The sequence below is a fragment of the Rissa tridactyla genome, chromosome 2, assembly GCF_028500815.1.
Source record: "Rissa tridactyla isolate bRisTri1 chromosome 2, bRisTri1.patW.cur.20221130, whole genome shotgun sequence".
In the NCBI taxonomy this organism is placed as follows: domain Eukaryota; kingdom Metazoa; phylum Chordata; class Aves; order Charadriiformes; family Laridae; genus Rissa; species Rissa tridactyla.
Window position 1 is genome coordinate 44,158,306 of NC_071467.1, and position 72,089 is coordinate 44,230,394.

At 40.1% G+C, this 72,089-nt stretch overlaps 1 protein-coding gene across 1 annotated transcript; it reads left to right on the forward strand.

Annotated features, from left to right (window-relative positions):
• The first annotated feature begins 18,187 nt into the window (after nt 1-18,187).
• On the forward strand, nt 18,188-51,824 carry ALKAL1 (ALK and LTK ligand 1). The gene is made up of 4 exons (XM_054189565.1): nt 18,188-18,533; nt 45,454-45,507; nt 49,383-49,463; nt 51,760-51,824. The coding sequence occupies exons 1-4, from the start codon at nt 18,188-18,190 to the stop codon at nt 51,822-51,824; spliced, it is 546 nt and encodes a 181-aa protein (XP_054045540.1).
• The last annotated feature ends 20,265 nt before the right edge of the window (nt 51,825-72,089 follow it).

Below are 72,089 nucleotides of genomic sequence, written 5' to 3' on the forward strand. Positions count from 1 at the left end.
AACTGTGGCTTTGTACTGTTTGTCCTCTGGTCAGGCACCTGGGCCTTCAAGACACCTGTGTGTCTCTGCCTCAGTCTTCCCTCTCTTCCCTACTCTGTACATTGGCCAGACAAAACTGAGAAGGTTGGTCCAGCCAGCCAGGACTGCATCCCTCAAAACACTATCTGAACTTTTGACCAGCTGAAAGCAAAATCCTCAGCAGATTCACTTGGCTCCGTTGGCCAACTCCTTCAGCAGCTGCCAAGACAGACAGCTTTCTCCTCGCTCTGAAGTGGTGATGCCCATACTAGAGACAGACCACAGTGTTTCTTGCCTTTGCTGTTCTTTTATTTAATCTTTCCCTTAATTTGCCCTTTGGTTTAAAGAGCCAGGATCAGAAAGTCCTCAGAAAGAGCTCGAGATCCTCTCAGCTCATGTTTTATCTTTTTTCTGAAAACTGCCAAACTGAGGATTTCTTTCTTACAAAGAATTTTTTTTGTTACGAAGAATAAAGGCAGGAGAAATGTAAGAACAAATATTGCTGACACAGAAGCCCTACTTCACATACACATATATTTGTAAATGTAAATGTATTACTTATTTATTTCCTCTTGCCTTCCTATTTTCCTCATATTAACAAAGCTTTAAAAAGCATTTCGTGATGATTGCTTAATGCAGGACTAAAAAAGCTACACTCTCTCAGTTTAACCCCATGCCCTGGATCATATTTAATTGCAATAATGTGCAGTGACAATCTCATGACATTTCCTTTAATCAGCTGGGCTCCCTGGAATTAGATCCCCTAATTTTTGGCCTCTAGTTGCCTACTTAGAAACTTCATGGCAGAGGACAGCAACAATTCATTATGGCCAGCTGGAATAAGGATTTTGTTTCTCACAAGAAATAGCATTTTAAAATAGGTGTATGCATACATAGTCATACATACATATTACCTTTTTTTACATATATATAGACATACATATATACATACACATATGTATATATTTCCTGCTGGATCAAGATGAAAAGTCAGAAACTTGACAATTTTCATGGGAATGAGATCCCTCTAATGTTTCTCTTGATCTGCCAGCTGCCAAACTCCTTTGCTTCCCACCCCTCTGATTGCCTTCCTGGATGCTCAGCTGCCCAGCTGCCACACTGGCTTGTTGGCTGCCCGAGGAGCCAGCTGCTCCGACAGGGAAGTGGAGGGTCCCAGGGAGCCGGCAACTTGCCCACCCCGCTGCCAGCCAACTGGCTAGTGCCTTGTCAAGGCAGGTTGCCCAGAAACCTGTATTATTCCTGTTAAATTTTTTGATGGACTCCTGCAGGATCCATATGTCTGGTTTAATCAGTACTCTCTGATGGAGCAGTATTCCTTCAGGGACAAAAACTAATGAGCTTCAGTGTTTCTGTGGTATGTAGAAGTGTTCTTCTCAAGTGTGTCCTTTAGCTACGACTGCAGTAATGCTTGCTCCACACACTTACAAGTTGTGCCGATGTATCAGAACAGTTTTCCATTAGGGCTCAGGAAAAATGAAAACAGAACCATGGAAGTACTGGAAGCTAATGACCGTGAAAGGCACTCAGGTATTACAAAAAAGGAGCAAGCAGGGAATTTCAGAAGGGTAGGAATGATCTAAGAGAATGGTGGGAATTTTTTGGCAATTCCTGACGAGCCAACGTCTTCAGCTTTTAGACATTAGAAAGCTGTGCCTACGTCATGCTTCAGAAATGCTCAGAGTCAATGTATAAAAGCTCAGGATTCTTGCATGAGTAGATAATAGCTAAAGAACATCATTTGTGGTTATGCAACAGCAAAGCCAAATTCATCATCTTTCACTTACCTCAGTAGCAGGTCAAATGCCAATATAATGCCCTACGCCAGAAAAAATATTTTGCTTTGGGATTCTTTCAGCTAGTAAATAGCATAAAATCCAATTAACATACCAAACAAAATCTATTTAAGACAATTCGTATTTGAGAAGAGTGTATGAAATGTATCAGACTTATTGTATGTACTGCAGGTATGTATTTGGTGACATTTTGATGATGGTCTTTCTCCACAAATTATTATATTTAAAGCAGTAGTTCTCTTGTAAATGCACTTCCCCCAGTTTATACAAGTTCGGGATTTTTTTTTTAATTTCCATTTTCTTTTGTTCAACTCCAACTTCACTCTTCCTGTGGAAGGCCTCTTTATTTTCCAAGAAAACAAGGTGAGTATTATATTTAGACCAATACCTACATCCCTCATCTTTTTCCCCTCCATATCAAACACACATTCTTTACTTTTCCTAATTTACTCTCCTACCCCAGCTCACTATCCTTTTCTTCTTCTCTGCCTAGTCTATTCCAATTCCTTCATTTCTTCTTCATTTGCTTCAGTTTCTTCACATTATAGAAGAGGTGGAGAACAACTTCCTTCCTTCAGCCTTTTCAGGATTTTCTCTGTCTTTCCATTTCTTTCTCCTTGCTCTTCTGATTTCACTGTAATAAAATTATTCCTTCCTTTTAACATTCAACTTCTTGATTTCTTCTTAATCACCTCCTCCTACTCTGCATTGACTCAGACTTTTTTTCCTCCTCTCTTAACCCTTCTGTGCCTTGTATCTTTCCTCCTCCCTGCATCACTACTTCTGCACTCACTCAACAGTCCTTTCAACAATTTTTCTACCTCCTCCACTCAGCTTGTTATCTTTCCTACTTAAATTTTCTCCTTGACTCATTTAGTGTTATTATTGTTAATAATAATAGTAGAAAAGAAGCTCTCCACAGAGAGCAAAAGAGAAGGTCTCTGCCAATGAACTCAACAATATAAAAAGAGATTATAGAGAGAAAGGTGAGGGGAATAGGACTGAAAAAGGCAATGGCACCTAATAGGACAATGAAGTCCTTGTTGTTTAGTTCTCCATCATTTTATTGTTTAAGTAATCTTCTACTAGAGGAAAATTGAGCTAGGGATTAAAGTACCTGCAAAGCTCATTTTAGATAGGTAGCTGCTTTGGATAACTGAGTGGGAGTGCTTCAGCTGTGTCACTGAAGCCGTTTGTCAGAGACATCTATATTATTCTTTCTTTTCCAGCATTGTCTGCAGTATTTATTCTTCTGTCCTACAGAGCTGCCACTGTGTCATACAGAAGAAAAAAGGGGGGGGTGGTCTTTTTTCTTTTTCAGTCTGAATTACTCTCCAAATATTTAGTAGGGCTTACATCCAAACAAGTTAAATCTGCTCAAATCAGATTTAGTAAAGGTCCATATGTTGCAGGCAGGCAGCACGAGAGGCTATCCCTACTCTTAGTCTTCCTCCTCAAACAGCTAAGGGTCTTTGTCTGGCACAAGAAGATCTGCTTATCTTAGATCCACTAGCTTTAGCAACACATTTTTTCACAGTGTTTTATAAACTCTCTGAAGCATCACGTCTGGTGGCTGAAATCTATTTTATGTTTTTTTTATTTAGAGGGGGAGGCAAGAAAGGGCTTGGGACATAGAGCCTCTGCCCAGCCTTCAGTTGGGTTTTGCATGTCTGCCTAAGAGGTGAGTGCTAGCACAGCTGCTGCAGGAGCCTTCTGCAGTTTGCTCAGCAACATATTCAAATTCTTGTGATGATAATGAAATGAGAATTGTGGAGGAGGGAAAACTGGAGATGAGACAGGAGATGGAGCAGTAGTGAATGCAGTACTGGGCCCACCTCCTGCTGAGTCAATTCTCTGTTGACCTCCTGGGAAGGAGGGCAGAAGAGCAGGGCATCCCTCATAAAGATTTTTAGTTCCTTTCGCTCTCCATGCACTAATTAATTGCTCCCTTTGGCTTTTATATTTAGAGAAATATGGGGATATCTTTATCTGTTATTACTCATCTGTCAACATGGCTGAAATGGCCAGTGCAGTCAAATGCTGTTCGGATGGGCAGAGGGCATCATAGTCTCGTCTGCAGCCACATGTTTGTGGACACTGTATGTCAGCATTGCTTGTGAAAGATGCAGTCCTGCCTCTCCCTTCCTACCAGCTCTTCACTGACATCTCCGTGGTATCTGCTTCTTCATATCTGCAAGAGGAGTTGTGAGACATACAGCGGGCTGCATGGCGAAACTAGCTATGAGGAACTAATTTCAGCTTGAATCAGTATCTCGACCCAGTTCAGCAAGCAACCACCTGAACTCCTGTGCCAGCCTAACAGAGGTGGCAGCTCAAGAGCAGAGATTTGGTGGCCAGAGGCACGCAGTGTATGGCATTGATCTTTTTGGCAGCCAATCCAAATTACACTGGTTTAAATTGTGCATGAAGCTACAGACAAATAATGTAATTGGATGAGAATTCACTGCCTTAGGAAAATAAGCCAACCGAAGAAAGATTTTAACAAGGTATAATAAATGTTCATGTTACTTTCCAGTTATGACGAGTGGCGTAGTGTTGAGAGGCAAAACTGAGCAGTGGGGAAATCACTGGAGGTGGACTTTGTATGCTGTCCTAGGTCAAGAACATAACTGACATCACCATTCTGGTAAAAAAGCATCTCCAAATAAGCATTTATCATCCAAAAAGCAGTCACCAACCAAAACCAATAAATACGCTTGCCCAGCGCCTTGAGATGTTCCCCTAGACAGGGCAAGCCTCCCTTATCTCTGCGCCTTTGATTCATCATCTGGGAATCAGATGCCCTGGCCGCTTGCCAGCACCTGCATCTCGCTGTCTGTCACAGCAGGGTCAGCAGCTTCCCCGAGTCTGGGAAGGGGCTGTAGGCACCGTGACAGTCAATGCTGCTTCCAAGCAGCTGAGCGAGCATCTTGAGCACTGCCTTAACGATCTGTAATCCAGCATCATGGTGTGCCTTGTAGTAATCCTGTCAGTTATTAGGAAGGGTTGATGCATCTTTGTTTTCTCTCTTTTTTTTTTTTTTTCTGCTCCATTTGGTCATTTCTACGCCAGCAGAGTTTCCTTTTAGTTACAGGATCCCCATTTTTAACAGAGAAATGACACTGATGCAAAGTGGGTTACCCGAATTGAGGAGCCTCTTTAGTGGTGGACAGAAAAGGATCCAGTGGAAGCTATTAGACAGGCACAGCTTAGCTCCCACAGGGTCACACTGTAAGGATTTGTGGCAAAAGATGCAATAATTCAGAACAAGGAATGTACAACCTCAGCACAACTTCCAGCTTTAATATTGGTTTCAAATAAACTGAAAATAATCTCCAACAACAATACAGCATCTCATTAGCACAGCTTGATTCTCTCAGTCAATCTTTATTCCCTTAAAAATGTCCAAGTCGGTTTGAATAAAGAACACAGAAAAAATGAAAAACACCACCAATAACAATAAAAAACTCATCATTATTAAAATTGAAACACAAAAACAATACACAAAGTGTTACTTACCTTTTTTATTAAATTGTCATAGTTCAGGTACTAAGAAACAAAAGTTTCTCAGAAATTTTGTGTGTTTAGTTTGTTTTTTTCTTCTTTTCCTTGGTACCAAAGCTTGTTACCTTGGTATACAGCTTTCTGTTTGTTAAAAACACAAGGGATGTGTAAAAAACTGCATAAGTGAACATGTTTGATACTTCAGCTGTAGTGTCATGTGTCATTTTAAATGGGCCTGTTGTGATAGGACAAGGGATAACGGTTTTAAGCTAATAGAGGGTAAATTTAGACTAGATATAAGGAAGAACGGGTTGCCCAGAGAGATGGCAGATGCCGCATCCATGGAAACATTTAAAGTCAGGTTGGACGGGGCTCTGAGCCACCTGATCTAGTCGAAGATGTCTCTGCTTATTGCAGGGTGGTTGGACTAGATGACCTTTAAAGGTCCTTTCCAACACAAACCATTCTATGATTCTATGATTCTGTGAACAGCACCGGGGATGGATGGCTGAACAGAGGAAGGCAGAATCAACCAATGTGCACCAAGTAGAAACTGAGGCCGTTGAAGGAGTAGGTAAGGTAAATATTTCAGATGTAGAATTACCATGACAGAAAGGGAATAAGAAAAAAAGATGAAAAAGAGACACATTTGAAAACACTTTGGAAGACCTAGTTGTTGGTGTTTTTTTGGTATCACTTTGGACCTGGGTTCTGCAATGATACAGTCTTGCCATACAGGAGAAGAGAAAGCAAACCAAAATGCTTGTTCTTTTCAAACTTATCAGAAAAAACACGTTTACGTAATGTGTAATTAATTAGTGCCACTCATGATCATCAAAAGCTTCAGTTGCAACCAAAGATATGGCAAGGTCTTTAAAAGGATATCAAACCCAATGTTAACAAATTAAACATATTATTTCTTTTGTTTACAAGACCTAAAGTCATTGATATAATTTGTTATAACGTGATTTTCTCTGTCATTGGCTATAGACTTCTACAAATTCACTTTTATTGAAGGATGGACATCTTAAAAATAGATGAAATCTGCTATACGGCCCTCAGATTATTACCCTCTTTTGATCTTACAGGCAGACAGTGAGGAGCTGGAGAGTAGAAGTCTGAGGGCAATGAAGAAAGATTTCAGGGCCTTGGGACATCTTGTCGAGGGTTCGGGAGCACAAATCGTGTTCTCCTCTGCCCTTCCAGTTTTGGGGACTGGCGAATGGGTAAACAAGAAAATCAGACAGATCAACACCTGGCTCCAAAACTGGTGCTACGAGCAGGGCTTTTGGTTCTGTGATCACAGTTTGATCTGCAGGACACCGGGCCTGCTTGCTAAGAATGGGAAAACCCTATCCCAAAAGGGGAAAAGGGTACTAGGCCAAGAGTTAGCAAGGCTCACGGACAGGGCTTTAAACTAGAAAGGAAGGGGGAAGGGGATAAAACCAGGCCCACTAGTAATGAGCCCAGGGATAAAGGGCCAAGGATGGGGGTGAAATCGGTAGCCCAGCTCAAGTGCGTCTACACGAATGCACGTAGCATGGGCAACAAACGGGATGAGCTGGAAGCCATTGTGCAGCAGGACAGCTATGATGTAGTCGCCATCATGGAAACGTGGTGGGATGACTGTCATGACTGGAATGCTGCGATGCATGGCTATAAGCTCTTCAGAAGGGATAGGCAAGGAAGGAGGAGCGGGGGTGCGGCTCTGTACATTAGGGAATGTTTTGATTGTATAGAGCTAGATTCCAGTGATGATAAAGAAATCGAGTGTTTATGGGTAAGGTTGAAGGGGAAGGGAAATAAGGGAGATGTTGTGCTGGGAGTATGCTATAGACTACCCGACCAGGATGAGGACACAGATGAAGTGTTCTATAAGCGGCTGGCTTAAGTCTCGCAATCGCCAGCCCTTGTTCTGATTGGGGACTTCAACCTGCCGGGTATCTGCTGGAAATACAACACAGCAGAGAGCAGGCAGGCTAGGAGGTTCCTCGAGTGCATGGAAGATAACTTCCCGACACAACTGGTAGATGAGCCTACCAGGGGGAGGGCCTTGCTAGACCTACTGTTCACAAAGAGAGAAGGACTAGTGGGAGATGTGGTGGTCGGAGGTCGTCTTGGGTTTAGTGATCATGAAATGGTCAAGTTTTCAATTCGTAGCGATGTAAGGAAGGGGGGTAGCAAAACCTCCACCTTGGACTTCCAGAGGGCGGACTTTGGCTTGTTCAGGACACTGGTTGAGAGAGTCCCTTGGGAGATAGTCCTGAAGGGCAAAGGGGTCCAGGAAGGCTGGACGCTCTTCAAGAAGGAAATCTTAAACGCCCAGGAGCAGGCTGTCCCCAAGTGTCGCAAGTCTAAAGGGCGGGGAAAATGGCCAGTCTGGATGAGTAAGGAACTTCTGATGGGACTTAGGAATAAAAGGAGGGTTTACCACCTTTGGAAGAAGGGACAGACAACTCAGGAGGAGTACAGAGATCTTGTTAGGTCATTCAGAGAGAAAATTAGGAAGGCAAAAGCCCAGATGGGCTTGGTCACTAACATTAAGGACGACAAAAAAAGTTTTTATAAATACATCAACAAAAAGAAAGCCAGAGAAAATCTCCATTCCTTACTGGATGCAGGGGGGAAAACTGCAACCAAGGACGAGGAGAAGGCCGAGATACTTAATGCCTTCTTTGCCTCCGTCTTCAATAGTCAGACCAGCTGTCCCCAGGGTGCTCAGCCTCTTAAGCTGGAAGATAAAGATGGAGAGCAGAACAACCCACCCATAATCCAGGAGGAAGTAGTCAATGATCTGCTTCTGCACCTAGACGCACATGGGACTATGAGACCGGATGGGACATAGTCTATGTCCCATAGTCTATGTCCCATAGACTTTGTGTCTATGGGACCGGATGGGATTCACCCAAAAGTACTCAGGGAGCTGGTGGGAGAGCTCACCAAGACTCTCTCCATCATTTATCAACAATCTTGGTCAACAGTGCAGGTGCCAGATGACTGAAGGGTGGCTAATGTGACGCCCATCCACAAGAAGGGTTGGAAGGAGGATCCGGGGAACTACAGGCCTGTCAGCCTGACGTCGATACCAGGAAATATCATGGAGAGGATCATCTTGAGTGAGCTCTCACAGCTAGTGCAGGGCAGCCAAGGGATCAGGGCCAGCCAGCATGGGTTTAGGAAAGGGAGGTCCTGCTTAACCAACCTGATCTCTTTCTATGACCATGTTACCCACCTTCTGGATGTGGGGAAGGCTGTGGACGTTGTCTATCTGGACTTTGGTAAGGCCTTTGACACCATCCCCCACTGCATTCTCCTGGAGAAGCTGGCGAATCATGGCATAGACAAGTGTACTCTTCGCTGGGTTAAAAACTGGCTGGATGGCCGTGCCCACAGAGTTGTGATTAATGGGGTGAAATCCTCTTGGCGGCCGGTCATGAGTGGTGTCCCTCAGGGCTCAGTTTTGGGGACAGTTTTGTTTAATATCTTTACCAATGATCTGGATGAGGGGATTGAGTGCACCCTCAGTAAGTTTGCAGACGACACCAAATTAGGTGGGAGTGTTGATCTGCTTGAGGGTAGGAAGGCTCTACAGAGGGACCTGAACAGGCTGGATCGATGGGCCAAGGCCAACAGTATGAGGTTTAATAAGGCCAAGTGCCGGGTCCTGCATTTTGGTCACAACAACCCCAAGCAACACTACAGGCTTGGGGCAGAGTGGCTGGAAAGCTGCCCAGCAGAAAAGGACCTGGGGGTGCTGGTGGACGGCCAGCTTAACATGAGCCAGCAGTGTGCCCAGGTGGCCAAGAAGGCCAACAGCATTCTGGCTTGTATCAGGATTAGCGTGGCCAGCAGGAGCAGGGAAGTCATCGTGCCTCTGTACTCGGCACTGGTGAGGCCTCACCTCGAGTACTGTGTTCAGTTCTGGGCCCCTCTGTATAAGGGGGACATTGAGGTGCTGGAGCGTGTCCAGAGGAGAGCTACCAGGCTGGTGAGGGGTCTGGAGACCAGGTCATATGAGGAGAGGCTGAGGGAGCTGGGCATGTTTAGCTTGGAGAAGAGGAGGCTGAGGGGAGACCTCATTGTCCTCTACAACTACCTGAAAGGAGGTCGTAGAGAGGTGGGTGTTGGCCTCTTCTCCCAGGTGAATAATGACAGGAGCAGAGGAAATGGTCTGAAGTTGCGGCAGGGGAGGTTTAGATTAGATATTAGGAAGAATTACTTTACTGAAAGAGTGGTCAGGCACTGGAACAGCCTGCCCAGGGAGGTGGTTGAGTCACCATCCCTAGAGGTATTCAAGTAACGTCTAGATGTGGCACTTCAGGGCATGCTCTAGTGGCAGAGATTGTAGGTTGGTTGGTTGTGGTGTGGGGTTTTTTTGGTTTTTTTTTTTTTTGGTGTGTGTGTAGTTGGACTCAGTGATCTCAAAGGTCCTTTCCAACCATGAAGATTCTATGATCCTATGATTCTATCTATTTTTGAGAACTAATAAGAAAGCTGGGGGGGAAGATAAAGCTATTGATCCCACTGCCTTTATTAATAGAACCGTGCTGCACCTAGAGGTAGGGTATTAAAAATAACCAGCAGCTGTATCCAAATGAATTTGGAAGTTATAGGACTGTTGCTCACCTATCCAATTTCCATTGCTTTAATCCCACGTTTTTACTAGCCACCTGATGAAAGTAGGGACCATTCCTTAGGCATCCCTTTGATGCCCCATTTGCTTCAGAAGGGAGAGAGGAGGGAAGGACTGGTATTTTTCCCTTCCTTTGAGTCACTGGAGACTTTCACAGCTGGAGACAGTATGTCAAAAAGATCCATTAGTAATTCATTAAATTCTCAGCTGCTTGGCCAGTGTATCATAATCACAGGCTCAGATATAAATCAGTCACCAGGGCTGGAGTCGTCATTAAATTTTTCCTCTAGGTCAGGTAGGCAGAAGCATTCTGACATTCATATCAAGGGGACGACCTGCTTCCTTGGGTCAGTTTATTTAAAAAATTCCCTGCTCCTGCAAGGCCTTAAGGCTTTGGCATTGTTCTTGATTTTTTCCCTTATGTTCCTTCAGACAATATAGATTTGTCTTTTGGCCTTTTACAGGCATTTTATATTTGGTCTAGACTATTTAAAAATATTGTGTCATCCGAAGTCTGCAAGGGCATGTGGAGTGCATGTTTTATACTATGTTTGAAGTAGGTCTCCATTGCACTTTTACTGGCAATTTCAATTTTATAGACTGAATGACCATGATGGTCTTTTCCATATTCGTGTTTCTAAATTAAAGAGTTCCCCAACACCAAATTTCTGTTTTCTGAGTAGATATTTTTAGCCTGAGCTCAAGGTTCCCTCTGATAAGCTGGAGTCTTTTGCTTAACATATTTTTTCCAAACTTAAAAGCATTTCCTTATTTGTCTCCAGTTTTCATTATTCTTCCTGAAGTGTGAATTGGTGATTCAAGCACAAGATTTGAGCAGCAGTTTCATCAGTGAGAAATAGTATTAGTTGAGATTTTTCTTTCTGGACATCAACAGCATTGCTTTGGCCAATTATGACTTTTTTTTCAGAGCTCAGAGCAACTGTTTTTCAGGTAGGAATCCACCCTCAGATAGCTTCACTCTCTGCATCCTGACTGATTGTGCCCTCTTTATCCCAGCACCCATACTGGCCTGCAACACAGACCAGTTTTCTTTATCACTTGCCAGTGTAAAAATCTACTCCTGCTGAAAATCCCTTCCCAAGTCAACTACATGAGGTTACCCCACTAACATTTTTATTATGAAGCTTCTCAGTGAACTAGTTGTTAATCCACTGGATTCAGCCCATGTCAGCTTTCAAAGTTCTTGACTAAGCTGTCATGTGGCGCTAAGTCAAATGCTTCTTAGAAACCTCTTGCATTGACACCATCAGTGTGCAGCAGGTCTGGAAACCTTGCCAGCCTACTGAGAAATCAGAGATCACCCACAAGACACCACTGTGGAAACCTACCTTTGATGTAATACATCATCAGAAAACGCCTTTGTCGTAGGGAATGACATCGAATGCCTGAATTTCTGCTCTGGAGGTGGCATGAACCTGAGCTGGCTGAGTTTCTCATTTGGGGTGGTCCCTATAGTTCAGCTTCTCTAAAGCTTTTCAAGCCCCCTCTTTCATCACTGCCAGAACATTTCCACCAAAATTTTCTTTCTTTTAAAGATGATTACTTCAGCAGAGGGGGTCAGTGACCTCTAGACTCAAGCTGTTCTGATGCAGCGCACTTCCAGTGAACTCTCCATCTGCGGTGAAGGCTGCCATTGAACCTTTCCCTCCAAAAATCACTAGGTTCAGGTTCCCATGATTCAACGTTCTCATTGTGAGAGGAAATTAAACACTTTTTCTGAATCAGAGACTTCAGAACTTGAATGTAGGGTCTTCTGCTTGATATTGCCCTCGCTGCCAAGCCCTGAAAATGCCACTCAGTTTTTGATTTTGTTGAAAGGAAATGGATCTGTCTGTTTAGATGATGGTCCTCATGCTGGCCAGATAGAGCTCTTCAAGAAACCCATGTCACATGCACAGATATTCTGGTCACCAGTTAGCTTTTTGATGGTGTCAGTAAGTTCCTGTCTGCTGTCACAAAGAGCGCATGGTGAAGATGTCTTCTGTGTCAGGCAAGAGATTTATTTTTGATCCACTTCATCTGTATATGAATTCTTTTAACAGCTATAATAACAGGTGTAATAATCTGTCATTACCTTAGAAACAGGACTTTGTCTTCTGTGGTACATCCGACACAGCTGAGAATCCAGGTTTGTGTTCAAAAGAGAAAGACTCAAATCAGTGGGACTTTTTGGTACCTATTTTTGATTTGACAATGGGGTAAGATAAGAGCAGGTACCTGCTGCAGCACCCTTGGTGGGGGGTGTCTGCTACTTCCTTCTTAAATGTAATTCTGGTCAAAAATCAGAAGCTGACAATAAATCAAGCAACTATTGGAGATCTTCTAAGATAAACCATCAGTCTTCAGGGTCATGGTAACACAAATAATTGCTTTCAAATGATCCATGTCACAACGTTTGTGAAGGACTGCAAGCAGTTCAAAAGGATCCTTTTTGAGGTTATTGCTTGGCCCTCAAGACCTGTTCTCAGTACACCACTCCTGGGCCCTGCAAAATCCATCAGGGTTTTAAAATCTTTCCATTTTTCTTCTTCAGAAATTTTGCAGAAGGTCTTGTCCAGGGAACAATTTAAAAGGCAAGCAATGTTCTTTTCTTGCTATTAAGTTCTGAATATCAACTAGCCTAAGAGAGAAACTATTTGGATTAAATTCTTGTGAAATAACATCTATAGACCCAGACTCTACTTTTGGAATGGGTACTTTCTCCCATATGCCTCCTTCAGCCGAATAGTCCCAGCTGCAGTCAGATGGTGCAGGAACAAAACCTGCACTACTGAAACTGTTTCAGGGAAAATAAAGGGAAGAGGGAGGACTTATTTCACATTTCTACCAGACTTTCCTCCTCCGGACTTTCTCCCCTATCCCCTCTTTCCTTCCTGCTGAACAACCTGTAGGTTAGTTTTTGGGTTTTTGCTTGAAACATCTCGATCAGAAGCTGTTTCATGTCTCCAGCTGAGCCTTCCAGAGCACAGGGGAGCCAAAGGTCCTCCAAAAATGACTCCTTATGTCTTAATTGCAGGTGTAAAATGCCCCTCAAACCCAAATGGTGGTGACTTCAGGGTAGAAATACTGGATAAAGCCAGTAAAGATCATTATAGCACTGTAGTAAAAAATATTTAGATATGTTTGTAATAATAAAACTAATATGCTGTTTTTAATTGGAAAGACAATGATCTTTATTTCATGGAATAAACATTAGAAGCTGCTACCTAAAATTCAGTTAGGAACATCCCGCAATTCTCTGCTGTGTTATTTCTACCACAAAAAATGCTGAAAAATAGCCTCAAGTTACGAGATGAACTAAGTTTTTAACTGTGAGATATATATATGGCACAGTGATTCTCACATCTCTTTTGGTAATACTATTTTACTTCTTTAACTGTATAGCCTTCCACGGTCATTAGCATGTTTATACCTTAAAAGCTGCTTGCAAAAAAATCTGTAGATTTATAGAAATAAAGGATTGCAAAAGATATTAAAGAGATCATCCGATCAAGTCCTCTGCACTGAGGCAGGATGCAGTATATTTATATCAGCCTCAACAGGCGTAAATATATATGGCTGTTTAAAAATTCTGATTTTAAGGAAATGGTGTGATCTGAAACCCAGCTGGAATCCTCTGTTACTTATCAGAAATTACAGCAGCCATCTATAAATTACTGCCTTGGCTAATACATTCATATTTTTGAGGTCATTTTTCACTTCCTCACCTCTTCTTTAGTAACAATGCTGCATTAAATCCCAGCTCAACAAAGTCAACAGGAAAATTCCCATGGACTTCAATAGAACCAGGTTTTCTCTCTGATTTTCCTCTTGATTTAGCTGAGTGGCCACAGAAATCTTTGGCTGACAGATTTATTTAGAAACAGTGAGACACCTAAATTTTAAATCTTTGCTTTAGCCTGTCTTTTATTTGAGGGTGTGCTTTGGGAATACATTTAGATAATTTTTATATTTCAGTGTAAATCCCCAGGTAAAATGTCACTACTAAACCAACATTCACCAATTGTTCTTTTATCGGATTTGGCCTGAAGTATTGAGCTTGACGGGAAAAATTAAAAATTAAGTTTCTTACTGAGCCCTGATGACATAGGTACAGTTGGCTCTGCCTTGGGCAATGGAAACCACTAGATCATCTCTCCAAGTCCCTGTCAGCTCTATGATACTTTGATTTAACTAGTTTGCTTTTAACTTCAATCAGACATAGACTTGTGGCTAAAACAGATCAAAAAATAAAAAGAACATGCCACAGGAAACAAATGTGATGTACTTGTTTAAATCCATTGTCTACAAGAAGCAAATAACCACACTTATTTAGGCTCACTATGAACAAGTTTTCAGTTCCTAAATAAGATACTGAGTGCAGTCTTAAGATGCTCTCTTTGATGTAAATCTCACGCTGAGGTTCTTTCTCCATATAATGATGAGGAGGCACATTAGAGCTACTAACAAAGGGCCCGTGTAACTGTGACCCGAGAATGTGTTTTCAACCTGCCAGAATTGCCTGGGATTAGTAAAGCAGCCATCTTCCTCTGGTTGCACTCTGGTTGTCGTTCTTTCAAGTGCTCTTTGAAGAATTCAAATATCAAAACAATTTAAAAAGAGACAAGGCTTTGCACAATAATAGAAAACAAATCTTTTTGTTTTGTTTTGTTTTTAAATAAGTCTTTAAGGTTCTTGGGCACAGAAAGAATCTGAAAAAGCTACTTAAAACTTGTGATTTAGATGTGCTGTGGCTCTAATTGATTCTTTTCATTTTAAGGCTTGCTTCAACCCCCACCGCAGTGAATGGGAACCATTGCAGTAACTTCAGGGCTTGATAGATCTGCCTCTCAAGCTGCTCTGCAGGGACACCCACTGTCTTGTTTCTTTGACTTCTTGTTTATTCTTTTGAAAATACACAAAGGATAACATTAAAAAAAAAAAAGAAAAAAACCCAAAAAGTCCTGGTAACAAATGAAGCAAGCAACCTGTCAGTTTGGTTTAATTTAAAACAGTAATTTAAAAACAGTTTATTGCCCTGTGGATGGGTATAATGTCAATCCAAGGAAAGATTTTCCAAAGGAGGGAAACAAGTGACAGCAGAGGTAAAGGAGAAGGGAAAAACTGGGTGTCTCATAATGGTAAAGGGCCTCGTTGGGTTCCGATACAAAGCTTTAAAACCCTAAATCCTCAACATTAATTTAAAGAACAAAATTTAGCGGCCTTAGTATTTGTAACACTAACAATTTGTCTTAGAAACCTGCTCAATGTGGGTGACATATTTGATAATCTTGGCTCAAGGAGTCACAACTTTCCCAAACTAGCCACTCCAGGATGTTGTCCACCAAGACTGCACAGTCAGCTTCAGCAGTTTGCAGACCTCTCAGATCTTTTATGGGCATGTCGGGGAGAGAAGAGGGGCTATTTACTTGCTTTTCGCAATGTTGCTTTTAATTCTTATGAGGATTCTGCTATCTGCCTCAAACAGACACCCAATAAAGAGTTTGGTTTCTATATGAGCAGAAAAATTATTCTGTCTTAAGAGTGCCACATAGATTTCTTTCCTGTGTGACCTGCTCCCAGGGCTAGAAGTAGATGTAAACCTAGTCCATGACTAGTTATGAAGGTGGGCAGAGGAGCTCGTGTCAAGGTAATACTTTGTTCATTTCTAGAGGAGAATTCAGTCCCACTCTGCAGTGGCAATATGTGTCTCTGAGGACAAAATAAAAGCAAACAAACAAAAAGCAAATGGAGAGAAGCTTTAGGATTTGTTTTGGACCTGGTAAGTTAATAAGCTGCTTTATTTCTCAACTTATCACTGCTCTCCCTTTCCCTCTTTACTCAATTTAGCTGTCAGCCTGACCAAAGAAAACTCCTTATATGCCCCCAATAAAGAAGTAAAAGCAGGAAACCATGAAGTGAGAAAGAGATTGACTTGACACTTCCCTTCTGTTACCTTGGGAATCCACAGGTCAGACCGCTTTATCTAGTGCAGTACACTTACCTCTAAAAAAAAAATAACTGTGTGATAAAACCCTTTGTAACCCTTCATTAGTTAAATTTGGTTTGATCCCTGATGTCTGTGGGCTCACCTCCCCAAAGGTGAGTGAGGATGTCACAAGAGTAGGAGGATGTGGAGAAAAAGCTGGCTTCCCATCACCAGCGATGACACGGCCCCTGTGAGATACAGCCCTGAGCGTGCTCTGCCTGAGATGACCAGAGAAGGACATGAATGACAGAGTTTTGGGAAAAAGACAGAGTTTGTGGAGAAAAGTCATGTGTCAGACAGATGCAGAATAGTTTAAAACTCTTTAAAATCTAAATTCCCCATTTTCACATATTAGAGGGTATCTCAAATCCTTTTTATTTTTCTCCCACTCTTACTAAGTAAATGTCTCAGTGGTACCTTCTGACAAAGAGTTATACTTGCAAATTCTGTCATAATGTGCACTATTCTCTGGTATAAATTTAAAATTTTGTATTGCTTTTCAATCTCCACCCAGACCACCTGTATGCACTGCTCTCTGAAAGTCGAGAACTCATTCACTAATTATTTGCTTACATATTTATGGCTCTAGGAGGCAAGTTTTTAAACCTGTGGCATTAAAGCTTTCATTAGGTCAACATCTTTTTTTTTTTTGCTAGCTTTTCATTAAGTCTCATTGTCAAAAATTAAAAAATCTGTTTTGGAGAAACAAACTTTTACAAGGTCCCTAGACTGGGAATTTACCGGCCAAAGACAGTCTATCGCTTTCTTTGCCACCAAACCAGAATAAAATTTATACACACTTCAGACTTTGCTCACAGCTTCTTTGTTCAGTAAGAAAAGGGGAAAAAATAGTTCTCTTGCTGTATTCCCAAGGGAATCCCGCTAAGTTAAAGCACATTTTAATCTCTTGAGCCGGCAGCTTTATTAGTAAGCGTTCCTCAACCTTCAGGGAAATCTAATTTCACAAATAGATCAGAGCCACTTCAAACGCAGCTTTCAGTTGCCATCCACCGGGGGACAAACGGGGAGGAGGAAGTTTGTCAGAAAAGACCTTCTTTGAGCCCAAGAGTGATTACCAGAGGTGTCTCCATCGACTGCCACCCACCTAAAGTCGATAGTACTCAAATGAGTACGCCGGTGCGGACTATATAAGAGAAGCGCATGGCCCTGGAGGGCGCATCCCCCCTCTCCGGGCGCAGCACCGACCGCCCCGCTCCGCGTCCGGCGGAGCCTCCGCGGGGACACGGGCTCTCCGGCGACGGCAGAGGACGGCTCTCCCCAGCCCGCACGCACTCAGCGACACTTGTCTCCGCTTGAAGGTAAGCAGCTCCGGGGTCGGGGGGGAGGGGGTGGGGGGGCTTTAGCCTGGAGCGAAGGGGCGTCGCTGTCGCTGCAGCGAAGCCCGCGTCGTGCCCCGATTACTCGCCGGGTTTGCTCTGCGCCCCGGCGGCGGCGGAGGGAAGGGAGAGCCCGGAGCCGTCGGGGAGAGCCGGCTCCCTTGCGGCTCCCATTAACTCTTTCGCCCGAGTAGGATTTTGCAAGGGAGGCCAAGTATAAAACCGTTTGTAAATAACAGAATTTGCCTCCCTCCCGCTTAATCCTAACCGTTGGCTATAATTAGAATCGCTTACTTAGGGGGCATTAAGCACTGCTCTCGAAGCCTCAGCCCCTTGTAATTGTTTTTCCCCTTTACTCCCTTATTTGCAGCAGTTCCCGCTGTAACTCATCCTTAACTGAACTCCGGCCAGTTGCCCGCCCGTACCCTCTGTCCCCGAAAACCTCCGTGGCTACTGCCCGGGCGGGCGGGCCGGCCCGGGGGGGAGCTCCCGACGGAGGCAGGAGGCAACGGCAGGCGCGGGAACGCCGGGGGCACAGGGAGCCCAGCAAATCCCCCGCAAAGCCTTGGACCGCAAATATGCGCGGCGGGGTTAATACCCTTCCCCTAATCCGTGGTCTATAAATGCGACCTCCGGGGAGCCGGGCGAGCGCGGCGGGGCTGCTCGGGGGTCGTCGGGGAGGCGCGGCGGGGACAGCCGGTGGCGGCCCGTCGGGTCTTCCGCCTCGCCTCCGCCGCCGCTCCGCGGGGCTGCGCCCAGGCCGGGGGGTGCGCACCGCCTCCGCGCCCGCGGGAGTGCCCCCCGGGCGCGGCATGGGGGGCGGGCGGGCGGGCTGCGGGCCGGTCCCGGCGCTGACCGCCTTCGCTCTCTGCCTCCTCCCAGCGCCGCAGAGATGCGAGGGGCGAAGAAACGCCAGGCGCTGCCCGCCATCGTGCTCCTGCTGCTGGCCTCGGCCCCGCCGCCGCCGGGCGCCGAGGGAGGGGACGTGCCCGCCGCCGGCGCCGAGGGGGGGGCACTCCTCGACCTCCTCCTCCAAGCCCTGGGCGACGGCGGCCGCCCGCTGCCGCCCCGCCCGCCGCGGCGGGACCGGGTGATCTCCCGGCGGTACAGCAGTGGCGGCGGCGCTCCGCCGCCCGACCCCCGAGCCATCGCCACCGCCGCCGCCGCCCCGCGGACCCCCACGGCCGTCGCCGCCGCCCCGCCGCCCCCACGGCTCTTCGCCGCTGCCCGCCACGGAGGTAAGAGCCACCGCGGTGCCCCGGGGATGCAGCCCCCGCCGGGTCCCGTCCCTGCCGCCTCCTCCAGCGGCCGAGTCCGACGGCGCCGCCGCCGGGGCAGCCCGCCGGAACGGGATGAGCGGAGCGGGGGGTGCCCTCTCCGTCCCTGAGGCGGCAGCCCCCGGGGGTGGTTTCCCCTTTTGCTGGGGTCAAGCCCCGCTGAGGGCAGCGCAGCCCAGCCCCGCTCCCCCGCGGGACCCGGCGTGGCAGGGGACGTGGAGGGGGAGCAGCGCGGTGCCCCGGCTCGGCTCCCCGGCAGGAGTTCAGCCGTGGGGGGGGGGGGTATCCGGGACACAAAGCAGGAGAGGGTCACTCGGGCTTCAGCATCTTTTGCTGGCAGGTCAGTTGTGGCTACAGTTGATCTACAGCCCCTCCGAGCAAGCCTCACGACTTCCCTGCGTTACAGCGCAGCCAGCTCTAAGGAAGCCTGGTTTCTCCCCAAACTTAGGACCGCTCCTCTGATTTGCACAAAGAGGAGAAATGACCGATCTGAGAGACAGATGTCAGAACTTACTCCTTTAAACTTCCTCTTCAACTTGACTGGTTCCCATGTGATGCATTTTTTTAGGTTTGCTGGGGCAGGTGCGGGAGACCCAGGCTGTGCTGGTCATGGGGGCTTGTTTCACCTTCCGGAGGATGCTCAGCCTGGGGCAGGGAGCCGTCTCTCCAGCGTTGGCACGGGTCAGGCCGGGCCATGACAACCAGGAGCAGTTCAGGGCCAAGCACAGCTGCCTGGTGATGTTCACGGGCTGTGCTTAACTAGGAGACCGGGCAGCAGGTCACCTCTGCTGCCAGCTAGTTATGATGCAGAGCCACGCAAAACATTTCCTACTGGAGTGGAGCTGGCTGAGAGGTTTGTGTGAGTTAGTTAGGATAATGCAGTTCAGCAAGAAGGAGATTATAGTGATTGTCCCACTAACTAAGTGGCTTTAGCCCACTAATATTTTTCTCTTGTTGCTTGCCAGAGACCCTGCTGGAGAGAAACAAGATAAGGGGAACTAGGGAAGTTTGGTTTCTTAGGGATTTGTGTCCCTGGAGGGCACCCTTGTGGCTGATGGCTGGTAATAGGTGAAGTTGAGATGCAGCCCTCCCCAAGTCACACTGGTAGAGTTGCTTGTCTCTGTCCAGTGGTCTATTTTAAAGGAAACGAAACCTCATTTCAGAAAAACCTGAAGTTAGGTGACAAGTTCAGAAGTTAGTAGGTGAGTAACTGATTGGTAGGGCACTGCACAGTCTGAGGAAACTGGGTTGAAAAAAAGACAAATCAAGCAAAAAGTAATTAACGTTCTGGCCTTGGAAGCTTCTGCTGAGTGTAATCTGCCCCAGGTACCGAGCAGCCCATCAGTAAGGGGTTGTAGTGTCTCACTGAACTTCCAGATATTCTTGTGTTTTCAGAGCATGAAGTCTCTAGTAGTTAAGGGAAAGCCAGCCCAAACCAAATTGCCACAGATTTGTTTGCTGACAGGAAAAGATGCTGCTGGTTATCAACTGGACTGGTGATGAGTGTTACGTACTGTGTCTTGAATTCTTTATGTCCTGTGAGCAAACCCTCAGTGTACATTTTTCTAGGAAAAAATGTAAAAGGGTCTTTTTAAGCTTTACATATGTCTTCTTTTCAGGAGAATGAAGAGAAGTATAAACTTGAGAGTAGCAGTTACTGGTATCAGGTGGCTTGAGGAAAAAGTCTATTGTGGACAACAGTATCTCCCATTTGAGATGTTTACTCCTAACTAAATAATCGTATTGAGCTATAAAATATAAAGCATAAATATTTCATAATATTTATATAACATTGAAGGGGAATTTTCGTTAATTCATCAGTATTAAACATAGTAAAGCTTGTTTTCTATTCATTGTTAGTTTTAGTAACTGTATTGTATACAGAAAGGTCTAAGGATGCTGAACATCCTTACAGAAGTTCTCCAGTTGTCCCTGGTGTAGGTGCAGTGTCCTGGGGGCAGCCACAGAGGCAGCTTTCTCTCCAGCCTAGAAAGGGCATATCTCCAGTTTAAATAATAGTCAAGTTTTCATATTCACTCAATTTTCTAAGAACAAACAGCAAGAATAGAAATTAGTACCCGTTGTGATGGCGTGTGTTTGTTTTTTGGGATAGTGAACTGTGACAAAGCTTTTCTTACAAGTCATCAACCCTTTTCTTTTAACTCCTGTCACCAACACATTAACAGCAGCTTTTTGCTCCGGCTGGTAGTACCTGAGTGTCAGCTGAAGAGAATGGCTCATCTTCCCATCAGTCAGGAAAGGCGTTGCATTCAGCTCAAGCATTTAAAATGAGTTATATATTTGGATTATCTGTTATTGCTGAAAATCAAAGTCAAGTGTCTGATTTAAGAGAATATTGAGCAGCTCAATTGCTTCTTTTGTTTGAAACAAAATGCATCCAGAGCAGTGCCGAATCCAGAACAGAGCACGCAAGAAGCATCACTTCTGTGTGTTTTCTCTTTTTCTGAGGATGCTGCTTTGTATTATCAACCAGCTGAATAGCAGGAGGGCTGAAATGTGCTTCCCCTCCTGTTCTTCTCTCTTGCCCTCACTGTCGGAACTGGTTCCATCTTTAGTCTAAGCACATGATGAGCTAATTCAACACACCGAGCAGCACCTCCACACAGACCTTTATGTTATTTTATATCATCTGGGGGCTTGGTTAGCTGTTTGCGTAGTGAGGAGAGCTGGCATGGAGTGCCACCGGCTGAATTTTAGGAGCAGCACAAGGCAGGTGGCTGGAGCACATGACCAGGGGTGAGTTTTGAGAGGAGATGAGACCTCCTCCTCACTGCAGTGGGGACCTGCTCATTTATCTCAGGCCATAACGAAAAGGCACAGCATCATAGCGTGTCTTCAGTGAGGCTGGAAAAAGAAAGGTGAGACACTAACTGTCAGATACCCTACATGTACCGCTCGGTATGAGCACGTAGATAAGATGTAAAAGCAAGAGCAGTTGGTCTGTGGTGCTCCATCTGAATGTGGCTTCCAGGCGATTCAAGGGCATGTCCTGGGCTAGAGCTGTGTGATGGGAATAGCAGCTGTGCTCTACTTCAGGTGGGTTCATTGCGGGGGCAAAGGGGCACGGCAGCACTGAAACAGTATGGACACTCAAACCTGCCCTGCCGTGTTGGGGCAGTGAACTGCCATGACCATGCCATAAATTACTCTTTACGTCTTTTTTTCCCCCTTAATAATCAGGGATATATTCCATGTCGTGTGCTTCTCGACCATATGAGGATTGGTATCATGTATTGTGTAGGACCCAGAAGGACACCCACATATGCAATAAAGATACCAGTTTCACCATCACTTTAGCTGTCTTAACTTCTTATCTCTTTTATCCCTACATGTTCAAAAGTCTTACCTCACACTGATCTGTCCCTGTTTTTCTTGGTGACCTGATTAATGAGAGTGAGCATTTACTCTGAAGAGTGTATTCAGAAGACATAATGTATTCCAACTAACCAAAAAGCAATCTTCATCTTTTGCTGGGATTTCTGGTAGGATGTCACTAAAAATACAAGTTGTTGCTTTGAATTATGGTATCTAGTGGGATTAAATTTTCTGTCACAACATCCTTTACTTGCCTGATTTCCTTGAAGTTTCTATGTTTGAATGTGGGGGTTTTTTGCACGAAGAAGTGTCTCATAAATTTTTTAAGCTTAGTTGTGAAAGCTCCTCAATGGGCAGTCTTTTTCATAACTATCCCCTGTTTCTGATGTGTAACTGTGGTCAGGTGTTTTTTTTTAGTAAGAACCCAGATACGTGTTTTCACAAAGAGAGGATTCAGCATCAGGTTATTTTTGAATGTCACGTTGGGGGAACTAGAATAGTTCATTATTCTTTTCAGATTTTCTTTGTTACCTTTATCCAAACACTTTCCGCTGAACCAAAATAGCTTCCATGTAATTAGATTAAAAGAATTCTTGAGAAATAAAAAAGTCTGCATTAACTGTTCTTTCCTTACATATTTCCCATGATAGTGGAGAAATAAGCTATCTAAACTTACCAGGGGTAGGGGGCTGAAATTTGTCTTTGTGCTGGGAGACCAGCAAGGCATTTTAAAACATTTTGATTAGTTATTTTTCGAGCATGAAGGAATGAAGATAAATATTGCTCTCAATTTGGCAGTATGTTCAAATTAGCCTCCTGAGCATATCTACTTCAGATTTAGAATAACATATCAGATGAGAGAATTTGGCCCTCAAACTATTTAAACTTTGAGGTTAAACCTGAGAGTTCAGTTTTATGCCAAAATTTCTTATACGTGAGCAGAAGAAAACTGTAAGTTGTCCCAAGACATGGTGCTAATTTAACCATTGTTCATAATGAGCTAGATTTGAAAGATAAGTTTGAGGTTTATTTTAGTTTATGGTTGAATAAAAAACTTGTAACCTTTTGTAAGGCATAAGAAAAGTTTTGTTCTTTTTACTTGCTTAAAAAATATCCTGTAAGTGCAGTGATAGCTACAGCTGCAAGTCCCTAATTCTGCAAGACGCGCTGTGCCTAATACTAAACTACTGCAGTGAATGTAATTACAGATCTGGAGTGAAAAAAGACCATTGAAGAATGTAAACCTTGCATCTAGGAAATTAAAATGTATGGTACGGCATAACACAGAGTTCTTTGTGTTATGTACTACTTATTACATAAGTAGTACTTACGTTTTGTCCAATTATTATTCCTATTAATAAAATATTATTATTATTTTTTTAAAATATATTGTGTTAATAGGAATTGCCGGGCATTCGGGAGGCTTAAAAGAAGATGAAAGTTAATAAAAATGACATTCTCCAAAATCACATGTTTACCAAAACAGACCAGTACAGACATTACCTCAGAAACTGAAATGGATTTAAAAGAAGAGTAACCGCTACATTAAAAAATCAAATTAAATTTTGTTGGCTAATAGTAATTATTCCTGATTCCACATCTGAAGTTTTTAATAAATCATTTTTACAGTGGAGTTGGTGGATAGGCTTTTCTGGAACCGAACCAGGCAAATATATTCTGCTTTCAGATGTTTAATATCATCCTTATTCCAAATGGTTAAGGGACTTAGTTTTCTTTATTTTTATTGAGATGGACATGATAGGCAAATAAATTATAACACTGCATATTCAAGACCTAGTAGTCAAAAGAAAGTATTTTCTCATAAATTAACACATTAATGAATCATTAGGTATTATTCCTCTTGGCAAACTTCTATACGGCAGTCTCCATGGAAGGGTGCCACTATCTTGGGTACTGGAAGCAGTATAGATGCCACAGGGCAACGTGCTGCCCAGGCCAATGGTTTCTGAGCCAAGATCAGAGGGGCTGCAAGGATGTCACCACACCATGATGCAGAAATGTGAACAGTCCCGGTGTGTTCAGTGGAAATAACCATTGTCTCTGTGCATACCAAGATTGTCTGTCAATTCTACCCCAAAAATACAAGTAGGCAGGACAGATTTTTTGTTACATAGTGTTTTATTTGGGTGAGGAGAAAGAATTACTTTTCATTAAATATATTGATAACATTTTGATCTCAAAGCCATCCTCAAATTTTCCTTGATAAATTCTCCTAAACGAGTTGATACTGGCCACTTTTTAATGACCCATTACTTACTCTTTCCTGTAATAAATATATAGTTCCACACACCAATAGGTTTAATGCTGACAAGTGCATATTTGTAACTGTATTTGTATTCGCAAGCATTTTGTTTTTTCCACCATTTTTGCTATTTTTAATGAGATGAGCCTTGACTTTACTGCCTTTCATTCAGGTCGGCTGTTATTTATCACCAGCATTTCCTTCCGCAAAGTGTTACCTTTGTACTAGCTCCCCAAACTGTAAGATGTCCGTGTTCTCAGTGTCTCTAGTTTGCATGCTGACTTTCTTATTTTCTAATTTAACTAAGTCCCAAATGCTGCAGAAAGTCTGTATTCCTTCAGCCTTCAATTCTGCGCAAGTGCTTGGATCTATCGTTGTGTCCCGCTCCTTCGTGGTTACGATGCCTTTAGGACCCGCAACCCTGCTGATAAGTTTCTTTCCTTGACTGCTTGGGTTTTTAGGTGTATTGTGCAATATGCCTTGTAAAAGCAGTATCGTGTGTTTGGCAAACATCAATTCCAGGCAGTAGAGCTAGGCCACTGAACAGAAGACATCTGAAATCTAGAGTATGCCAGAAATCTTCTGTGCAGCGGAGAATGTCAAGTCCGTGAACCAGCCATGACAGCTGATGAGTGAGCGAGCAAAGACAAAACACAGTTGTTACGCGTATGGAGGTTTAAAATACAATGAAGTCCATCAGAGTAGTCCTTCAAATGAAATGATGACACTGGCTCTCCAAGGGGCTCTGCTCTTACTTCATTAATCACAAACTGAGGGTGCTCGATACCTTACAGAATCGACCTGACGTTGCGCACTGTCAGGGCACATGAAGGGAGGGACCTTGTGGAACTGCAGCGCGCTGGGCAGCGAGCGTTTCAGGTAGCATATCTGCCAGGAGCAAGATACGATGTCAGCGTATGGAAAAGCTTTTTTTTATTGAGCTATTGCGTATAAAAAGCCAGCGACTTCTTCTTTATTCAATGTGGGGAGATCGTCTGGTTTTTCTTTTAGTTCTATTTCATATTTTGAAAAAAATGCATTTAGCGTGACAGAAGACACAATTACTCACGTACACTCCTAGCCCCAGAAAAGTGAATGTCAAAATTTTCACTGAATTATGCCGGAATTGGGTTGGGCCTGCAGTACACCAAGACTCCTCCAATATGAAGGGAAGCGAATAACAAGTAAAACAGAAATGTCACTTCAAAGTAGATCCAAGTGCATTACTGTAGCCCAGGAACTATAGCACACATTTCCAATTAGTCTGGCTCGGCCCTGAGCCTGTGAGCAAACTGAAGTGTCGGTGTATTTTTTTCTTTACTGTAGACATGAAGATTGGATTTTCAATCAAGAAAGAATTGTAGGTCTCTGTGTTTCACTGGTTTGTTATTATTTCAGGTGTTAATCGGTTACGGAAAGCCTACAAGAAGTGGGGGAACAGTAGCACGTCGGCGTAAGGCTTTGCAATATGTTTATTGTTTGGTAGGTAGGCTTTAGCCTTGAAAACACACTGCTTCATGTCTGGACATTATTTTGATTTTTAAATATGTACGTATCCAGGGAGAAAGATTTAAAAAGATGAGAAGTGTAACTATACATACATACATATGTATATAGGCACGCAGACTCATATTTTAATTAATGGGTTTTGAGGACAATTTGAAGGAGAATGATGCAATGTTTTGGACCTACACGTGATTTGAAAGTCACAAAGTTGGCTTCTAAATGTAGACTGTATTTTCCGAAGTGCTTAAAACAGTGTAAAAATCAGCACATAGTAGTAGCCGCTGTGCAAAGCTGTAAGGAAAACCTCAAAATCAATGAGGGACCCAAGGAAGATGCACCATCTGGGAAAATAGCCATTGGAAGGCTGCAGAGAGAGGGGGAGGCTGGTTCCATGTCCAAAATATATGTAGTGCCACTGTCCGCTTTGGGATTGTTTTATTCTTCAAGATGACCTCTCCAAGTGACCTGAAAGTAATTTGTAGGAAGGGGAAAATATCCCCCTTATTAACACTTACCTGTTTTCTAGAAACTAAAATTTTCAGTGGTGTTTATCTAGTACTTTTCAGGAAAGTAAAAAAAATAAATTACTAAAGGTGAGCAAATCCCATGTTAGTATTTTGTAAGGCTTGTTTTAAAACATACCAAATAAGTGCACTTTAATAGCCATAGTAAATATCTACTTTTTCAGGAAAAGCATATCAAAATACATTTGATAATTTGTTGCTTAAATTTGGTTTTGATGATGAGGGAGAGTATTAAAACAGACTGTCGGAAAATAATGTAACGATTTGTGAATGTGTGCACACATGAGCAGTGTTACACAGAGTGAGACAGATTTTTTTTTAGTTGGAAAAAAATGTGTTTTCTGGGACTTTTTGTTTGTTTGTTTTACACTTAAGCGATTGCACGTACTCTCTGCCCAGGACACCACAACCAAAACTTAACTCTGGTGAAGAAAATACGTCAAAATGAAACTTGCAAAATGACCAGAAATCAGGAGGTGGCAAGCATTTTGCTAGAAAAAGTGCAGCTGATCTCTTGCGTTAGCCTCAGATGATGGCTTGGCTTTTCTATTCGATTTAAGGATGACTGCATCATTTTGTCACTTGTGAATTAGAGGTTACGACTTAGTGGAAGTCCTACAGGCTATTCATTTGTGGTTTGGGCATTTTTAATGTCGGTCAATTGGAAAACAGTTGCTCCAGTGAGATAATTGATTGAATATTGATTACACACTGAGGGTGCAACTCTTCATCTCGAGGGTATAAACAAGATTTAACACATGAAGGATCCAATTATTTGATTGGTTAGTGGCCATTTTTATATTCTTCTATGTTTTATTATGTCTGCTGGGCAAAAAATCATTGATGTGCAATGGTCTACTGATTTTACTAAAACGGTGCATAAAAATGTGTTTGTTTAATACAGGCTTTAACACCAGTGGAAAATACTGCTTGGAGTTACTTTTTAATCCTAATGTTTTGTTTTTAAAAACACAATTACAATGGTTATGTAATCAAACCAAAACCATTTATGGTAGAGGCACAACTTTGTATACTAAGAATATTTAAACTTTTTTTTGAAGGTTTTTTTTTTAAGTCTATTAGGTCTTTCTTTGTCAATTCAATTACATTGGTTAGATTGCATTTTCGTACATGTTCTCTTACTACGTGATTTGAAATCTGTGTCTTTGGCTTGAAGAAAAACATTTAAAGTTGCATCATAAAAGCAACTATGGTCATGCTCCTTGCAGATTTTGGACAACTTCAGGAGTAACATGCCACAAATCTAATTAAGGCTTTGCTACCTAAATGGTGTTTTCCTTTTCACTTGAGCAGGTGAAAAGTAAAAGGTGAAAAGCAAAATAAAACTCTACTGGAAAAGAGTCAGACACCTTTTTTTTCCTTAATCCTTACTGTTTACGATATCAAGATGTATGTGATGTATTTCAGTAGAAGGAACCTTTGAAATGAAATGTTAGGAAATGCATTATCCTTAGCATATGTGGCAGTACTGGGTGTATGCACTAAATTAGTAAAACCCTTAAATCCCATTGGAGTAGACTAGCTGAGGAGATAGCTGTTATGTTATTACTGTAATCATGATAGAGTAATTACTTCTTCCTTGTCTGTTAATGGCATAACATGCCTAACACGTGAGAGACTTCTATTTTGTACCTGAAATTTTAATTTAGGAAATTTAGGAAAAATATTTTCAGGACTCATCTTTTACACAGTGGGCGAAGACTTACAGCCAAAATATACCAATATGAGGATTTCTTGTGGTCTCCAGAGAAATCTTCTGGGTCAGAAGACACCTAGAGCAGGCTAATCGCTTCCATTTTATGCTGTGAACCTAATGTTTGAATGGACCTGTTGGTCAGTAATAATTTAGCAAGATAACCCATACAATTTGTGCTTCCCATTATTATACGATCAAATCCCAAGTTTGCATGTAAAGTTAATATACACAGACTTCCCCCCTTCATTCAGTAACAAGCCACTTTTCCAGATGCCAGGCAATTATCAGACTTTCAGAAAAGGGTTTACTACAAAATGAATCATTTGTGTGGATAAGACCTGCACAGGTACAGCAAATTTAACACCCAGCTGTACTGCTCACGAACACAGTAACTCTACATCACCTGCGTGATGGAGTCACTCCACGTGTATATGTGTGATACAGCTGCATGGGACTATAGGGCGCCCCTTATCTAAGCTGCCCAGGCTTTCAAAATCCTTGAAACAGAGCCAAGCTGCACATTTATACTGAAGTCCGCTGACCCAGAACTGAGCAGCACCTCCAGAAAACACTTAATTCTCCTTCTTTACTTTTGTCTGGGATAGCTGTTCCTTTCCTGTCAGAGTAAGGAGTGAAACAAGGAGTAAATCTGGAGATTAAATAATACTAATGAGATAGGTGTTATCTCAGAATAGATAGAAAAACTCTTGAATATCTTGGGTAACAGTTCCTTTTCTCTGCAGTTACACTTCCATCAGAGTAACAGAATATTGTAACAGTGAAATCAGTATTAAAAACCAGAGAAACATTAAACTTGTTCAGTCCCAGGATCTGGAAAGTGTTTTCTGTTTTTTAAGGCCATCGCTTTCTGCTCAGCACGTTTTGTCCCTCTGAAATGTATGGTTTGCATGCATTTTACACCTGCTTATGATCCTCAAAGATAAGACCTCTGATATCAGTAAGTCTAAACAGCTCACTACGTTTGATGCATTTATATGTACCACTCAAATAAAATATTTTTATCCCAGGTATCGTTTAGAAGATATCTCCTTATGTAGCTGTGATAAGGTAAAATGACCTTAGCCTGAGTATAAACATGGTATATGTTCACTGGGAACACCTTTAATATAGCAGTTTAAAATAAAGTACTTAAAAGGGAGAAACCGTGGATTACTAATGTATTATGATAGGTCTGAATCTGTTCTAATTCAGAAAGAAATAGAAACATTTCTAAAATAAGCACAGGAAATGTAAAGTACAGTTAAACATTACCATTTGCACAGCAATCAACCTGGACCCTATTCATATTTCAAAAAGATCAGGGTCTAATTAAGCTCTGGCAAACTCAATTCTGTTTCCTTTCACTCCGACAGAGTTTGCCTGTTTGTCAGTGCAGAGTTTGGCTTGTATGCAGTTAAGCACATGTCATCAGCTTTCATTCAGATGATTCACTAGTTCATATATTGCTTTTGATGTATTGCAGCTGTTCTTGTGTTTAATTTATGCAAATATTCTAGAACCTACATTTATTAGCAGCCGTGATAGCTAAAACAGAATACTTGCATAGAGTGCTGCAGAATTGCAAGACGTGAATTTCCTCTTCGTATTTATCAATGTGTAGTCTTTTTATCTCATTCTAAGAGTGGTTCTGCCTTCAGTCAAGAGCTCTCCAATAACTTTCCAGGCATAATTTGGGGTCTCTGGATTCAGCTGAAATATGTGTCTCGATAGTTTAGTGATTTCAAATAGCTGATAGAAGAATGAATGGAAATTTTTATCTGTTACAGAAAAAAAAAAAGGAATAGGAAAAGACAGCTTCACTAAATTAATGCATAGTTTGACCAGTCTTACCTATATGTCTCAATATTTTCAGTGCATTATCCTTTCATAGTTTAATGAACAATTAGTATAGTAATACATCTTTGCTCTTGGAAAGAGTGAAGTACATATTCACAGCATAGTATTCAAAATAGCAAAGGTTTCATAATGACATACATTTGAATTGCTTGAGGGATATCCTTACCTGCTTGTTAGAATCTCTTTGAAAAAAAAGGGAGCCCTTTTGCATAAACTCATACATCAGATCTGTAATTGTTTTCATATTTTTACTTCTACTTTTCAAAACAGATAACGTGTTTCGGTGTTTTCCACCGAAAGACAGAGGAGAAAAGAAGGAAAAGGGCACTTTTCAGTTATGCACACAGGGCTTATCTGTATGTGTATGGTGCTGTTCAAGAGGCTTGCAATGCAAAGTACAGTTGCTAAATTCTTTATAACATTTATTTTTCAAATGTAAAAATTGTCAGAATATGTTAATCTGCATGTATATCCATTCCAGTTCTGTTTTCTAGAGTGATCACTAATAGTAATAGCAGAAAAGTAATTATGTACACTACGTTTGGCTTATTTCTTGATCCCACAGCATTTTCTGGTGGAAACAGGGATTTACAGAGAGGAATATAAAAAAAATCCATGCTTCTTAATGTTCTTTTGCCAAACAAATGTAAAGGTCTCCACAGGCAAGGATTAGCTAATACAAATATGCTTTCTGAGCAGCTATTGAAGAATTACTAATAAACATCATTATAGCTGAGTTCAAGATATTCAACCTTGTAAATGTATCCTGTTATAATTTCATTATGGTTGGCTGAAGCCCTAGGAGAAGCCAACGTTTCAACCTCTTTGTTCAAGTCTTAATGAATTATTGGAAAGTGGCTGATTAGAAAGCATTGAATCAGAAGGGGCTGATGCATTTTGAATGTTACTGTCTTTGATGTTGTTTACCTCCCAAGCTGACTCATTTCCTTGGCCAGAAATCTTGGTACACGAAGCTGTGAGCCTACTTTGCTGGGCCATTGTATCCCAGTGCATGTCTGGAAGTCAAATGTGGTAGGTAGCTGCTCAGTGAACGTTGTAAGCGTTCATTGAAGGTCACACCTTTGAATGGGTTTCTGCCCAGAAATGGGGCACAACTGTATTGTAGCTAAAGGGGATACAATGAAAAAAGCGGGACACCCAAGGAGAAGTTTAGTTTCTCCTTAGACTTTACACGCTTTCCATATTTACTCCCCTGCTTTTTTTCTGTTTGGTGGATCTGCTTGCTTCCTGCTTCCAGTTGCTTCTGGACTCAAGGCCTCTTCAGCGGTCCAAGGCAGAGTCTACACTGTAATGTGAATATATCTGTTTGTGACGCTCAGGCCACTGCACGCTGCTGGGTAGGAGCTTGGGCCTACACTATGTATCAGCATACACTTGAGCTTTCTCTTCCAGAGAGCTCCAGATTTCGGCTAATGAAACGCGCACAGGCATAAGGGATTAGGATGCAAGTGCATTTTCTCTTGAGGCTGGAGTCAGATCCTTGGCTAATTCCTTGACAATGTAAACATATTCAAGGAGGTGGATGAAGTTTGAGTAATTGGTGCTCTCTTCACAGTGGCTTAGCGTTGTGCCACTGCTTCCCACAGCGTATTTATGAGGCAGTCCCTCTGTGAGGATTCACATTTCCCAGCAGATCAGTTCCACAATGGAACATTGCCTAAAGTAAACTCAAATAAGAGCAGCGATAAACTGCATCCTGATTTTTTCATCTCCATTAAACTAATCTCATTTATAGATCTTTTCATTGGGTACATCACCTAAAATAGTGTAAAAGGAGCAGCCGTTAACCACAAGGTTCCCCACTCAGGCAACCGTCGACAAACACTCTGATCAAACTGTGTGTTTTCTTCAGCTGAAGCTGTCTTCGGGGTACCCCTTAACACAGGCTCTGCTCTCTTGGGGTGGAGAGGGGGGTTTAAGAAGTTGGCTTGCTTGGATTGAAGGTCTTTTCTTTAAGGATGACCTTGCAATATGATTACCTTCTTAAGCATGGCCTGCGCAGATAGGAGTGACCTATAGTTTAAGGGTTGAGAGCTTCTGAGATGTCTCATTGGTAACATGCCTTGGAGAGACCCTCAATTGTGTATTTTCTGAAATACTGCAGAAGGAGCATCGTAGCAGACTGTGTTTTCCCTTTAGTTACGAAAGTACCTGGATTATTTAAAATTAACTGGATAGCTTTAATTTGAAGAGGCAAGTATGCAGACTAAGAATATCTGAAACACGGTAATGAGGGCAGTAGCCTGTCCTCTTTGCTCTTTCGCATAAGATGGCGAAGGTTCAGAGGGTGCAAAGGAGGAAGAAATATCATGAAAGTTGGTTTTACCAGACAGGTAAGGCCTTATTCACGCTGGGAGAATCTCCAGCTGGGAAAATCCATGGTTGTTATAGCCTTTGTGCCACCAGAATAGAAAAAAGGGTTGGCTCAGGGAAGAGAATCTGGCTCAAAGAACTTAAAATAAATATCAGATGTCAGAGCTGTGACTTAATTGTTTAGCTAAGTAGATCATGTGAATTACACGCAGATTGAGGACCTGTTTTTGCTTCTATTGAAATCAAGGAGAACAGAATCAGGCCATACTCTCCTTCCAGTGTCTTTCAGCCCTCAAGACTGTGTTATTTGAGAGTACGACAGCTCCTAGAATCATTTCTTGTACCAGTTGGGAATCTGGAGAAGTGCTAGTATACAACCGCTTTGTGTTTTATTACTGTAGGCATAAGCTAAGACTCTAAACAGAATGCATTCCCTTAGTTGTTCTTGGTTTTTATTTCAAACTTTGACACTCAAACAATGGCTTCTGTGACTCTAACCATGGAAATTGGAATTGCAGGTTCAGACAGTGGTTTCTGACGGTAGCCAATTTCAAAGAGATACCTCGAGAGGTACATGTATTTTCCTCCTTTTAATGCAATCTCAGATTACAGCTCTGACAGTCTCAGAATTAGACGTATGCCCCAACTCAAAGACATTAGCTTATAAATATCCTATTGAGAAACTGTAGTTCTGAAAGTCTTATAACTTTATAGCAAAAATTTATTTTTTTCTTCCTTAATGAACATATAAGAGATGTTTGTTACCTTTATGAATAAAAGGAAATAAAACTTTTTTTTCTCTTATCGTTACACTATTTCATGTTTCCTTTAGCATTTTAGAATTCTTTATTAAATAAAAACCCACCATGTTTAGTCATGAAAGCTTTGCAGGAGTGAGGAAACTACCAAAAGAAAGGCAGTGGCAGTTGAAAACTTGAAAGGATTGTTTAGTTATAACCAAAATTGAATTACCTGGAGCTGACTGACAATCTTACATTCAGGAAGAAGGGAAAGATTTTGGGAGGAGGCTTCACATGTGCAATTGAAAGTACATTTTTCCTTTACCTGGCTAAGAGCCTTCACATGGTTCTACTGACAGAATGAAATATTGGTAGACAGGTGACAGAAAGAAAAATGTTTGGAAAGACCTAAAGCCAATTTGCAGACTGACATGAATTTCTACAAATTCTGGCTGGATGATGAATGACTGTTGGTACAGCATGTAACTGATGACATTATAAATGAACGGAGCAAAGAGAAATTACTTAGTATCATATTTCTGAACATACTTGGAAGATACTGTGGGGAATATTCTGATTTAGAATAATTAATTGCTGGTTTCTGCACTCGCACCACAGAGGGCATCAGATGGTGGCAAGCATCTCTGTCCCCTGGCCAGCCAGGTTCAGCCTCTCCAAGCTCATGGTGATGATAATACATGGTGATGATAATTGCAGTCTTTAAGCAGCAACAAGGTGTGATTTCTTTTTCTGAGAAATGAAGGTACAGTGTCTGAGCACTCAGCGAGCAATTACTTTCCCTTCACAAATGAGTTAAGCAAAGAAAAATCAAAGTTTGAGGGGGAGAGGAGGAATATAATATTACCAATGTTGAAAAATCTGAACAGTTCACAGCAGGCAAAACTATCCTTGCCATCCCCTGTCCGCTTATCCTGACACTTCAGACGTGATTAAATGCTTCTTCTGTAGCTCGAGTGAGTTAGCTCCCTCCAGCCTCAGGTTATATCCTTCCCACAGCTCAGTGCCCAGGCTCGTAGGAGCCAGCTCTAGGGATAATCTGTTGCCCTTAAGAGGGTGTTGAACTTAAGGCTGGCAGCCCCTTTCAGGCTGTAAATAGTCATTGCTCTGCTGAGGTAGGAAGGCCTCCCTGGAATTACTGTTCGTGCCGTTAGTTGTCTTCATAGCAACGATCACTGCTAGCTATTCCTGTCACTCTCTGTTCCCACTCACAGCTCGGCGGAGACCAGCCAAGGCAAGGAGGCCAAGCAGAGCGCAAGGGAAGGGAGAAGGCAAAGTGCAATGGCTGGGCAAGAGTAGGGCATGGGCAGGGAAGAGTAAGGACAGCGTCTGGCTGGGTCCTTCCTGTGGATGTGAACAGGTCTTTGTCACCCTCCCACGACTGCAAGTCAACCTTTTCTGCTGGTAGGACTACTGGAGGGACTTAGTTAAAAATAGTTTTTCTTCCATAGCTTCTGAGAATTGACTATGTATGGTTGAAGGTAGGAATGATAAGTAGGTGTTCTTCTTCTGTGCCTTGTAACCTGTGTAGGTCCTCCAGGTGATACAAGATGAACACCAAATGCTTCCATGCCTGTTTCTCCTACTTTTGTTCTCTTACTCCTGGATGTGTTTTCCAGCCTCCTCCCTTCTACTGTCACAGGTGCTTTCCCTTTTGTATGATGCAGTAATGTGGATCGCAGGGAGTAGGAAACTGAGACAACATGAGCAGTTGAGTTGTCTCAAAGATGTTCCTGTAAATTCAAGTCAGAAAGTTTGGTTATAAAGGTAAGAACTTCCATATCCTTCCCAACTAGCAGCATAATAAAATGAAAAGGAGCAAACTCAAGTAAAATTAATTTCTATCTGCTTTGTTCGCTCTTACTGTTTTAGTTATGTGAAAGTTTATGTTGAAGGACTAATTTAATCTGAAGCATAAAAACTCAAAATTTCTCTCAGAGGACTTTGTGTAACTTTACTTTCCTTCACTTGCATGAAAGAAGGCAGGCCTCCCACAGATTGTGCTTGGGAGGGACTCTGGTGGCAAGAGTGCCATGATACTGGCCGTAATAGCACAGGACCTTTGGGTGCTCTGCTTTCATTATGCCCCGTGAGATCCAGTGGAAAGGTACAAGGATTATGGGACTAAAGGTCTCTCTTAAAAAAGAGGGCAAACTTCACTTTCATTCACTTTCTACCACAGATGAATGGAGAGAATACTGCAGCAGTAAAGAAAATTTTGAATACAAAAGGGCGCATAACACCTTCTGAGGCCACATCACAATAGTGATTCTGGCATTTTGGAAAGAGAAACTTGAAAAAAGCAGACTGTTTTAAAAGTTATCCGTCACACGATGTACGCCGCAGTTTAGTTACTTTCATGAGAACAGCAATGTTTTATGATCTGAAACATCCAAAAAGGAGCTAGATAATGGACATTCTTTTCATAAAACCTAGCTGAATCAGTAGGGTGTTACTTACAGGTTTACCCTGTGTCAGAAATGTGTCAAGGAGTGTAAGACACTTAATTTCTGGTCCCGTGTACTCCTTTGTAATGTAGTAATAAATAAATTGAATGAATTCAGAAACTAACTCCATTTAGTGATTTGCAGTAAACAAAGAATGAAGGAGTTAGCAATAAAACACTATAGCAAACAAATGCATCTTCTCAGCGTAAAAGAGCATGTTTTGCCCGGCTCATCATCATATATTTACAAGCTTGCATAGTCTTTAGGTAAGACAGCATTTAACCAAAAGGACTGCATGGGAGCAGGAGTAGTAGAGATTCCTCCCTCTTAGGTGCTCACAGGCCGTGACTCAATGTGGGTAATAGCACACAGAACATAACTGAGATAGTTATTAGTTGAATTAAAGCTACTATTTCACACTTAGAATCATATGCCTCGAACCTATTGGATATATTAAATCCAGCCGTCTGCTATTTCAGGCAGCGCGTCCTAGAATCTTGTTCATAACCTTGTCAAAGAACTGGAATGTGCCTACCTAATGTAAGACATGTCTTGCCTGTTTATCAATTAGCAGAGAGAAATAAATATCCCTTTTTTCTTGAAGAAAGGTCCAAGTCACATTAGCCTTGCTTTTTTTTGTGCTACTATTTATATTATATTATATTATATTATATTATATTATATTATATTATATTACATTACATTACATTACATTACATTACATTACGTACAGAATCTTCCATAGCAGTTATAACAAGAGTGCTGCTAAACCTTGCTGCCCTGTCGCTCAAATAAATACTATACATCCAACGGAAATCAAGTGTCTAAACTTAGTCATCTGTTTTCTTGGTACCCACCTGAAGATCTCTGTAATAACAACACAGCTGAAAAGTATTTGGGTCCAAAATCCCTCCCATAATTCCCATTAATGGGGTGTTGATGAGTGAGAGGGACCATGCAGCCATCAGTGAGACTGGAATTTGACCCTGGTCACTATAAAAAGGCAGCGCTTCAAACTATTTCAAGACTGTTTTTAGAAATCTTAAAAAAAAAAAAAAGAAAAAAAGCTTCCATTCCAAACAAAGGGTGAAGCACTAGAAATTTGAAATACTTCAAATCTACACTAAACTGTAGTGCACAGATGTCAATCCATCAAACAAATGTTATGAGGACATATAAACATATAGTTCTACAGATTAAAACAAGGCATGCTGAATTAGGAAAGCAGTATGCCTTTGCTCTTTATATGTTTTTTAATGTGTTCATTTTCTCACTTTACTATGGTTTGTAGTAGTTGTCCTTTTCTTTTTTAATCATCAGGTTTAGGAATCCTTTCGTACAATACTTTGTGCATTTTTTAAAATGTTCAGTGTTTGCAATACTGCGATTTTGGTAGAACCAGATAGATTGCAGTTACTCTCCTGTGAATGTCCTGTGAATATTAATAATCCTGGGTTTAAGGCAGCAACTCATGTAGATAAGGCCTACAAGGATGAGTAAGAGAGATATGAGTAGAGTAGGTGAGTAGAAACTCTGGTAAGAATGAATGGTTGGCACTGCATGTGATGGAATGGCAGAGGGAAGACAGGAAGAACACAGAAATTGTGACTAAATGCCAGGCTGAGATTTTAGAAGCTGATGCTTCCTTTTATGCCCATCTTTAGTGTATTTAAGGATTACACTGATTTTTTTTAATGCTCTTGCCAGTGGTGACTGACATGGTAAACTTTTATCAGCTGTAATGAAAGCAGACCCTGTTAGGCTTTCTCTTTGGGGTGATACCATTGTACTTCTAAACTGACTGATGTCACAGCCCGCTTTATTGCTCAAGTTCCTGATGAATGTTACAGAATAAAGACTTTTAGTTCTATATATGCAACACTACTGTATTCATAACTAAAACTGGGAGAATTTGAGGATATATCAATTACTCAGCATTTAAAAGGAGTATTATTTGCCATGCTCACATCAGAAAAATATTACTGGAATGAATATCAGGGAAAGCAAATGCTCAGTCACTAGTTTAAGTGTCCTTAGAAGCACTGTTTCAAATCTGGACAAGTAAATAAACATGGAAGCATTTATTTGACCTGGGAGCAGAACTAGCATTTTAGGACTTGACTAATGAGTTATGATCATATATCAAATGTGCATTCCAAATATTCTCTATAAATAAAGTCAAAATACTGAACCAAGATTTTGTGGACAGCAAATAAATCCAAAGAGATTAGAATAGTGTTTATGTCTAGTCTTGGAGAAGCAGAAGATAAATTGACCAAGTCATTCATTATGAATTCTTAATTGCACTCTATTTGTAACCCTTAAGCTCTAGAGTACGCTTTGTATTGCGAGAACAGAAAGAGCTCCTGTTAGATGGAGTAAATGGGAAGCCTAGTAAACTCCGCTCAGAGCAGAATGGTACGCGTGAGGACGTTCAGCATATTCTCCATTCAGTAGATGGCAGTGGTATGCAGTTGTAGATTAATTCAGGATTTTCTCTTGAGCAGACACGACGCTCTCATCTCTGTGAATCCAAGCAGTGTTGATTTGGGGGTTCATTTGGGTCTTTTTTTTTTCCCAGAAAATACTACGATACCAGATAATTTTTCATCTGCTAGAGCAGAGAGTGGTAGAAAATGCAAAAAATTTTGCTAATTTATTGTAGTCTTCACTACTCAGCACTTGGAAGAATCTGTTAAGTTTTGAATTTCAACCAGAGGTATTACATACAGAAAGGAATGTGTCTGTCTGGGGCATTGACTCATTTTCCATCTATGCCCCGTGGAACTTAGTACGTACGCATCAAAGTCTCAAAATAAAAGTATTCAGTAAGTGGGAACTGTGTGTGTTACTTAACAGAAGCAGTAACACAGTGACGTCTCGGAATACTGCGCACAGAAATAGATATTTTCCCTTGTCTAAAGGAATGAATTGCAGATCTGTTGGGGGAAAGCAGGGTGAGTGTGTGTATAAGCAAACAAATTACTAAGACAATTAGAAATGTTTATAAAGCTTTTAATTAAGGAAAACTGCAAGAAAAAGAACAAAACAAAAGCAGAAATGTAGTTTATGCGGTAGAAACCACAGATGAGGAGGCTAAGAGAACTAAATTACATCATTTAAGTAGGTATTTTTTCATATGGCAGTTATTTCTAACACAAATAATAGAAAACGTTTAATGATTTATGATTGTTAACGATTGAAGGAGTTGCTCTCTGTTGCACTAAGCAGTTTTTTCTTGCCTCCCTATGGGAAACTGCAATAGAAAAAGCATTTAAAATATCAGTCTGTGAACTGAGTTGTAACACAACTACAAATTTGTCCTAAGGATTTCGAGCACTCTTGGACAGACCCCAGAATCAACTGGTGGTCCCTGAATAGGGAATACCAATGTCACATATTTTCAACAAAGAACTGCATGCTCTGTTTCTCTGCTGTATCAGACACCACATGAGGATCCAGAGAAATATTTAAATCTATAATAATATGTCCATTGTTTGCAGAACAAAAATTAATACTAATTTGGTAACAATGGAATAGCAGCTAAAAAAAAAAAAATAAAAATTAAAAATAGCATTGCCAGCATAGCCAAAACTGCTGCAAAGTTTTGTAGGTAAGAATTTTGTCCAGCCATGGGCCCAGAAGTAAGAGTTTTATGCGGTCTGGTCACAGCCAAAGTATAATAATGAAAGTAGGAAATTAAGACCTTTTAATTGGTCGGATGCTGAAGAAAGAAGCATATGTTAACTGATTCAACCCTGCTTAAGGTCCTCTGCTGCTGCTGAGGGCTATGTTAGGAGCCGTTCTCCTGAGCACTGCGAAACTGTGGTGTGGCGAAAGCCCTACCCAGGGGGTGGGATTGATTCCCTGTGGCAGCTGCCCACAGTGGTCACTAGATATTTCTGTCTACGTCTGGCAGGAATACCTGGATCCGATCTCTAGGTGCGTGCTCCATGCCCATTCATTCTCAGGGTATTTTAGCACGCGATTCCCATGTATGACACTGTAGACAAACACCTGTGCTTTATTGAACATCACACGATACTCTTATCAAAATGAACGCGGGTATTTTTTTCTCCACTAGGATGCCTTATCTTTGTACTCTTTTCTATTGTTGATTTTGAGAAACTCTTGTTGGAGTGGTTTTTTTGTTTTTTTTTTTTTTTTGGGGTGCTTTTTGTTTTTTTTTTGTTTTTGTTTTAAACTGAGGCTGTACATCTCTTCCTAACATTTATAGAAATTATTATATATGTAAATTAAGACATGCAGCAGAGGGATGGTTTGGGTCATTAAGGTTTCTGAATATCTTTTGTTGTTTTGATTTTTTTTTTAAAGCACTGCTTTTTTAAAGATTTCATGTATCTTTAAGACAATCATGCTGAGGACACTTTCATCCTGGCATTGTGATGTCATTCCATTAACTCATATTTCTAGTATATCACTTTACTTGGGTATTTTTCTCTTGTCCCTGTCTGGTTTCATCTCCGTTGCTTAAGTTCTTCTGACACCTTATCAATTTCTTTATGAATTTACATTTGAAAGATTTTACTATGATTTTTAGCACCATACTTTTTGTTTTTCCATAAACTAAATCCATCTTGACATTGCTGAATGTATGTAAACCTGCTACTACGGGTGTTTCACCTTGTATTATTGTCACAGTAGACGAGGGTTGACATCTTTAGGCACTGTGGGGAGTTTCTAGTAAAAAAAAGCTCCATCCAAATAAATGGGGCTTGTCTATTTTAACAAGTACTTGAGACAGTTTTGCTGACAGTGTTCCAATATTTGTAGAAGCGTGATATTTCAACCACTGCAAGATTTATTCCTCTACTATGAATGCGTACAGCCTTTGTTTAAGTTGAAGCTTTGGAGAGTCTTGTCCATCTAAATGTCACTTTTAATTAAAACTTTATTAACACATACTGTGTTGTAAGCAGGTTCATAACATGAAATGATCTTCTAAAAAAATAAAATAATCACAGGCTATTTTAATGCCAAAACCACATTTTTAGAAGCCTGCATCTGGGTTTGTAATAGAAGAGTCAGCTGCATCTCACTGCTGGCAGTTTTCTTCTGCTATTTTATAGACAGAAAGAAGGAAACACACAATAAAGCATTTATTTTCTAAATGCCATAGCTATAAAATAAGTTTAAACAAAATACACATGAATTAAGTTTTTCATAAGATTGTATGTGTGATGGTTGTGCAAAATCTAGATTAATCTATATTAGACTAGGAAAAATTGATTATAAGGTTGGTAATGCAAGACCTTCTGAAATGCATTCCTTTGTATTAAAATAAATTTGACTTGAAAAGGATTATAAAGTAAAAAAAAAAAACAAAACAAACATGACTAGGAATAAAAATAAAAAGCACAGAAAGAAGGGTTAATTCTAAAGCACTGTCCTTTCTGAAGAACAGTTGCATTAACTCAAAATGGCTTTACCAGAATGAATAAAAAACAGATCAGGGTCGTGTAACCATTTTATGATATAGTAAGATGTATTACCATTACTATTGACTATATCTTGGACTATTTATTATATCATAAAAAATTTTTCTGTGAGGTTATAATCATTTGAACTGCCTAACTCCATTGAGTAACTTCTTGAAGTACAGAACAACGTAAAACCAAGAAACGCCTGTTATTCCATCATGGGACATGTCATTTCAAGGAATCTTGTACAAAATAACAGTGGATATTCTGAATTAGCAATGGATATTCTGGAAAATGGATAATTATTAAACCTGGCTAAAGACGCCAAGCTTTAAATACTGCAAGTGAAGTGTGTTGTGGAGAGCACTTTAGCACCTGCATGTAAATCTGACAAGTATCATTTAGGAGGCAGACAAACTAGTGACAACTAACATCATTTCTGGTTTTAAGTTCTGTTGAGTAGTCTTATTTTTTCCTGAAACGTTTACCTGCTATGGAGAAGTGTAAGAGGTGATTTTTTTTTCTTATTTTGTTTTAGTAATTGAGGAGAAATTGATTTTCATTTTATTGTGGTTTTTTTGGATGCGTGAATATCCTTACAAAAAGAAAAGATTATGATTCTTGATGAAGACTTTTTTTCTTGCATAGAAAGATTAAGTGACTTGGCCAACGAAGCAAAGCCTGAGCTCTGCCGCTTCACATTGTCTGCAGTCACCTACAGTACAGCCTGCAGTGAGATGTTGTAGATCCCTCTCATGTAGACCCAGATTAGGCCAAGATCTGGAGTAATTTTTGCTGTCTGACTTACACTGCTTCTCTGAATAAGCTAAAAATAAGCAAAGGCTGCCTGTTGGGAGGATAAACAAATTGAGATCTTGATTTTTTCTGCCAAGGTGATATCACCTGAGGATGTGGAGTTTTCATGCCCCAAGCCAACAAACTGCTGCGTGGATTTGGCTTATTTTGGTGCTGCAAGCACAGCTCTTCTTGTTATTTATGCTACAGCAAGACATGACTCTTCCAGGCATGATTAGGGTGACGTGGTGCTGGAGACAGTACAGACATAGGGTAAAAATCAGCACCTGCTGTCACAGCTTTGCAGTCTGAACAGACAAAACACAGAGAGAGATCGAAGGCACAGAAAACTGAAAAGCCTGATCCAAGGTGAAGGAACTGTGTCTTGTATTGCAGGTTAAGCATATGCCTGCGCCCAGGGCTGTGGCTTATTTAGTCTTCTTCCTCTCTGTAATCGCGTCCAAATTAGTGAAAAAATTAAAACATTGATGTCAGCTACCAGGTGCTGAATAGCAACTGAAAAGCGCACAGAATAATCCTCTAGGGAATTAGCTTAACAACAGCGATTTAAATCAACTTTGGAAAGTTTACAACAGTGTGGGGAGCGGAAGCAGCTGTTGCTCACTGCTGCTTAGCTCAGACTTTTCTAGCTCACACTGTCATCCCGTTTATCCCAGCATGGTATAAAACTCTGGCAGATCCAGACATCTTTTCCCTGAAGCCCCAAGACCTTCTGTGAGGTGCCACAACTCAGATTGCGAAAATTAACAGTGTGGATGGTTTAGAATCAAATTTACAGTATAAATTTACCCATTCTGTCTCTGAAGCAGAGCTGGAAAACCTTCTAAATTTATCTCATCCTGATATTCTTGCCATTTCTTAGTATTTTAGACAGCAGATCCAGTAGCAGATCTGTCCTAGCACCATTTAATAGTTGTCCATGGCCATTGCTCTCAGTGGAAGGGGTGTAGGATGGGCAGCATTTTGCCCCTGATGAGTAATTATCTGAGGACACACATAGAGGTCCTAATGTAAATAAGAAAGAAATCCTTGAATTAAGATTATTTGTTATTATAAACTGAGATTATACCTGGCATGAAGCCAGAGTAAATAGCACAAGTGCCTTATAACTCAGAAGTACTCTCTCTGGTGAGCGGTGCCGCTTTAGGCACGGGGATGCCACAGTCCGATTATTCTCCCGGCTGATTAAAAACAATCAGTTACCATATCCCACGGGACAGACATACTGGCTGTATTTTACCAGATTGTGTAACATGGTCTTGAGGCAAGAATGGATTGAGTAAACTCTCTCCTTTCAATATTTCCTGTTCATGTGGGTTTCACACTGAAATAATTTCATTCTTTCTTTTTCCTGTGTCTTTTGTATTTTTGCCCAGTGTGACTTTCAAGTGTTTTGATTTGAGTAATACTTTGCCAGCCTATCTTATTATATTCAAGTTTCTGCTTTTTCTTTGTGAAGTTAATATGCCAAAGGAATTTAACTTGTATTGTGAGCATATATTTTGAGAATGGATATTAAGCTATCTGTCTTAATAGGTGATAGATACCACATGAAATATGACTGGAGTAACTAAGAGCTTGTTAGAAGCCAGGGAAAACTAGTGTAGAGGTTTTGTCAAGATGATTTTTCACTGCTTTATAAAAGCATCCTGTATGGACTAGAGATCCTGTTTCTGGCTGCAGTGTGATCTGGTTGGGAGTCAGTGATATATATTCTATTCAAAAAAGATGTTCATTAGTTCGATTGAAATTCTAAGTCCTTTGAGACCTCAGCCTCATGTTTGTCTACAGATAGCAGGGCTTGGCTATGCTGCTGGAAGATGGAGGAAAATTACTGTGCCTGTGTTGGGCAATTCATAGTTCAGGCAGAGTTGCCCCTGCCGTTAGAGCCAGAAGCGTTCCAGTAACCTGTGCTGCCCGTGATTTTCATACAAATGAGCTTAGGTTGTCTTTGTGGAGGGCCAGGGGCTCACTGATTGTTTTTTTACTGAGCAAGTGCACTGTACTGTTAAGAAAACGAACACTTAGAAGAAAAGCTGAAAGGTGGGCCCATGTTGAAAAGCTGCTTGCTGCCCGGAGGGGTGGCAGCCGCAGCAGGGGAGGAGCAGGCACACAGTCAGTGTCATTCACACGCTTCCCGACACACGACTGACCTAGTTTTCCCTACTGGGACAGGCGTAACCGGGCTGGTGTGAACCTTGGGCTAATGTAGGTTATTTGTGGGAAGCAGACCCTGCAGCGTTCCTGCTCAGGCTTACCGACACAGCTACAGCTGCAATTCTATGCTTGTTCCTTCTCTGAGCATCAAATCCATTATCCTGTTTTTCCTTCTGTGCGTTTAGGTGTGGGTTTTTGTCTGTATAGTGTATTACAGACTTTTCCTAAAGAATTTTATGGGGCAAAAAGCAGCTACTGTTCCTGTGGCAGATTCCATAGACTTTGAAAGGACCCAGGTCTATCTAAATGTTCTTTGTCAGAGCAAGAATGGCCTGTTGCTAGCCCAGCCTTCACCAGGCTTCGGTTATTCATCAGTACTGGTCCATTTGAGGCATCTCACTCAAAACTCACACACATTGTTTTACTATTTTGTCTTCTCATGTGCTTCATTCCGTGTAATTTTAAACTACCTGACATTTTGTGACAAAATTCTAAGTTTAATGGAGAAAGGGTGGTATTTCATTTGCAATAAGGAAACAAGCCAAAACTGAGAGTTTTGGGGAAACGTAAGTAAATTAAGCTCACTAACCTTGCTGAGTTGCAGTAAGACTTCGGCATTTCAGTTTAAAATCCCAGCCTAAAAATGCACTCCTGTGACGTCTGAGAAAAAGCCAGTGGTAAGAATTTAATTGGGGAAATAACCAACATCTTCTTATAGTATGAAAGGAAACTTGCCCTTATGAAATAAATGTTAATTCAGACAGGGAAATGAAAAAAAAAAAATATAGGAGAAGACAAAGATTTATAATTACATTAGCAGTAAGGAAATATTTTTAGTGAATAAATATGTTTAGCTGCAGGTCTTAATGCTGCGAGTTAATCATGTTCCTTGTATTAGCGCTAAGAAAAGCATTTCTTCTGAATTTAACATAACATGCAACTATTATATACAGTCACTGTCTGCAATAATAACTACAGTTACCTAAGAAATGTTAGTACATTTTTCAGTGGAAGTGTACTAGTTCTGAGAATATTTACTTGCATCAAAAGTTTATGCTGTCAGCCAGAGGCAGCATCTCACTGCAAAAAAGGAAATGAGTTTTTGCATTAACGCCAGTTTCTATTCTACGATGCCTTTGATTGTTCTGAGATTTGCATTTTCTCTCATGCTTTTTGGAAAAAATACTGTATATGGAACTGGAATATTTTAAAATCCACAGCAATTTTCACAGGAGAGGGGTACTATTTTTTGACTAATAGTGCAATGAAAATATGCGTGGCCCTTATTTATCTTGCATGATCTGTAGGAGACTTCTCTTCAGGTACCTGTTATTTGAAAACCCGAAGAATAGTATTTAGTTTGCATTTATCTAGGTATTTTATATGATTTGTTCAGGTACTCAAATACTTGTCATAACATCATAACTTATTTATAGAAATACTTACAAAATTATGGCTCAAATCAGACCTAAGACGTACAGAAATATTGTCAGAAAATCTGATAGAGTTTGTTGTAGGATGTTGGTATTCACATTTGAATTAATGGAAACATTTTACAATCTTGTTTATACACACACACACAAACACAAAACTATGAAAATTGATTTCATAGTTAATTTGGGAAGCTGTTTGGTCTCTTTACGGCAGACATCTTAACATATTATGCTTTCATAACTTTTATTGTAATTCCTATATTACATACATTTGTTTTTCTTCTCTCCTCAGAAATTTTTCCAAGAGATTCCAGTCTAAAAGACAAATTCATAAAACATTTTACAGGTAAGGCGGCTGCTTGCTGTTAATTTACCTACATATGCATGTTCTCAGTAGCCACAAGAGTTACACCATTAGCTTTTTTGAGGTTCTGCACCAAGTTTAACATTTGCAAAGCTAGATTTGCATTGTTTAGGATGGAAGTTTTTACAGAACTCTAATTATATTTAGGTTTGAGTCTTTGTTTGAATAATCTAGCCTAAAATAACTTTCAAAACATAGTAAGTTAAAACATTCATTAATTAAAACCTGTTGTTTCATTTTTAGCATCCTACAACAAGCATCCTGCTTGTTGATTTGCAGCTACAGTACAAGTTTAATAGTTGTAGATACTGAATGTATACGTGTCTGTATGCTATGGATATTGCATTGTATATCTACGTGCAAACAATTTGCAGTATGGTGTTAAAAATGTAATATGTGGGAGCACCTATCTGCTATCTCTGGCAAGTAATATTTTAATGAGAGAACTCAGTACATTTTTAATTTTAAATCTATATTTATATACACATTTTCTGTAATTTTTGTCAGTCCTACCATATTTATTTTCAAGTTCACTAATTTTAAAACTTTTCATTGGACTGCATATATCTTTCAGAAGGAGACCTATGTGTCCATGTAAGTTTTCACTATATTAGGAAAACCCATTTTGTCTTCTCTCTCATGATGTATATGTCTGAATGCTTGTTTTAAGAAGGCAAACAAATAGAACAGGGAAGGATTAAACAGTGTAAATGAATCAGAAAAATCATTTGCTATTTCAAATATGAAAGTTCAATATGTTTACGGTCAAGTATTTGCAATTGAAAACTGAGATGGATTTGTATAATGCACTTACCTTTGGTAGTCTTTTGTAACAACTGGAAAAATATTGTACCCTCTGCATATAAGCAAAAAGAGTTGTCAACAGCAAGATGCTTGCGCTGATTCTTTACTTTGCAGTTCTAAACATTCTGTGATTCAGAAAAGTGAAGATCTCAGAGCATGACGGTGAAAACCTGTTGGTGATTTTCAACATTATTGGGATTAGTGAAACTGAAAACTAGATAGTTAGTAGTTGGGGCGTGAAAAAGAGAAGTGGAAGTAATTATGCATTTCTTCTTTGCTGGAAATTTCAGACAGTCCTTGGCAAGAAAGGAAAGAAGTCATTGTCTCTTTTGCATGGGTGAAGTGTCCTCAAACCTTTAGGATGAGCACAAATTTAAGGATCTTTCTGCCAAGTGCTAACTGCAGCCTAACAGCATCTGCAGGAAACGTGCCACACCTGGCTGGCCCTTCATTCTTACAGTAAACAAGAGGAATCATGAACCTTACCAGTTTCAGTCCGTATGAGAAAGAAATGAAAAGAATTTGCAGATTCCAACTATGCTATCCTATGTAACACAGGAATTCTGAAAATTCCTCTCCTGGGGAGGACAGACAAGAAAGATTTGCTTGTATTAATACTTAATAAATTTCTTTTTCATTTTTAAGTTTGGAAACTGCTCAGTTACCATAAAAAGCTCAACATAAGAATCTGGGGAAGCTAAATAATGAATACAGAACAAGTTTCATTACTCAAAAACAACCATGAGCTTTACAGAAGGTATTTTTAGAATACTAAAACATAGAAAAGAAAAAGAGCAAAAAATACTTGAAGGCCTGTTTCTGGAGCCATTCATCAAATTAATACTATTTTTCTGCATGAGTAGTTGCCATCAAAGTTGCTGAAATTATTTGACTAACATTAGCTGGAACGAATAAGGAAACCAAGTTCATTGCAAAATTATTGACGTTTATTTCTTTGTTGGCTCAGAATTTCTGCCTACATCTTTTTTCTTTTTAAATTATGTTCTTAAGATCTTCAGTGAGAGGTTTTTCTGCCTGTTTTTTTCTTTTCCACAGCTTTATTAGGTCCTGTCATCCACAGGCGTTTTCTTAAAATGCAGCCTAACGTTGTTTTTCTTGATTCTGTTCAAATCATAACTTTTTCTATCAACCTTAGTTAAGTGAACTGTTCAGTTCACTTAAGTCTTTACTAGTTCAAGAGTTAGAACATCCTAAACTAATGAAGTTGTGAAAAAGAGAAGAGAAGGGGAAAACAACATTATCTTTACAGTCCATTATCTTTACAGTTTCAGGGTTAAGAAAACTATTGTACACTTCTAGTATGCCAAGAATAGTAGAGACATTTTAAAGCCAAATAAGAATCATATGTAACAGTCCTCGACAATAGGAAAAATCATAAATAATCTTGTGAGTCATAAAGCTATCTATCAATTCAGCTTGAAAAGCCAGCTGATGGAGGGCTCTGTAAGGCACAAATAAAATAACAGCCTATTTTTGATGGCGGGGAAGAGAGCTGGAAAACCATATATTATCTGAAGGAACATGAAATTTATTTAGTGACAAAAGCTGATGTTATCTCCATGTATCATGGATAATTTCACATTACATAGTTTCTCTTGAGCCTAATTATTCTCTCAGATAAAAAATGGCAACAATCTTCCAGTTCAAAGTTGCAAAGGCTGATTTGTCAGTTTGTTGAAAAGCTTATTTGTGGCTGAAAAAATCTCATGAAACCCACATATTACTTTAAAATATATCTAATGTTCAATTGTGTTCACTGCCAGAAAGAGGAGTCATCTCAAGCTTGTGGTAGTTTGGCCCAACTATCCAGAGGGAAATGGCATGGTATGTTTTACCAAGCTGATAAACCACCTGTCAAGTGGTGAAATAAATAATATTTGCCCGGAAATGCTTGCTGTCTTCCTCTGACAGGGAAGTTAGTCAACACAGTGTGCTTCATATAGATCCTTTGGTAGCATTGCTTGAAAGAAGCTATTCTTATTCAGGGTTCCTATTTGTGCTGAATTTAGAGGATGCAAGTTAAATTTAGTCTTGCTCAGTTAGTGTCAATGTGTGTCAGTGTTTCCTGTCCAAATCACAGGAAACTCTTCCCCAGCTGTCAGTGGTAGTATTGCTAAGCAGGTTACACGATGCAAATTCTACATCTGTGCTCTGCTTTTCAACTCGGATGCCATCAGTAATTACCTTCCCTGCGCCATCAGCAATTATATCAGGGCTTTTTGACAACTTGTTAACTTTGAGCCATGTTTTGGAGACCACTAGCTATATATTCTTATCAAATATTAATGCAGGTAGATATCACTGATATCCAGAGCACAGGCTGGAAGAACGGAGACACAGGATGCTACAACCTGGGCACACAGGGATTTGCCTCACTCAGATGTTGCAACATGTGCTGCCCTCTGCATATCTGCACGCTTTCTTGCTAGGAGTACTTTAATGGGAGATCAGTTCCTAGATGTTATTCAGCTGTCATTTTTTTTCCTCGACACCCACATTGTATATTAAGAACTTCATAAACCATCTATGTGCAAATTAGAAGCATTAGTATATGAATCTACTTCATCTTTCCAGGGCTTAGAAACTCATATTTGCTTAAAATGTTGCTTTTCTTTATCTTTAGAAATAATATCTGCATTCTATCTACATTATTCCTTCTAGATTAGAATTCTGACTATCAAGCAAATGAAATTCTGTTGTAGTTACACCATTCTATTTTTCAGCATATAAGAAATTTGACTGTTAAATTTGAATTACTGGAATTTCAAGGCTAAGACAATCCATCATTTCCAAGTGCCATTTTTCTGTTATTCAGATCATGAGCGTAACAGTGTAGCGATAGTATTTTTTCTTTTATTTCAGTAGCATTGTTAAACTTGTATTGCATCATAATTGTTTAAGGTGTAGCAGAAGACTAAATGCAACTTTGTCAAAACACATGGAAATTAATTCTATGTGTTGATGCCATTCATTGAAGCTGCAAAGCAGTGACATTGAAAGCTTGTGGTTAACTCCTGCGTACTCTCCAACAGGGCCAGTCACATTTTCGTCAGAGTGTAGCAAGCACTTTCATCGACTGTATCACAACACAAGGGACTGCTCAACGCCAGCTTGTAAGTAGCAATTAATGTACTTTAAAATGCTAGCTGAGATACCTGTTTAAAAGAAACCTGCTTTTCCTACTACGTGTTTGTTGTGCTGGTCCTTGTGTAACCGTTGCTCTTTACTTTAGCACTATAGTACAGAATATACCCAAGGTCTTCTAATATAGAAAGATTTTCTATTCATGCACTTGCAACCAGCTGCGTATAATGGAGTTCTTTCAAAGTGAGACTAATATAAATGAAATGAAAAGTACACTCTGAAAAACAAGTCAGGCATGCCTATATAGAGGGCAGATGTGAAGCCATATTCTTCTTCCTGCTCCCTTTAGCTCTACTCAGTAACTTGTGCAATAAGATAAAATCAGAACAATTCCCTGCCTTCTCTTAACCCTCAACAGTATGGTTGCATCTCGGTTTTGAGTGTATTTCAGTTTGCGATGATAATTTTCTAATATATACTCATTGTTAAAGATCAAAAAAAGTAAATTGTTTCATCATTTCTGTTATTGATACGTGCAGTTCTTATCAAACATCTGTGTATGAGATGCACAGAAGTTTTGCTTTAACACAGCTTGAATATAATTTTGTCAGAGAGATTGAAAAACAAAACTGTCTTAAGAATTCGTTAAATGGATAAAACAAACAAAAGCAAGCAAACAAAAAACCCAAACAAAATGGAATTCCCTTAAAAAGAAGTTACTTCATCATTCTCCAGTACAATGGAATATTCAAATAAAGTGAATGGAAGATAAGCAATACCATTTAATTAGAAAAGGTGAATCTATTAGTGATGTGTAAGCACACACTATGGACCAGGGTGTTTTGGAAATTTTTCAGGATTTAACATGAAAAAAAAAGACACGTCTGCATCACTTAGGAAGATGGTAAACACTTTTTGTGAGCAGCTGAGATGCTTTTTCACCAAAGCTCAGCACCTTAGAGGATCTGACTTTTGAAAGGGGATGGAGCAGCTCTCGTCTCCATCCACCCTTCCACTGTTCAGAAGTTGGAAAGTAGAAATCCATGGCTCATACTCAAAAGATATACGTATAGCTTTGTAAGTAGACATATGAGTAGGCAAGATGGATATCTATTACATGCTGCGCAACAAAAATACAATGCATGTTGCATATTGCATACCTTGAATACATGGATCCACAGTATATGGGTGTTATTTGGACTCCCCTGTCTTGCTTAAGTGCTTACTTTATTTATGAAGAAACACAGTCATAATATTTCTCTTCTAATTAAATAGCTTTTCTCTAAAGTTAAAAACAAGTTTATGGTTAGGACTGTGTGAAGAACTGATTTTTAAGTTCAACTGTCAAGACAAAAAATAAAATAAATTAAAAAACCCAAGGAGGGATTTTATTTTTTTCTTGTTTTTGTCAGCCAAACTCAAAGCAGACTGAGTTTCATTCAACCTGAAATGCTCTGTTGATCTGAAAAGAAGAGTTAAATCCTCAGAACGGTCTTCACCTTGTTCAGCACTCAGGGCTTAGGCTAGCTATCAAGCCAGGATCTTTTCCTACTTCTTTAGAGGGGTTTAATATTTTCTTTCAGGGACACCTTACCCACTACAAGAAGTCTTAGGATGAGTTACTTCTTCTCCGACTGACACAGTTATATTCTGTACAAACATTCTGTGAAGCACTGAACCAAGGTTAGCATTCAGTCTCTTGCTGTTTGGCACATTTTCTGTTGATTTGTATTAAAATATTTATCAAGCAAGAGAAGAAAATTGCACCTAAGTATTCCTTATTACCAAACAGATCTTTCCATTAGAAAGGGTGGCGGTGGCTCAGGGCCCACTTGAACCAAGGACACCAGAGAGAGAGATAGGAAGTAGGAAACTAGTATCTCCTAATCTAGATGATTAGGAGATTTACTTGAACATGGAAAATATGGTTTCCTATCAATTTTAATACTAAGTGGAACACTAAAAATGTTTGAAAGAGCCTGAACTCAAACTACCTCATAGTCTGCTGGTTAGAGTAGCCTCCTAGTTCATGAGTTCCTTCAGGTAAAATTGGGAGTTGAACCTGATCTTCTACATCTTAGGAGGAAACTATCCGGTAGAAAATGAATTGCTACCATCACATTTCCACTAGACCCCTGTCTAGGGTAAGGTACAATCTAACTTTGCATCTTGCACACGTAGTTTCATGGATTTCCATCAGAGAATGATTTCACTGTGTAGAGTGTCTGAAATTCTAGTACAAATTCTATATTTAATTTTATGCAGTTTTTTGAGGGTATCTGGCAACTGAGATTCATTATTACTGTGGGTAATTTTGTTTTATAGATTATAAAAGGTGTGCAAGGTTGCTAACAAGATTAGCAATGAGCCCTTTGTGTACACAGTCCTAGGATGTTTGCTATGTAAGTATCATTTTTTCCCACTCATTTTCTTATTTGTTGAATGGTCTAGTGATTTACTTCGCACTTGTACCTTGTTAGCAGGCATGCATACAGAAATGTGGTATTAACAGAGTACATCAACATGCAGCTCTGGCATTGCTGTAAGGACCAAGTGGCTCCTCATGGAAATATGTAGAAGCACAGATACCTCTCATAAAGTATCCACTGTAATTTCCTACCAGTCACTTGTGGCACCATAGTCCATAATTATGGTCTGGGTCAAAATTTTCAAAATTTTGGAAAGGAGCCTAGTTGTCGAAAGACAAAAATGCATGAGGTCTTCATCAACACATTTATTTCAGGCTTTTCAGTAGGAAAGCTGTGTTGTTAATCCATGGAAGAAGCAGAATGTCTCAGTCTCAGGTCTGCCAATGCAATCTTCATAGATAACCTGTCACTTTATTCATCTTTGGGACCAATTCTCATTCCAAAATTGTCTCCTGAGAATTTCTCCAAACTTAATACCACTTCATGGTGATGGAAGTAAACTGAACATAAAGATGTGACAAAGCACAAGTAACAGGCTGTGGAAGGAATCAGTCCTTGTTTATGAACAGGATGTTAAATGTGTTAATTAAACAGCATTGTCACTGATTCTTCAAGTGAGCTGTTTTCTCCAGTTGATTCAATATAATAAGGTGGTTACAAGTTCCAACAGTAATTTGAAAAACTCCACTAGTTATTGACCAATAAAATGTGTAACATCAGTGAATTTACTTTATTTAAATTTCTTCAAAGATGATTTCCTTTCACCACTTCCTCCTGACAAATGCTGCAAGCTTAGAGTTTGAGGGAGTTGTGTATGTCACTTCTTCCTGCATCAAGACTTCAATTCATACTAATCAAGAATAAGAAAGGAAAAGTAGGATATGAGTCAGTGTTAGCTGATTTGATTTCCAAGTGGAGGTGGGATTCATTTTGGTGGCTGTGAGAAAATGCTTTGAAGAATATGGAATGTTTCAGTGCTGAGAAGAAACAACATTTCTTTCTCTTTTCCTTTCTTAACTATTTTCAGTCTGTTTAGCCTCTTGCCTTCCAGGTCTCGCAGATGGTTTTGAATATATCAGGGACACTGAACCAGAGACTGAGTAGGAGTCTCATTGCTTTGTCTGGATCTCCTTTTCATTACTAACGACAGGAGTCCTTTTCTGAATGCCCTGTTTTAATAATTTTTTTTGAGGTGTTCCGGTTTGTTTGTTAGTGTTCTCTTTCAAGTATCAGCTTTCTAAAACATCCCAGCACTGTCTCATTTTCTGCATTTTCACCTATTTAGTCTGTGTTTTTTTCCTCATCTGTAACCCTTTACGCTCTTGGTTCATGGCTCAGGGGTTCCAGAAAGATTTCTGGGTTTTCCAATTTTTTTTTTCCTTTTCTTTGAAAGGGATGAGTCAAAGATCTGCCTCCATATCCACAGTACAGAAGCATCTATCTCCTCCTATTTCCATCTTTAAAATACAAAAGGATTAAAAGTTCCTATGATTTGTAAATCCAGGTGTTCTGATTTGCCTGCCAAAAATACACTCAAAGAGAAGAAAAGTGGGGATGGTAGGATTTAAATGGTAAGCAATGTTAGCAGCTCCTGTGCACTGTGTTCACTTAAAGTTGTATCTAAGCTGTCTTTCTCTTTACTTTGTTAGAGAAAACATTGCAGGAAAAAGTGGTTAGTTTCCACTAGAGATAAGACAGGCTCAGGTCTTCATGTTTGCTCATATCCAGTATCTTCTTGGGATGAAAACATTTTCATGAGAAGGATGAAGGGCGGCAGAAATCACTCTCTTTTCCCTCCAAATAGACTGGGCAGCATAGGAGTTATATATTTTCATCCTTCAATAACACTGCATTTCTAGCATGATTCTGTGGTTGCTTCTAGTCCATCTTTTGGCACAGAGGATCTATTTGTCTCACCACCCTCACACTAACTTAGGGAGGACAGAGTCATAGTTCCTGTTTACTGCAAAGGAATTTGCTTTTGCTTTAACATTTGAGAAAGTCTTGGAGATTCTTGGTGCCTTGAAGAAAGAGGCTCTCCCACTCGAAGAACTGACGAAAATGCTATTTTTAAGCATTTCTCCTGCATGTACTAAAATAGGCTGCATTTTCCTCATAAAAAAAAGAACTGCATTGTTATTATGCGAACATTTTCCTCCTTCTCCTGTAAGTGCCCGGGTGCAAAAAGGAGACGCGGTCTTTTCCTGTCAGAAAAGAAGTTTTGCCTGGGAAAAGCCAGTCTTCCCAGGGGAGCTGCCGGGGGGTGCGGTGGCGGCGGCGCTTTTCAGCACCATGGAGAGGGGCACAGCGGGGCTGGGGCTCAGCCCATTCTGGCGGTTACTCGCCGTTACGGCTTTTAGCGTTTTGGGGTTGTTTTGGTGGTTTTGTTTTGTTTTGTTTTTCTAATTCAGGTCCTTGCAAATGAAAGTAAAACATTGGATGAAACCCAGAATCTAGAAAGGCACATGACTCTCTGCATGGGGAGCTTCCTTGTAAGGTGCAGCAGCATGGACTGCTATGTGTTAAAGTTCTTAGCATCAATGCGGAGGATTTGCGTTGCGTATTAGAGTGTTCACAGGAGGGCAAGATGCACTGGCATTCTGGAGTTAATCTTAAGATTTATGCAATCCAGAGGAAACTGTGATTTACAAACAGAATTATACTAAGCGGTCTGCTTCTGTGTTTTGAAACTGGTTATAAAACGGCGTGTCCTTTTCTCTTGCAGATTTCTACTAAGGAAAGAATTCTGATTTGCCAAGAAAGTGCCTTGAAATCTTCCAAGACAGAGAAGACATCTTTTACCTTTTTTGATTTACAACGTTTTGTTACTAGATGCATTTTATTTTCATATATTTGTTGGACATTCCATATTTGTGTGAAACGTTATTTTATTTTAATTTGTAAATTTGTTGCCTATAGTTCAGACAAGCCAATTATTTAAATACATTGTATATAAAGAATACTAATGATATCTGATTAAATGTTATAACCATATGCAGGGAGTTGGTAAAATTTTGCTGTTTCTCTTGTTCCATTGTATTTACATCATTCTGCTCAGGCTCTTACTTTCATTATTTGCACTAACTTGAAATGCAGAAGTCTATGTAACTGAAATCTGAATAAGCTGTAAGTGGGAAAGTTTTACTTGCCATGGAAGATATTTTATATTATGAAGCTTTGTTAATATATATTATTGCGCATCAGAAAAAAATTGCTCAGAAATGCACCTTGCTTTCAGGAACATTTGTATGACTATTCTGGATTTTCATCAGTTACATTTGTACTGGCACTTATGGAAAGAGTTGCAAATAATGTAAATATAAAGACTGGAAGACTGCAATGCAGTTTTGGTGGAATAAAGAACATAAAAATAAACTATTTTCCAGGAGGGGTTATTTAAATTTATTAAGAGGTTACTTATTTAATATATAAATTTAATTTAACTGGTGAACTTGAAATAATTTTCCACTGAGAACTTCAAACTTTTGGGTTTATTTTTTTACAGCATTTCATTTTCAAGTGGTAAATTTTATTCTGATATTTATTCTTCAATTGAATGAGGTGCAAACAAAAATGCATCATGCACCTACTGCATAACAACAGAAACCGTCTGTGGAGAAGAAGTGAGGGTAATGAAATAACCCAATAGAAGAGAAAATACTTTAAAGTATTGTAAAACCAAGGGGATAATGAATGAATTTGGCTGATTACACATCAAGCTTAACTATCTGAGAAGAATTCAAAGCACAATTGCTGCATCTTTCTTCTTTAAAATCAAATTGTGATGACAGCGTTTGCTACCCATTTGTCTCAACTCTGTTATTGCAAGTTTATACGATTGTTTACAAAGAACCTAGCATGAAGTGAGGCTTTTATGGTCAGGCCTAGAGTAATTGACAATGCACATTGATTACTGTGCCTAAATCACAATTCTTGCAATTAACTGAGTGTTCAAACTAACCCTTCAGATTAGATGTTGTCTCTTGTCATTTCTCTCAGTGTGGGCTTCATGAGCCCCTTAACTTCTGCGGCCGTCGCTTTTCCCTCCTCAGAACAGGAGGGAAGCTCTACCCTGGGATTCCTTGTCAAATAGCAAACAGCTGCCTCACTATCCAAAGGGGTTCTTTTTCTTCTTTCTGTGTTGTTCGGTGTGTTTCAGCACCGAAGTTGTGCAGTGTCTTGTGATGCACCAGTCTGTCCAGCTCATAGCTCCTGCAGGTACTATCATGTTCTGTCTGGGCAACAGTGTACTACAGCAGCTGTTTCTGAGCAGCTCCTTAATCACAGCTGTTGAAGTAGTTACTCCCTCTGTAGTCCAGGCTAGAAGGTTGTCCTGTGCCATTTGTATTTATGCTTAACACAGTTGTTTCTCAAACTTTTTGCCACCATGTTCTTTTGATAAAAGCAGTTTTCAAGCCTCATTCTAATCTGTGTTGGAGGCAGTATTCATATTGAAGATACACGGGCAATCCTAGTGGCCGAGTGGTGAGATGGATAAACTTGTTTCTCTGTGAGCAACGTATTTCCTAGGAGGATTATTGACCAAAACAGAAGCACTGCAGCCAGAGGAGAAAGGATGAGGCCCAGAATAGAGATCAGAGGCTCTGAGGAAAGCTTCTGTCTTTAGTGCTGCTTTTGTGTTTCCACTCTGATTTGTTTTCTTCTCATTTTCTTTTTTAGAAGTCCCTCTTTTCTCTCCTCAAAGGACTGAAAGCAATGAAAGGAGAAGCAAAAAAAAAACGTTCTTTCTGACAATGACATTTTGTGAAATGTGAATTCCAATGAAAAAAACTAATTTGAGTTATTTAATGTAATTTTTGGGCTCAAATCTAATGTGCTAAATCAAGAGCTTCACTGTACTTTGTAAGAATAAAGGCATCCTCTTCCTATTGAATAGATGAGTGGTCAGTTCCCTGTCTTTGCGAGGATTCACCGATGGTATGAAGATCCTAAGCACAGATTAGTATGGCAATTTAAAATGTTGGTGAAGAAAAAATGAAAAAATGTGTGAGATGAGTAAGAGGCTAAAAAAACCCAGTTGTTCTAATTTCCCGGAAGTCCTATGGCTTAGTTGTTTTTGTTTGGTTTGGGTTTTGTGTTTGTTTGTTTGTTTTCTGGAGGCAAATTACTCTTGAGACAGCTGTGGCATGGATTTCTTCTTTCTATTTTACCCCAGAGACTTTTTGAAGCTCAGTGTGCTCTGCATGGCTGGAATTAAAACCAGGTTTTCTTTACCCTTCTTCTATATGTTCTTCTATCACTGTTCTTCATCATAGATTTTAGACGCAAAGCTACTAAAATTAGTAACATAAAAATCACAAAGTAGCATAGCATAGTCACTTTACTATTTAACCTGAAACATACCACGTATTTCTTCTGTTCTAAAATTTGTTAATGGGCCTACATTTGAGGAATCAAGTCTCTAGAGGGTAGTTACTTGGAAACACAGTAAGAAACGAAGTGCCACAGAAGCTGAGAGGAAATGATACACTTTTAAGTAAGCTGTGTTTTTTTCTGAGTTAAAATGATTTCACACATGATAGACACGGCTATCTCTCTATCTGCGTCCATCAACCGTACTTCATAGTCAAGAATGTTTCCAGTCACAGTAAAACAAAAGCTATCCCCATCCTATATTTTATTGTTTCCATATAAACTGTGCTTTAGCAGCAAAATTAACAATATCTGTTTTATAACACTGTAATTAAAAAAAGAGACAGCTTATTTCAGGGATTTTTTTTTTTTTTAATCTGATAGCTGGCTGCTTTTCCGAAACAGCTCTGCTAAGTACAGCTGAATACCTTGTTTCCAAATACTGAGAGGATACTCAGAAGTGCATAGAGGAGCTTTCACAGGGAGAGAATTTCTCTTCTCTTCAAAGTAAAATTCCCACTGAGCAAATAAGGTTATATAAGCTGACTCAGTCTAGAGGGTAATGTATACTTAGGAATATTTTCAAATAAAAGTGTCTTCATCATTCCTCCCATCTGCTACATATATAAACATTTACTAAGCAACCTACTGGCTGAAATATGTGTACCTTATATCTTATTCTGTTCATCTTTACAATCTATAACTTCTACCTTTTGTCTTTTTAATCAATGCACTGATGTAATTATTGTCTCTTACTTTGTAAGTTCATTCTAAGGTTTTGTTAGGTATTGTTTTCCAACCAGGAACCATTATTGCTTTGTCTTTAATGATGTCCTTATCTTTCACTAGACACAGTAAACTCATGTAGTGCTGTCATGGGAGCACTTTGAGCATTTGGAATTAAGCGTACACTGTTGTGCAGTGATATCTGAGCTTACTCATTTTTTCAAATGTGGCCAGGGATGTTTCAACATGAATTCTGCAGGTTTTTAAGAGGAATTATTTTGAGAATATATTAAGTACTCTATTTATTTTTAAATGTGCCAGACTGGCATAGAAAGATGTGACCCATTCAAAGATCTCTTTCCAGGTAAAACCAGTCTGGATTAAGAGGTTCAAGTTCTTTTCCGTGATGGACAGTGTCTTGCTTTCTATATCCTGTCCTATGAAATACAAAATGCTTGAACTTGCAAGTATGCAAGTAAGTCCCAAGTATTCTTTTACCAGGTTCTGGGGATGAGAGGTTGGAGCCAAATACACTAGATAACTAGAGGAAATCACAATTTTCTTACTGAAGTTTTCACCAAGACTAATGGATACTTCATGGGAAGTTATAAGAAAATATATCATGAACATCATGAACTAATCTATTCAGAAAGGAAACTTCTTAACTTGTATCAATTACATCTAATCTTTTGGAAGTTTGGGGGTTTATGTGTCTTTTTAGTAAAAACGGAATCAAACTGCCTCTTTCTGTTCAGTGTAATAGGGATAAAAATGGAGTCCATTGTACTAAAATGGATGTATTTTCTCTGGAGTGCTTTGGACTGTGCTCCTTATTAATCTTTACTTGTGTGCATACTAGTCATTTGATAACATTGAAAATGTTATCTTATTTTTAAATGTTATCTTATTTTAAATGTTATCTTATTTTTCTTTCTCATCTATGGTTCTATATAGTAGTCTATCTTTCAGCCACACAGAAGTTCCTCATCCTCTGAACACCTTTTCTTCTATTGCCAGTAGAATTTTATTTTAGCATTGGTGTTTTGAAATATGCAGGTTTTGACTGCATAATGAAATAATTCCATGTACTTTAATTCTACAGTCCTTCAGGGCTTATTTAATTTATGGATAGCATAGTACAGCTGAACCTCCAGGTCCGAGCAATTTATATTAACTGGTTTTCTGGACTAAGTAGGTGAAGACATCTAAGGAGAAAGAAGTATGTATAGAAGAATAGGCTTTCATTTTTGAAAACATATCTTGTAGTTGTCTTCATATGACACATGATCTCAAGATGTTTATTGCAGTTCCCATATAGTGTAAATCACTAACTCCTTGGCATAATTCACTGTCAGAAAAGTCTGTATGTGATGTTCTCTATAGGAGCTGTCTATGGACAAACTTCAGGATGATGTTGAGACCCCAATTAATTTAACTGTCAGATTCTGAAACAGCCTTCTAATGGCAGTTTTGAACACTTTTATGATTAGACTCAAAACTTTTATGAATGAAAAGATTGTAAGATACCTTTTTTATAGCTAAATAGCTATATTCTAACTAAATTCTGTGTCTCAAGATGCCTTTCCCATTCCTATGCCACTAAGAAAGGCAATAAATGAAGGTACTGACATCAGAGATTGAAGCTGCAAGACAGGGTGGGGGGGAAAGGTCTTAAACTTCATACCCTGTGATTAACTTGCACCTTTCTTTCTTACATGAATTGTGCAGCTGACACAGCACATTCAGCAGGGTCACAGTGTATTTACAGGTGAAAACCAGGCAGAAAGCATAAAAACACTGGTTCTGAATATTAAATGTTTGAACGTGCCCAATCATGCACAGACCCAGGGTACATAGCAGACTGGCACAGAGCTTAAATCACAGGCTTATATTTAGTTGCCACCTGAATAACAAGAATGTGCTTTTAAGTTTATATGGGGCTGAATTGTACTTGGTGTGACTAGACTTTGTAGGTTTGTGGAGTCATATTGCATTTTACCAAGCAAAACAAGTGGAGCTGTGATATTGCTTGAATTCTTGCAGTTAATCCGTACACAGGCTCATGGCTGAAGGATGACACCAAACTGAGTGACAGACTGCTGAGGGCACTACCTTTTTCTCCACTGTCTGATGTCTGTGGGCCGGGGTGGATAACAATTCTTCAGGGTCAATGCAAATGCAATGGAGAGTGGCAGAGCCATTGTCACTGCTTTGCTCAAAGAAGCCTTTGAATTGAAAGATTTTCTAGTCATTTTTCATTAAGACCTGAAGGCATCACTAATAGTAACAATCTGAGAGAGTTTTCTTTTCCATTTTAATTATCATCCACTTTGAATAATAACAAGAAGCACTGCTGGAGTCACACTCTCTGTCTTTTCATCACAATACTGATTTTTGGAGAAGAAGCAAGGAACTCAGTGTTATTAGCATGAGACAAAGCAGTGTATTTCAGGCATGCATTCTAGTTTATTAGACTAAAACTGAGCTGGGATCTCCCTGCACTCAGGAGATCATAGAATCATAGATTCATAGAATTGTTAGGGTTGGAAGGGACCTTAAAGATCATCTAGTTCCAACCCCCCTGCCATGGGCAGGGACACCTCCCACTAGACCAGGCTGCTCAAAGCCCCATCCAGCCTGGCCTTAAAAACTTCCAGGGATGGGGCTTCCACCACCTCTCTGGGCAACCTGTGCCAGTGTCTCACCACCCTCTTGGTGAACAACTTCTTCCTAACGTCCAGTCTGAATCGTCCCATCTCTAGTTTTAATCCATTCCCTCTAGTCCTACCATTACCCGACATCCTAAAAAGTCCCTCACCAGCTTTCTTGCAGGCCCCTGTAAGATACTGGTAGGCCACTATAAGGCCTCCTCAGAGCCTTCTTTTCTCCAGACTGAACAACCCCACCTCTCTCAGTCTGTCCTCATAGGAGAGGTGCTCCAGCCCTCTGATCATCCTCGTGGCCCTTCTCTGGACATGTTCCAGCACGTCCATCTCTCTCTTGTAGTAGGGGCTCCAGAATTGGACGCAGTACTCCAGGTGGGGTCTCACGAGAGTGGAGTAGAGGGGGAGAATCACCTCCCTTGACCTGCTGGCCACTCTTCTCCTGATGCAGCCCAGGATACGATTGGCTTTCTGGGCTTGAAGTGCACACTGACAGCTCATGTTGAGCCTCTCGTCTACCAACACCCCCAAGTCCTTTTCTTCAGGGCTGCTCTCAAGCCAGTCACTGCCCAGCCTATATCAGTGCTAGGGATTGCCCCGACCCAGATGGAGGACCTTGCACTTGGTCTTGTTGAACTTCATGAGGTTGGCATGGGCCCACCTCTCCAGCCTGTCAAGGTCCCTCTGGCTGGCATCCCTTCCCTCCAGCGTGTCAGCCACCCCACACAGCTTGGTGTTGCCAGCAAACTTGCTGAGGGTGCACTCTATGCCACTGTCCATGTTGTTGACGAAGATATTAAACAAGGCCGGTCCCAGTACTGATCCTGGAGACCTCACAGTATGGTGAAGACTAATGTGCTTTGAAAGAGAAGTAAGCTTTGTTTTCATATGTGTAAATTATTATTGGCAAGAATAGAGATGAATTCCAGACTGGTTTATATTTGAAAGCAGGGAACGATGCTTAAAACTCCCAAAGTTAAATGATATGCCTTTGAATTTATAAACAGAAATGAAATGTGGATGCCAATGAAAAAACTTCTCATAATGAGTCAGGGATGAATACAGAAACCTATATTCCTGATAGAACAAGTGATCATGGACACGACAAAAGCTCCTGGAGATGACTAAAATGTAAAATCTAAATAGAAGCCATTCTAGAGCTCTGTAGGGAGAAAGAGAGGACAAATTATATTAAATGAAAAAGTAGGCAAGATGTCATGAATGAGTGACAAAATGTATCATGAAGTATGCAGATACAAAATTTAGAGCATACATCCTAATTAAAAAACAAATAAACAGGACTGTAAAAACTTTTTCAGATATTCAAGGCAGGCCCACATGTGAGCTGTGTAAGGAGTAAGCTTGGTGAGATGCATCCTACTTTGGTGAATAAAGCACAGTCCTTTTGGTTTGTTTTAATTTTAACTCTTCCAGCATAAAATAGTGAACTACATGATTATTTAACTTTGATAATACATGTGGTGGGGTGACAAGGAAGAGAAGAGGAAAAGGTATGTGATGTTTTCAGTAGACTTTCTGGTGGACTAGGGAGTGCATATTCCAAGGCATCTTTCCAGTTGGTTCTGTGCCCAGAATAGAAAACCCTAAACCAGAACAACGATATGTGAAGCTGCTTCAATAAATCTGGCTTACACAAGTGTTTAAGTTTATTAAGACTTCACTGTCTGAAAGCTACTTGGAATTATTGCTACAGCTGGATTATAGCATTCTCTCACTGGTCCAGTATTCTTTCCTCCATGGAAATCTCATAACTTATGTCTGCTCCATCACGATGATTGCTAGCTTTGAGCCAGAGGAGGCACATGTACTATAATTTTTTTTGTGGTGTGGAATTTTTATTTTTAAATCAACATAAAGTCTAATAATAGCTTGCAACATGATATTTGCAAAATATCTCAAGAAAGATGAGATCTAGTCAAAACTTCCTCTAGAAGAAGCTGTTTGTATGCTGAATCTTTTATTCCTAAACAGAATTCCTGTCACTTGTTAACTAAAGAAAGTGCAGTAGTAAGAAAAAGACTTGGAGGTGACCTTGAGACTTGACACACTCTCTACAAGATTTAGCACTCTCCCTCACTGATAAAAGTTAGATTAATTTATTTTACCTTCTGGCATCTAATCATAGGAAAGAAGAGACCTGGAGAATGGTGAGAAAATTATGAGACTTGCCTAGGCGCAACAAAATCAGTAAGATCACAGTTTTTAACCAAGATATTCCAATCCCACCACATGTCTTGGAAAGTTCATTCTGGTATCGGGCTCCGTTGTATTTCTGTGGCTCTAGCCGTTGCTAAAAAATATATGCTCTCTACCTTTTTACCTTATCTCCCAATGCAAACTCGGGTATGTGAATAAGGAGAGAAGTGTGGTTTGTTTTAATATGCTGCCAGTCTGGAAAAACAGTAGATTAGAAGTGGGAGGGGAGCACGTCTATTCACTTCATTGCCTCAAAGTCAATGAGATCCTAATTGGCAGTGACTATATTAGGGGCACAATATTAAGTAAGGACTCACTGTTTTTTTTCTCCAAATTCTAGACAGATTTATCCATTTGAGTTTTATGTGCTAGACTGGGTGAATTCAAGCAGCTGTTCTTGAAGAAGGCAGTATGTGCTCTTTTCTCATTTTAATAAACTTTATCATTTCCATGATCTTGCTTATATTTTGTCTTCTGTGTTCTATATATTATATATTTTGTCTGTGTAGAATCCAAAGGCACACTTAGACAGATTACAAATAGCTAACAGACTGATTTTAAAGGAATTTTCAATGACAACTCATTATTGGGAGAGCTGTTGAAAGGGGGCTACGCAGAAATCAATGCTTTTAAAACCTACTAAAAATTTCTGACCTATGATCTGGAAGGATGAAGTTATTGCTGGTAACAGTCATGTTAAGCAATCACAAAAATTTGGTAATCATATGGATTATTTGGTGACCAGACTGATTTATAAGACAGGCCTGCTTTAATATCGCTTTAATATTGGCAAAACTAAGGCTACACATCTGGAAATATGGAATATAGACCATATATACAGAATAAAGGATTACATCCTGAAAACTCTAGAAAGAGTTCTAGGTTCATGTTAGGTGTGCTAAGAAGCTTTTTACTGAGAAACAAAAGTGGCACTGCCCTTGTAATATTTTGCATCACAGTGTTTATCTTTGCTTTATAGCTCCATATCTGTTTCTTATCTGTACAACTCCAAGGTATGTAGATATGTTGCATAAGTGGAGAGAGAGAGGGCAGGGAAGGAATACAAATGTCTGGGAGTTGGAAAGTGTATGTTAGAATGACAGAATTAAAGGGCTCAGTCTGCCTAGTTGATTATTAAAGGCTACCAAGTAATGAATAGATTTCCATGTTTAATTACTTTCCCAAGGGAAAGGCACAAAGGGACTTCATAAATTTGTATGGAGAGGTACAATAAAGACCAAAAGCTGGAAGCTGGTGTTATGCAGATTCAAATTTAGAATGGTCCTAAATCACTAATCATCTGTTCAAAAAGTTAATCTATTGAGGTATGATGGATTCTCTGGAAAAATCAGGAAAGAATTAAAAATGGAAGTTTTTCTAAAAAAACGTACTAGGTTAATTGATAAGTTGTTAGGCTTAGTAAATAGCTAAACATATTAAGATGTCTTGGCCTGCAACACATAAAAAGTTGGATAATCTGATGATCCTTTCTGGCCTTAAACCCTATGCTTTTCACTCTGCCTGTTTCTTTCTAAATAGGACTTCAGGAGGAAACTGGCAATGGCTATACTCTCTAATTAGGTAGTCCTGTAAAACATGATAGGCCTGCTTTTTTCCACAAGAAAAATGCAGTTTTATTGATACTGTACTTATACCATACAAATAAGCTTGATGTATCTGAAATTTCAGATGCAAATGCACTTTCACAAAACCCTTCGTTCTTCCAAGGGAAAGAATATAAACTGTTTTGATTAACTCTTCTCCTCACCCATTCCCTAAACTATTACAATTAAGATTCTTTCTTGAAAACTTTGTTCTATGCACAGAACAGAGACAAGCAGGCCAAATATCCCTGTTATATGACTGAGTTAATAGGTCATTTCATATACTTTTGCCTTTCCCTTTTAGTGACTGTACGTGACGGGAGATCAGATAGAGGAAACAACTGTTCTGTGTAACTTAACTTTTTCTGAAGTTGACACAACACAGTGAATGTTTCTTTTTTATTTAAAAATATTTAAAACACTTCCATGCTTTCCCAACATTAGTCTAATGGTATACTTGATGTGCGTCTTTTGTGCCTGACTATGAGCAGCTATGTGAGCCCTGTACAATTGCTATGGAGAGAGAAATGGATAAGCCAATGTCTCTCTGGAGTGATCCAAACTACTAAACACACAGGAATTCTTGCTGTACTGTGATTAAATTATCTGAGGATGAAAACCAGGCTATGATTAAAAATGCCAAGCCAATAATTTTATAAAATACAAAGTCTTCTGGGATTTGAAAAGAGTTCTCTGATTATTTTTTTTTCTTGCCTGCCTTCCCCTAATATATCATACCTAAAAAAAGAAATATATAGCTGTCTTTGGCCTAACTGGTCACTGCAGGAGAGGATCACTGGCAACATTAAAGTATTGCCAATGAATAGCAAGGTGGTATTTCATGCACTGAATCTATATATGTTACCATCACATGGGGAAAGGTTTCTGATGTCTAGTACAAAAATAGTGAAATAAGGGAGTCCTGCTAGCACTGTTTACTTTGGCTGTCATGGAATAGGCTATGCATCTTCTTCCACCCTGAACAACTTCTACATATAGGTCTGTTAACGTCTAGAACAGTTCCCACAGTCTTGGCTTGTGATGAAAGTGACCTTCTCTCTATGTCCTGCATGGCCTGCTTCCCATTTGGCCAAATCCGAGTCCCTGCATGCCAGAGATCTGCACCTTATATCCTTTGTATATCTGAATCATGACAAGGATCAGATGATATAAAACATGAGGAGAGACACGAAGGCCATGTTTGCAAGAGCCTTGTGACTACAGGGGGCAGATTTGCACTAATTCACATCAGTCGTGTGTGTCTTCAAAGAATGTGAAGCTACGGTTATGTGCAGAAGAAGATCACAGTAGCATTACATTTATGCCATCTGGCACTCAGCAGCAGTTGTCCACGATGTTCACTGTGCCAGACATATTCTGCTATAGCAAAACATATATTGACCCTTTGATGTTAACGATAATTATATAGATCATCACTTGGGAAAATGCTTTATTCTGTTGCACAGATGTGATTTGAAAACCAATTACTCCAGTTACACAGATTACTCCAGTGTTCTGGATCATCAGGGTTGACTGCATTGCCTAACAAAGGATATTCTGACATGTCAGAGAACTGAAAGAAGAAGTAGACAGTCTGAAAACAATAGCATGGTGTGGATTTCGGCATATCGTTAAACAACCTTGTGTGTGATATATGAGTAGTTCAATATATGTCTTTTGGGAGTTGTGTTTTTCTGTTGTACTTGTGTCTTGTTGTGTGCTATTGTCAACCAGAACTGTCTGAGCACATTGCACAGTGATACTCTCATGTAAGGATCACCACTGGCCTTTTGCTGCCAACAGTTCATATGATGTAAATTGTTTACTTCCTCAGAATAGATAAATGAAATACTAGTGAGCTGCTAGAAAAAATGTATAGCACATAAATTGAAGTCCTGTGTTTGCTTAGCTATTCCCCCTTATTTCTATAGGAAAGATTTTCTTCTTCTGGTGTGACCAGGCAATGCTAAATGTTCTAGCTGTTATTTCCAAATGAAATTCTGTCATTAGGCACCACCTGTCTTTCAAAGTAATCTGGATTTATCTGGTCAGCTCAGAGTACTTTCCTGCTATATCTTAGCAGAGATGGAAAGATTAGAATCCACTTTGAAAATGGTAAGGAAGTTTAGGAAATTAATTTGTACAGTAGACAGAATTTAACACCCTGAGACTTTGTCTCCAGATATCTTTATTTAAGTATAGGAGAGCTGAGTCCTATGTCTGTGTAGGAGAGTTACTGTTCAGTATCAAAAAGGTACCTGAACATGCTCTGAAAATTTCTTTAACCTGCCAGTGTACCTAGAAATTATTGCCAGTGCAGTCCATGCCATGAGTACTCAAAAGGAAGCCAATTCTATTGCAACTGATTTTCTAGAAAATCCTTTGTGTTCTTGTGAAAAAGAAGTGGCAGCATTTGTTTCTTGTATTTATACTACTCTGCAACCTTTTTTTTGTCTGTTTGACGGTTTTCTATCTATAGACAATCTTTGAAATCACAACTTTTTTTGTTCTGTGCTGTGGGCTACAGAAATAAAAACCTTATGCAATCTGAGTGCATTTTCTTGTTCTCTTACATGTTACTTGTTGAATAATTCAAGATGATTTGTAAGACAGTAAAATTACTGTTTCCAACGTCCCTAGATGGTTTAGATCAAACTTTCAGTAGTGTCACCTAACTTGTTGCCCACCTTGAGAAATCTGTAGATTCTGACAGCATTTAGTTACTTTTGTCACTGTCTGCTTTGCCCAAAATCAATTAGCAAGGCTGGAAAAATAATTTGAGCGGTGCTTCTTTTGTTTATATTTCTATCCTCAAAAGCAATACTTCAAGTTCTATACACTGAGTTACTCATAAACATTCTCTAAATAGCAGCATTGCTGGAGTTGTTGAGTTTACTCCTGGGATTTGCTCATTTGCTTAGGGCTGAATGCATCCCATCTAAATTAAGAATAAATTTGTCTTATTTCCCTACATAGTAAAAGAAGAGAGGGAAGGGGAGACATTCCATGAGTCCACATAAACCCAAAATCTACAATCTAACTCTAACTGTACGAGCTTGTTCTTTCCATTGATACGTAGGCAGTTCATAGTGCAAACACTATCCTGTCAAATCAATGAAGCTGGATAGATAAATCCTGGTGTTGACGTGTAAAAAGAGATGAGAAATTACTGGTGTCACGAGGAAGATAAAAAATGAGGAGGAAGGAGGATAGAAGATTTTGTGGGTTGCTGTGCAAGTATTCCCTCCTAAATGAAGGAAGTAGGGGACAATATCAAAGGTTCTAAAATATGGAGCAGTGGAGTAAATGGTTTCCATTTGTAAAGGGGAAGGTTCTGCTAATGCTGCCATTTGATACAGTGGACGTATCTGTAAGGAATGTTCCATTTCGGTATTCATGTTTTCGGGTTTGGTTTTATTTTTGGAGTAGAACAGCAGCTTTCAAGCAGGTAGGACAAATATGGGGAAAGAGAACATTGCCAGTGGGGTGGGAGATGGGGCTAGCAGAAACTGTTTGGGACAGGAAGAAGATTAGGGTATAGAGCAAGGAGGGGGAAAGAGGAGCAGAGGACGGTGACCATGGACTTGCCAAACCCACTTGGGAGGACAGTCTGTAAGACAGAAAAGAGTTTCAATATTTATGGAAAAGAGGAACTCTTGATGTATACTTTTGGGTGAACAACTCGGAAAAGGGATCATTAGCTGTGTCCAGGCAAAAGTCACGGCTGACACATAATGATATTGGAAAAATACAACACTTTGCTAGATTAGAGTTGGCACTAACAGAATCAATGTGTTCTAGGTTAATTGGTAAAATGGAAATAAATAGTAGTGGATGGTTGCTTGGGCTAAGCGAGTAAATAAACTCACAGAATTACACAGAATTTGATATTTCTAGCAGACAAGCAAAGTTGCATGGTGCATCTTGATGCCATTTTAGCCTGGAATCTCCAAGCCCAGCTGGTCTGGGTAAGTCTGTCCAAGCCAGAAGGTTAGTTATTCTCTAAGGAAGGGGATAGCTAAAAATAAAATAAATACCGTTTGTGGTTTCTATTCCTATTTTTACTACTAGAACATGTACATGTAATTCTTGTGGCTATCTGAAATCTAGCATTTCTTTCTTTCATAGTGTTCATTATTCTTCATCTTTTTAATGTAACTTAATTTTAATAAATAAATAAATAAAATTAGAAGTTTGGTTTTGGCCTCCTCAACCAAACAATTGACTTCACTCTCTCCTGAAGGCAAGTACCTGAGTTTTCCAGCTTTCATGAGTTTGAAGGGAGGACACTGCAGACAACCTTGGTCGCATCAGTCTTATTGAAGTTGTGACAATTTGCTGTAGTTCATTAATGTAAAAGTTTCTGGGATGTCTTTTGACTAGCAGAACATTGCTACAGCCTCTTTCAAACTTCTCTATTGGGGCTGCAGGGCAGTGGTTAGGTTGCTAGAAGCAAAGCCAATTAAACACGATATGAGAAACTACTGGCCGTGGTGAGAAGCCAGGAGAAGGTGCTGACAGTGCCATGAGGGAGGGCTGATTTTCACAGGTGGTGAGGGGGTTGATGTGAGAGCCATCTGAACCTACAGACAAAGCAACGGGAGCACTGGGGACGTACTGGTGACAGCAACTGGCAAGGCCACCAGCAGCACATCCTGACTACTGCCCCAGCCCCTCTCAGCTTACCATGAGGCTGCAGAAATATCCCTCCGCAGCACTGAGGCATGTTCCCCCTTCCTGGTCCAGCACGTTGTCCGCATGGGAGCTGCATGGAAAAACCAGTCGCACCATCTCACTGCAGCAATCGCCTTCCAGATTGCCTGGGCCTACAGGTTCACTTCGTACCCTTAGCATCCCCCATATCCTACTCCTTTCTCCTCTACTTGTTTTCTGCATACTTACCCATCAGTAACCTTGCAGATATATGTACAAATGCATATGCATGTGTACACACATCTCCATGGTTTAGATCTAACCTCTATGTTTACAGACCTGATTTAGTGTTGGCAATAGCCCAGCTCTGAGAGATTGGACTAGACCTGCAGAAGTTCCTTCCAGCTAATATTTCTGTGATTTTTACATTGTTATATGTACATCACTACACTCGGTTTTCATCTTGCAGGTATCACTTTGTATAGTATTTCCTGGCAGAAAGTCCAGCAACTCACACAGAAATGCAGTTAATATTTTTCATGTGACCAATCCAGTTTTCGTACTCAAGGTGCTTATTCATTACAAATCAAGTTAAATGGAGAAGACAAAACTGAATCTATTTGCAGTACATTGAAACATTTATTTTTTACTATAGTATCTGAGTACTGCTCAGTTTTTTAATTTATTCATCCTCACAATTAAATTTGGGAGGTAGAAAATCTGTGTTAACTGTATTATACCTCTAAGAAATGGAAATGCAGAGATAATGAGGATTTAGGTGCTTATATTTGATCCTTAGATCTTCAGATCCTCAAAGTCACTTTTTAGCTGCTGCCAGACCTGGAAATTAGTACATTTCTGAGGTACATAAAAATCTCACCTCAATATTTCCATAGCCACCAAGGCCCTATAGCATCTCTCCCATGGAATAAACCACACAGTATTTATAATGAGACTGCTAAGCCTGGAAAAGGCCCAAATCCTCATGCAATACCTGCAGCAAGCAGTAATACTACTGCTCCATTCATGCTTTACGCCCGTAGTTCAAACACGGACCTGATCTGGAAAACAGACTTCAAGCAATCTCTCCCATCTCCCTGGACCATGCTTTTGTCTCTAGGCTTTTCCGTACCTTGTATATGAAATTATCATTTATGGGAGGACTAACCTCTGTTGTCTACCCAATGTAAGTGTCTGGACTATTGATTATTCTCATAGTTGCCTTTCTGTATCCTGAGGAACTATTTTAATTTATTGTGTAGTAAAATAACTTGAAATAGAGAGAGAAAGCTACTCACACTGAAGGATCCCTGTGAGCAATAAGTATGGATTCAAATCTAGTAAGAAAAATTGAAGCAGTAATATAGATTTTGGGTGGGGTTTTGTGTACGATAAAGCATATTTATCTACTCAAGCCTGATAGAATTGCATCCTTTTCTTACCACCTTGTGCTTTGTAATGGAAAGGAATAGGCTGGTGGCAAAATCTGTCTCCAGGAAAGGGCTTGTGTTTTTGAGTTGGAATTGCAGGGTAGTGCCTAAGTGACCCTCCTCAGTGTGCATGTGTGCTGGGGGTGGTCGCTGTTTGCTTGCTTTTGCATCCAGTTGTTCAGCTCTTAGCTTTACAGCTGCTTTGTAGGAAGTCTATGGGGAGCTTTTCTACTTCCTAGCCTTTGATACCTGTCTTAGGTTCTTTTGGTGGTAAAGGGAGAAAGGTAAGTTCCACTGAATATTGGTTTAGAGCACGGTTTCTCTCCATTTGCTGTAAAGGAAGTGTGAACATACTGACTTATTACATTCTCTGGCTAAAGTTATGAAGCAAATCATTTGTGCATCTCAATGACTTCACTTGAGAGGCATCAGGAAATTTGCTACGGAGCAGCGATGACTCATACTACTTGAATATTTACTCAGCTACCATTTTGAAAAATTGTATTTGAGAAAAGTTTAGAAACTCCTATTGTAAAAATGTGTTTTTTAAAATATGTAAATTAAATAGTTCAGGGATAAAATCAGCAGATTTATTTAAACTCTGCACATACAGCTTTCTATGATGAATTTCAGCAGGTCAATGAGGAGGAAAGGCATGATGCTTCATTGGAGATGGAGACTGAACCCTGCTCAGATAGTGGTATGAAACACTTGAACTCTAGCCCCTGGGATGGGGACTGTCTGAAGCTCCCATTTTCCACAGAACCGGGTGCCACTGTATGGATGGGTGGTCTTGGAGCCATGCCATTGCTCTTATCACGCAACTGAGCCACCCCCTGTGTCACACTGCACAAGGGAAGAGACAGAAGAGGGAGAGAGAACGTAGCTGTCATTGGTAAACGCTGCCCTCAACAACACATCTCTACTGAAACAGAAATCCCTGTTCCTATCTAAGAAGGCTGGTTTGCCACTCCAGGCGCTTGAGCTTTATTTGACCTCCTGGTATCTGAGCTTTGTTTCAATTACTAGGCAGAAGAAGAAATCACATAACTTTAACCTTTCTCTTTACATGGTATTTTAAAACTGACACACTATTTCTTTTCAGGGCTGTTAACAATGGGATAAATCTCAAGAGAAATCTGTATAGGCAAACAATTCAACATGCTTTATATAGAAGGAAAAAAACTTGTGTGCCATTGTCATAACCATTTTATGTGATGGAAAGAGGTTTGCAGAGCTGGTAATGCCACCTTTGCTTGTAAAGTCCACTTGTCTTCTGTGAAGTTTTAAAAGATTATTTTTTGGTGGAAGGACTATTTTCTCTGACAAATTTCAAAAGCGTAAACCTGAATCTCAAATATCAAGTTTGCAGTAGTGTCTGGTGTGCTGGGTCAGTACTTTCCCAGGCCATGTGTAGGACTGTGTCAAATCAGACCTTTCCTGAAAGCCATGTGAAAGTCTGTTCTAGCCAGGTCAGGGAGGCCCAGATCAACCGGGCCTTAATTAGCTGTCGAAAACAGGAAAAACTGAATATGAAAAGCAGTTTAGGTGTGTGAAACA

Coding starts and splice junctions, on each gene's coding strand:
- ALKAL1 (XM_054189565.1), top strand. CDS start 18,188: ATGCGAGGGGCGAAGAAACGCCAGGCGCTGCCCGCCATCGTGCTCCTG. Junction 45,508..49,382: donor ATTCATAAAACATTTTACAG/GTAAGGCGGCTG, acceptor ACTCTCCAACAG/GGCCAGTCACATTTTCGTCA. Junction 49,464..51,759: donor GGACTGCTCAACGCCAGCTT/GTAAGTAGCAAT, acceptor TTTGTTTTATAG/ATTATAAAAGGTGTGCAAGG.